The 72,089-nt window shown below is 40.3% G+C and overlaps 2 protein-coding genes across 2 annotated transcripts; both read right to left on the reverse strand.

The window, feature by feature from the left end:
• Positions 1–3,785: 3,785 nt before the first annotated feature.
• Positions 3,786–21,603, reverse strand: bard1 (BRCA1 associated RING domain 1; the record flags this gene model as incomplete). Its single annotated transcript, XM_079231453.1, has 11 exons — positions 3,786–4,212; positions 5,913–6,010; positions 9,908–10,000; positions 11,587–11,716; positions 11,813–11,939; positions 16,005–16,177; positions 17,379–17,459; positions 17,813–18,858; positions 19,429–19,577; positions 20,223–20,279; positions 21,512–21,603. The coding sequence occupies 11 exons, from the start codon at positions 21,601–21,603 to the stop codon at positions 3,868–3,870; spliced, it is 2,391 nt and encodes a 796-aa protein (XP_079087579.1). The 3' UTR covers positions 3,786–3,867.
• Positions 21,604–22,257: 654 nt separating this feature from the next.
• Positions 22,258–49,837, reverse strand: abca12 (ATP-binding cassette, sub-family A (ABC1), member 12; the record flags this gene model as incomplete). The annotated part of the gene is made up of 33 exons (XM_079230588.1): positions 22,258–23,071; positions 23,544–23,681; positions 23,889–23,994; positions 24,153–24,245; positions 24,370–24,473; positions 25,091–25,225; positions 27,182–27,332; positions 28,158–28,267; positions 28,897–29,101; positions 29,383–29,636; positions 29,905–30,067; positions 32,013–32,128; positions 32,405–32,582; positions 34,210–34,264; positions 36,031–36,139; positions 36,381–36,468; positions 36,961–37,091; positions 37,216–37,303; positions 38,301–38,390; positions 39,715–39,961; positions 40,213–40,351; positions 40,508–40,741; positions 41,561–41,718; positions 43,541–43,737; positions 44,577–44,795; positions 45,320–45,503; positions 45,734–45,895; positions 46,450–46,584; positions 46,688–46,757; positions 47,268–47,597; positions 47,950–48,064; positions 48,979–49,306; positions 49,663–49,837. 33 exons carry the CDS (start codon positions 49,835–49,837, stop codon positions 22,967–22,969), a joined length of 5,112 nt encoding a protein of 1,703 aa, XP_079086714.1. The 3' UTR covers positions 22,258–22,966.
• Between the last annotated feature and the right edge of the window lie 22,252 nt (positions 49,838–72,089).

The following is a 72,089-nucleotide window of genomic DNA, read 5'->3' on the forward strand; positions in this document are numbered from 1 at the left end:
CACTAAAACTAATTTTTAGAAGAATTTCAGTCTGCGGAGTCTGCTGCATATTCTAAAGCTGCAGCACCTGGTTGATGGAGGACTCACATAATTTAAAAAGCGAGTGTGGGTGTAGTTCAATCCTAGGTGTAACAATAGAGCTCGGGTCATTTTCATCATTAATGTAGAGTGATTTAGTGTCTCTTAATGCGAAAAGACAGTCCTCATCTATCTAACTTGAGGTCTGCAGTCTCATAAAACAAAATTGACACCTACGGTTTATCAATCACAACACTGCAGATATTTTAGGATTAATAAAAAAAAACACCTTTATCCTAATTATTTTTTATGCCAAATAATTATTCAGCCTGTACACGTATCTAAAAATATATTGGAATTACTGCGTAGCAAAGACTGAAGTGAGCATGCTCGGGCTCAGAGGCATTGCTATCACCACTGATGCCTTATTGCTACGGTTCCAGATAAGAGTCACAAAGCAGGCCTTTGGCTTCATACAGTATGAACAGACCAGACAGCCTGAAGTGCTATTTATTTCACACTCCTCTGTGCAATGGTTTAACGTTATGTAGTACCCAAAAATAGTTATTGTTTTACTCTTCCAGCCAGCTGTGCAAGGACACAGACAGTTAAAAAGACACAGCTAAAAATTCAGAATTAAATTCACACACCATTCTAGAAATACACAATTCTTTTTTTAATATAAGTCAGTGTAGAAGACCATTCCTGGTGGAAGTATCCAGGCATCTTGGTCTAAATAACAATGTTACATGGCAACTCATTGTGGAGTTTGATTGCCCGGATTCAGTTTCCTTCCATGCGTCTGAGGTTCATTGCATTTGTTAAAATAATCTGGGGTGCCATGGCTGTTCATCTCCTTAATTTGCCAGCTACAAGATGCTGCCATCAACTAGGTGTGAGTGCAGAGGGTGAAGTGGTTGTCAACATAAAGTCAAACCATTCAGACCAAGATCCGGCTTAATTGGCCCTCCATAAAAGCAGAGTTGTGTTCCATGCTACTAGCGGTAAGCAAAAAGAAAAAAGAAAAAGAGGGCTATGAAATAAAATAAGCAAATCATATATTCAGAGCAGGTACAGTCTTAAAGAACACCATGCAAAGGAGATGCAGGAACACAGCAAGACTGTACCGGTGCATACGTTGCTCTGAGTTGGCCCCGTAAATATTGACTCCTCAACAGTCATGGGGATTATGACACAATTACTAAACCTGATGAAATAGGATCCACATGGATTAGCATACAGTAGATTCCTATGTGTGCCATTTAAAAAGAATGGGCTGCATTTAGAAACACAATATAAAAAAGCATTTTGGAGAAAAGCCTCTATCTGAGCAAACTAGTGGGAATTACATTTCTCCTTGCAAATGCTTGAAGCTGCACAGTTTCAAGGACAGACCGGCAGCACAGTCCGTCTTTGTTCCTTTTCTGCCAAGAAACTTGAGCCTTTATGTCGGTCTGTAGACGTCCGTTCAAATGACCTCCATATGTCCTCAAATCATTCAAACCGCAGGCTTGTACATGAGCATTTTCTAAAAAGGTAAACCATTTGTTCTTTCCATGAGACACCGACTTACTGTAGCTGGAAACTATGCTTTTTTTTGTCCCTTAAGTTTTTTTTTTTTTCAGCAACAACTGTTACATAAAGTGTGCCTGAAAACCAACACAGAATACGAAGAGAGAAACACTGTTATTATACAATCAATTGTATTAGTTTTTGGGGCATCAAAGGTCTGTCATAAGGTACTCACATGATCGTATCATTTCTATAACAAATTTGAAATTTAGGTTTAAAATTAAGATTCTATGATGATTGTATATGACCATATGCTCGCACAGGTTCACTCTACGCTGTACAAGAAAAAAGGTCAAACATTTTTTAAAGTTTAAAAACCATTGGTGTTCCCCATGTTGTTCATATGTAAATATTTTCAAAGGTTTAATGTGTATTCTGAAATCTGAGGTGGAGTAAAGAAAAAAAAAGGCATAAGAAATGAAAAAATGTGTCTTATTGATTGAGACAAATCTATTTTATTAGATAGACTTGAAAATAAGTGTTGTTTGGCAAAATTGAGTGTGGATTTTTTTTATGTTATCTTTTCTACTCTGAATTATGCTGATGCATCCCAACACAAGAACACTTAAGGTGGCAAGACAAAAAAAAACACCATTAAAAACTAATGAAAAGTTGAAAGAATTCCATTGAACCCTTAAGGATGCTGCTGGGCAGATCTCCTTGAATTTAGCCTTCTTTTTTTTTAAACAGTACAACAAACAATAAATGTTATAAAACTTTACAGCTGACCTAGAATAAAGCAAAACTCCAGGTAAGCAGAACATTTCACAACAACAAAAAAAGAAAAAAGTAATACAATATTTTCCTGGGGCTGGTTGAGAGAAAATACGAATATACCAACCCGTAATGGTTTTGTGATGCTCAGTGAGTTCAAGGGCATGACTCACAGGTTCATTCCTCCATTCTATTTCATTACAAGCCAGTATGGGCTTCTATCTCGTCCGCACTACTAATTGCCTTCTCCCGCCTCCCGCCATGGACAAGAAAAGGGAAGCAATTTTATGCAGCACATAGCAATCAATAGCAATTAGGTGCATCCCTGACTAATCCCTTTGAAAATGGCATATTGGGAGATGGCCAGCAGACTGACTCACATAAAAGCACACATAGTTTCAGGCCCGCGGTGGTGTTGGGGAATGTACGTGTACACACACACATATAAACAAAAAGGTGGACACCAAAAGTGGCAGTACTATGAGGAAACAATTAATTGCTTTGTTTTTCCTATTCTATCCACTTTCCTCACAATCGATTTTTTTTTCGGGGACAGCCATTCTTAATTAGGCAATTATCTTTTCCTGGTAAACCGATCCAGATTATGGAACGGAATGCCACTCTAAAAATCACACAACCACATAACTAGTGTGTTATACGCACAGATACAATTGCGTAAACTGTTTCATTCCAGGCATTGTACTGGAGTGTCATGGTGAAGAGGGCACAATTTACCAGTACCACTTTCCAACCTTCACCTACGGCCAAAAGCTTTGGTTAATGACTTAAAGATTCAGATAAGAATAAAGCGCCTGAAATTAGTTTCCTTCAGAGTGTGACCGGGCTCACCTTTTGAAATATATTGAGGACTCTGGATAGAGCTCAGAGATAAGTAGCTGCCCTTTTGCAGTCAAAGGAGTCCATTAAGGTGGTTCGGGGGATCTGGTAAGGATTCCTCCTGAACTCATGTCCAACTGGGCAGAAAACCCAGGACAGACCAAGGACAGCCAGTGCAAGCAATGGTTTATACTGTGCAGTATACGGGGTTCATTCATGACCATACATTCTCTGGAACATCTGTGTATAATAAAGATAATAAAATGTCAGATTCTGACGTTTCTCAACGCAGAGAATAATGTAGCGTACGTGACATAACTGACCTGCCCAAACATTAAAGTATTCTTGTAAAATATTTATAGATGTTTTGTCAATCTTACTTGAGCTACATTTACTCTATTATACGGTTATTTGTAAAACTTTTTTCCACGACATTTCAAATATTTCTGCGTTCATTTATTTTTCCAAAACTTCTCCAGGTCTAGAAATGACCATTTTCAAATGCCAGGTTTTCATGACTGTCCAAAGGGAGGAGACATTATCACACTCTTAGCTCTGAAAAATAAAAAAATCGACAATCAATGTAGATTAGCACTTTATTTTCAGATTTCAAGAGCCACATTATTGTTTTAATGTTCATGTGATTCGTGGAAACTTAATCCTCCTCATATATAAAAAGAAAACATGATGACCATGCTCAAGGACAAGTGATTTTTCAGTGCAAAATCATTTTTGAATATAGTCCGAGACGGGGAGGAGCCTGAAGGCTGTGATGCATTCGATGAGCCAGGTGCAGGGAGCCGACCACACCTTTCCTCTCCTCGTTACGGCCGGCTTGTGAGGGGCCTGGGGGTCGAAGATGATGTACTGGGTGCAGAGGGCCTGGTCAGAGCCGGGCAGTGCGTGGTAGGCAGCGGCACTCAGGGTTTGTGTTACATCGCTGTCGGGCTTGGGCTGCCGGCTCAGGAGTTGACCTCCTCCTTCCCGGAGCAGCTTGGTGAGCTCGTCTTTGGAAGGCATCTTGAAGGAGCCAAGGAGGAAGAAGAAACAGCCATCGAAGAGTGGTGGGAGCTACGAAAGATGAGTGAATAGAGAAAACAAAGTCAAGCATTAGTGAACAATTCTAAATCAAATAAAAAAGACAAAAAAAAGATCAGTCATTGAGAGAACAGCGGCAAATGGATTAAAAGTCACCCCATTTTGTTTGCAAAAAAGTTAAATGCCGAATCATTTCTAGCCAATAAATCTAGGCTCTCATATTACCAAGCATCTGTGTGGATGCTTTGTACTTATTTCTTTGCAGCAGCGCCAGGAGACATTTTTATCAGCACCACTTAGCATAGCTGTGTAAAGCAGCAGTGAATCAGGCCGCTGGAGACCGCTCTATTCACAGCATCAATGAACTCAAACTGTTTTGGGGTGTAAACTGGCTCCCTCAAGAGCTTCTAGTAAGAACATTCTTTGAGTACATTTTGGTTGGATTTCACTTTTGCTTGCACATGTGCGTCTGTCCTTAACTTCTGATGAAGATTGATGATGGAGATTTTATTCTTTACAAGAGGGACGCAACCAGAATAAACCTACAATGGGGTCATCTTAAATCTACTAAAAAACACGTGTTCATAATCATGCCTACACAGGGTCATCATTACAATGAAGCTTGTACTAGCCTGCTTCTTAAGCCTAAATGCTGATATCTTAAAAAGGTATTCGCTCATAACTTGGTGTGTGGAAACAATGCCTATAAGACATTCACTACCCTTTGACTTTTTCCTTGAATCCCAATAGATGGAATTCACTTTTTGACATTAAATAAACAGAAAAATAAGAATGTTGCATTCTAATTAAAACACTACAAATTGATCTAAAGTATCCTAATTACGTTTGTTTTTTAACTAAATAATTGACAGTTGCATTAATTGCCACCCATAATATTTAGTAGAGGCAGCTTGAGCAGCAAGCACAACCTTGAGTGTGTGTAAATAAGTGTGTAGCAGCTTCGCCATCTAGACAATGCAGTGAGTCTCTTCTTTGGAAGACGACAAAAGCTCTGTCAAGTTTCGTTGGGAGGGAGCTGCAATGTTCAAGTCTTGTCACAAATTTTTGTTTGGACCGATGTCATGACTGACTTGGCCAATGCGCGACATTTATGTTGTTGATGTTTTGGACGAATTCCTTTGTAGCTTTGGCTTTGTTTGGAGTTGCTGTCCATTTGAACAATAAATCCTCTCCCAAATCACAGTTCTATTGACTGTGGAAAGTTTTCCTCCAGGATGTTTCTAGTATTTTGCTGCATTCATTTTACTCTCCACCCTCACAAATCTTACAAGGCCTGCTGCAAAGAAGCATTGCCAACAACATCTTCCTGATAAGGCTTTGGAGGTGAAGATGGTGTGTTTCTGCCTTAAATAAACAGCCTAAAACCCTGTCTTACCCCATTGGTACTTCTCTGTATGTCCCTCAGCAGTTGACTGCACAACCAAATATACTGTATATACATAAGTTATTTTTTTTCTACAACTAATGTATGTAATTAATGCATTCTCATCAGATTGAAAACATCTTAAGTATTGCCTTTCACTTGATAAGGGTCAAAGAAACTAAATTACACCGAGAGTTTTGAAACAAAAAGTCAAAGGCAGCACATTTAATGGCACTCGAAAAACATGTGTCACTGTCGAGAAGAGCTAATTTTTCCTCAGAGACAGAGGGTCTAGACTCTAGACAATCTATAATCATCCATTACATGTGTGTTTGTATGTTGTATTTACCAAGCTACATCTGTTGATGCGACTGCGCTGGGGGCCTTCTCCCGCCTCGTGCTCACTTTCGGGCACCCACTCGCCTGCATGCAGACATGCCTCCACCCCTGACATCAAAGAGAGAGAAGAGAATTAAAGCTACAGCTAATTACGTAGACATGGAAGAGTGTGACAAGGCAATTGCAAAGGAAGGATGACAAAGCTCATGTCTGTTTTAGCACAAATTGGAAGATTTCAAGTATTGGCAAAGCCACAGTTGTTAGAGAAAGATGCCCACAGCATGATGGAGCTAATGATGCAACCCTTGTTTTAAGTATCTCAAGCTCAAGCAGAATTCAAGCATCATCTCTCCGCTTCCTGAGTTCTTACAGAGTCAAATTAGAACAATGTGACAGCCAGCATTACGGCAATTTTTTGTTAGAAAATAATCTTTTGTTCTAAATCCTTAAAAAAAGAAAAGCATCTTGAAAAAGGCAAAAAAGTTTTAATAAAAAAATACAGGCAGATAGAGGCAACACATTTTAATGACCTGTCACTGTCACAGATAAAAAAAAAATTAAAAAAAATGCTTCTGAACACGACAGATCACATGGCTGCTATTCCCCAGTAACATTACATTATTAAATACCATGTTTGGGGTATAAAAAAAGAAATACTGCAGTTTGCTGTATATAAAAAATAAAAAAAATAAAAGTGTAAAGGATGAATGTGAAAGAGATCTGAGCATAAGTCTTGGCTTGACTAGCTATGCAGAGACTTTTCACAGCACTCCCGACTCAGAGATGCAAACAGTCCCACAGACCGAATACACATCTGCAAAGTATCTGCATTTCACGCCACCCACACAACGAGGAGATTCACATCAACTTCAGTGTTCCACACACTTGCTTCGAGCTGCAAGATATAGTGGTATGAACAGATTAGTATAAGGTGTGTGTGCGCACCTTGTCGCAATACAGCAACGTGTTATGACACAGCAAATTACACACACACACACACACACACACACACACACACACACACACACACACACACACACACACACACACACACACACACACACACACACACACACACACACACACACACACACACACACACACACAATTACATCTCTTCATCCCCCTTAATTACAGCTTTCATTTACAGGGACCCTGCCAGAGACTTGTGCAGAGAAGAGGGGAGATACTGGGGTTAAACGCTCCGGCCGATGGTGCTTAGTGCTGAAAACAATTAGCATATTTGCTAATTACATTCTTAAAGACTGAATGCAGAACACATCTCAAACCCCTTCCTTCCTTCCTGAGTCAGGGGATGAGTGAACAGACAGATGAAACCACTTCCTTGATAAACCACGAGGCTAACTGGAGCGGTGGTTGTCCTTTCATGATGAGGACAACAGCTGGATACTAGGGTTTGACTGATGTGAGTCCCTGAAGGCCCACGCTGACATTTTACTATCGAGACAGGGTACAATAGCTCCCTCTTAGTCAGTATCCTAAAAAACAGCCACTGTATTCAGATGTGCACAGGTGGGATAGCAGCAAAACGCGGGCCAACAGTAGAGTCCCCAATTCAATCCCTCGTAGCGTTGCCTCCGGCAGGGCTGTGTGTCTAATGGGGCAGGTGACCGGGGGAAGCCTCTCGCTGGCAGCCGAAAAGAAGCAGCTAAAACTTGTGTGTGAAGGGAGGAAGCACATGGGTGCACACATCCTCTCCGGGCCGACAGTGGGAGTAGCAGTGACACCAAAGTGCAGTGAAATTATGAAAATCACAAATTGGGATTTTTTTTTTTTTTTTATAAACGTAACAGTTCAACATGTTGGGATACACACTTTTTTTGCTTCCTTTCAAAAAGTGAGACGAGAATATCAATCTCGCACTTCATATCTGTCCAATAAGTGCTTCACAGCATAGGGCCGGGTGGATAGATACACCTGGTAACTCTAGCATAGTATACAACTCTAGCAAGAAGTACATAGCTATCCCTGAAGCATAGTGTCCTTTTTTACATTTGTGCTGATGTACAGGTTCCACAAATGAGATGGATGTTAATTCGTGAGCTTTTAATGTATTGGTTTGGTCTTCAGTCTTTAAGCTAGGCTCAGCACATCCCGACTCGGACAAAACAATCTTCTGATCTCAAATAAGTATTTCCCAAAATGTTGAAATATTTCTTTTAAATTATGTTTCAAGTTCAGGATATATAATTGCCTCCACACGGCTCTATATATGGCAATAACTGAGTCTGCAGCTAACGGTGCTAACAGCATAAATATTGCGAAACAACGCTAACGGCGCTGACAAAGGCAACGGTACCTTGCAAAGAACAGAATTAGCTAGATCTTTACATCTCAAATCGTTGATTGCTTTTATATTAACAATTCAAACCACTGTTAGATGAAAGCTTAGCAAATACTTTTAGCTGGAATGGAGCCCTGTTAAGCAGAATGAAGTGTATTTTCATGGTAGGTTCCAAAACAAAAAAAAAGCTTATTTTCAGAGGAAACTGTGTTGCAATGAAATGCAAGACCAATAAAGAGGTTAGCACAGTCTTGGTCTAGTTGACAGCGACGACACATGAAAGTAGCCGACAGTGAGAAGTCAGCTGCACACACGCAGAACATGACAGAGTCAGATAAGATGCCAAAGAGATTGTCATGAAAGAGACAAGCTGTGTCAAGTGCTCAGTTAGTGTGGAGAGAAGAGAAGGGGACGGGCTGAATATGGTCTGAACACAGAGTCTTCGACAGTGACAACCATCGTCCTAAACACACGCATTCAAACTCAAAAGGGCTTAGAGAGACAAGCGTGCATGTCGCTTCAATCCACACAAACAAACTCAGAGTGAAGCAATGCTACTGACGGCCACACCAGTCAAGGGCACACCAAGGTGCCAGAAAACTCGTTGACAGAAAGTCTCTTTTTGCTTCCCCCGAAGCCGCCGTTCTCTGAATATGTGCTGGTTGGTTCAAGGATGTCTGACTGGAAATAGTAACTGAAAATAGTAACATGGTTCAAGGATGCCTGACTGGAAAGTATTCCCTCTTGGTAGAAGTCATCTTTTCAACGCTAGTATTAGTGACGTCTTGAGGAGCATTGATGCACACAGAAGAGGGCTCAAACAATTTAACTGAAAATTGCTGCATGCAAATCCATCCAATGTTTTTCAAAAATAAAAATAAAGTATTGCATCTAGTTCTTATTCCAACACACACATATCTTGATGTCACCTGGGTTAGGTTGGTAGCAGAGAGGAAGATTGTATGTATGTTTGGTACAGAGAGATAATTAACACTGGAGCCTGGGTTGGAACTTAACCATAAGACTACAGTAAAGATCTAGGTTAACCTAAATAATAATAATACAAAAATCCTCACGTTTCCAGGAAAGTTTGCATGCCAAAGTCACAAGCTGCATATGATCCAACACAACTCTATCGTAAACTTTTCAGAAACAGACATTGCAGGTAAAAATCTTCTTTGGGATTCAGAGAAGAACATAAACTCCTTAAAACTCTCAAAACTGCTTGTGCAGCACAATACATTTATTCTGCACTGTGGTTCAAGTGTCCAAGAGCAAACTCTTAGATATTGCACTCCGTACTGTATTCTATGCCAAGAGTCACCTTACTGCAGCATACATAACATAACCTAAAGTGCAGATGAAAATGGTCAGAGCCTCCTTGAATGACTTAGTCAACTGAATACAAATGTGACCTTGCAGGTAAGACATAAAGACACCAACGTTGTCATTAAAATAGATAACCATTAGAACGCTGTTGCAAGGCAAATGTGAGCTGGGTAAACTGTTGTCTTCCACAATTTAAAACTGGAAGTCAGACCAGGCATTTAGGCTACATTTAAGATATTTGGAATAAAATCTGCTTCAAGGTCACTGCAGTCAGATGTTACCAAGGTTCAAACAACAGCAACATAGGTTCACATAACATCCACAATTAGCCTCCACGGAGAGAACTACTCCAACTACTAGTCCATACTCACAGCTGAAATGTACAACCCAGCAGCCAGCAAGAAGACCAAGGAGTGTGGATCTGGTGGTGGGGATGTGTCCTTCTGGCACCACAACATGGCTCACTGGAGGAAGACGCAAACAAAGAGCCAAATTGAGAAGGTACAAATGAGTTGTGTTACACATTTCCCAAACAGATGCTGCCTGTTGCTTTATTCCTCGTGAAGCTGAGTGACTCAAGAAGACTCAAGCAGACTGAGTGGCTGACTATCCAGGTACACAGTGCATGTTATTGGTGACAATTCAGATAGCGTTAGTGTTACAAGATAATAAAATTGTGTGGTTGAAAACGCTCGTTATACCTTTATTTCACAATTTGGATACTGTATTTTAGACATTGCCTTGAATTGTGTCCCAGCCCACTTCTGTACCTTGGGAGCAAAAATCCTAAAACGAACATTGTTTGGCTGAGGATGATGGGAATGACGTTCTGAAGATACTTCAGAACGTCATTCTGTTGACTTGATGATAGGTAAAGACTGCAAAGACATTACAATTCATCCTGAGGGGGACACGGATGATCCTTTAATATCATATTAAATGTGTATAAAGTATAAAGTGTATGCCAAAATCAACTGGGGGGCATGATACCAGACATCTGAGTTTTTAACAAAATACTCACTTTTCTGATTCCTGGTTTATTCTTCAAATAAATTCAAAATGTATTTTGCCTGGCTGAATAGGTAGAGTTGATCTCAACCCGTCAAACGGTTTATGGCAACACAACAGAAGGCCATGCAACAGCTCACTTCATAAAATGCTTGAAACGATAATTATAAGTTAATTACTATTTAAATAAATGCTTATTGCCTCTTCATCTAACATGACAACAGTTGACGAGTACGAAATGAGCATAATTATAACTTCAGGACAAAACCTTCTTATATTGCTCATTGACCGTGGATTTGCAGCCTTGAGTTAAGAATTGAAAAAAACATCCTGAAAGCACAAGCTTTAACCCCTCAGGTCAGAGGCGGGGGAATTGTGAGAAACTCTTGTTTTTCAGTTGTGCTTTCACCCTGACAGTACCTCCAAACATTTTATGAGGAATGATTTCAATTATTTTTCTCTCTGTTGTTTTCAGAGCCATTACTATGCAACACTGAAGGAGCTGTTGTCTTACAATAATGTATACAGCTTTGAAAGCACTTGTTAGTTACAGTTGAACCGTCATGAGTGATAATGCTCAAGCATCTACTTGTGGCTTTTACAATACAGCGGGGTCTCTATAAGGCAGTAAAGCCTGTGAAGCTTTGTGTAGGAAAAGGACCCTTCAGATAAAAATCCCAGGTACTGTATATAATCTTCATAACAGACACCATGACTGAGGCAAGACACTACCTCGTGATTACGGACCCTTCGGGTGCTAGAGCCTTCCGTTTACCCATCTCATACATCTTTCAGTTGAACAGGGCATCCAAATGATGGTTGATTAATTATGCGAGTGTTTGGCAGTGAACAAACATACACGCCATGCTAACACTTCACCAGCAGTTAGATGATAACTGCTGTTGATTTGCAGTGTTGCTGAGAGCCCATGTGTTTCAAACAACACCATTAAAAAAGGCGACCAGTATTCTAATTGGCTTTGCCGGGAACATTGAGGACGTTTAAGCCCTGAGAAGGTATTTCTGCACCGCGCAAACACTACCGAAGCCAGAAAAGGTGTCAGCCATCCTCCCTCCCAGAAGCTCTCCCAGTTTGGCCACTTGAACCCGTTTTGGCGGTGACAGCTTGCTGGACAGAAACACCATTTCATCCCTCCTCACACAGTCGCTCACCTAAGGAGGGACAAAATAATACGGTTTAGAAATGTCAAGGATTAAAGTGCACAAATATAAATTGTGTTAGGGGAAAACAATTTCAAGTGGACGTACTATAGAGAGACTGATTGAGGGGCTAAGATGTGCATTAGCATATTGGGTTCCTTCCGAGGCTTCCTGGAAAATCTCCAGCATCTCCAAACCCACTGCGTAATCGGCAGGCCGCTTTCCATACAGATTACTGTGAAAAAGTAAATTCAAAAGATAGTGTCAGTGTCTCACAGGATGCATACACTTGTGTATTTATGCAAACCATCTGGTGACCAAAGGGACAGTCTGAAATGTTAAAAATTAAAAGCAATATGACAGCATACTGTGCCAACTCATTTACTAATTATATTTACTTGGATTTGTTTACCAAAAAACTTCCTCAACGAAAGCTAAAAGCAGGTCAAAATGTGGAGCAAGGTATTGTTGCGTAGTTGCACATGTCTTGTATGTGAATTAGTCATAGCAGGTCTCAGATGATAGTTTTCATATGCCGATGGGACAAAGCTTTCACAGACACTAACGCAGCGTTGATGCAACTATGTGATAAGTCCAAAGAAATGTCTTCTCCAAGATAATCATTCCGTCATATCATCACATCATATCATTTTCATTCACTCGTTGTCTGCCAAGCAAAAATAAATAAAAAGGAGAAGAAAAATCTAGATTTGGCCATCCAGAGCTCTGAGAAAAACAATTTGGCAATGTCACAGCCTGCTTGTTCTGTGAAACTGTGCACTCATGTGTGTCATTCACTTGTTGGAGCATAATTGTTTGATATGAGGGTAAGCTGAAATCTGTGTTTTACTTATTCCCAGGCCATGTCCATATACACACTAGACTCTGCGCATGCACAAGAAAATCTCATGGCTGCAGAACAATACAGAAAGATGCTGACTTTTTATAAACTTCCTCAATTACATACATTAACATGGTGAGAAAGTACTGCCTATAACGTTTTAACTGCGATACACAAAAAAACATAGTTTGTAGTATGTGTAATGGAGGCTTAACGCCATCATAAAAGCAGCATTATGCACAGAGACGCAAAGAGATGAGACTGTGTCCATTCCCTGGTTATAATCGGTATATTGGAAGAAAAAAAAAAAAAAACTTTAAAGTTTGCATCTTCAAGTTTGAAAGAGCTACATGAAACAAGATGAGGTCACCTTGAGGAAATGGGGATAGGAGGAACGAATGAAGAAGACAAAACACAGGAGGAGAGGAGACGGAGAGAAGAACCAAGCCCAGCAGGTCGTCTCTAAAAGATTAGGCGTCAGCAAAGATAACACCTGGGGGACAATTAATAGGTCCACTGGTCCATAAAATATTTCATTTGGATTCATACCCCCAACTCCATACACACACAAATACAAACAAACATCAAATGTCCCTGACACTAATACTTATGTGCGCACATACACACACGCTGGTTCATGCAGCTGCACATGAGAAGAATATTTAAAGAAAAATAAAGCGTGGAAAACAGTCCTGCAGGTAGAGTCACAAACACTCGCCCACAAGCCTCTGCATTAAAAGCACACTTGTGGGAGGAAGGCGGTGGTGGCTTTAGAGGATAACCGCAGTAACCGTGACTGTTATTCTCACCAGGAGGAGATTCACATTTTCATTTAGAAATGAAGACAAATAAAGAATTCAGTTCAACGTAACACAATTGCATTCCCCAAGAACTGTTACTGTACCTGGTCTGTAGGCTTTAAACACATGTATTCAACTATAGACATGGATTTATATGAGGTCAGATCAAAATTCAAGCCAACCTCATGCACACCCAACCGCTCATAGAGCTTTTGAACCATGTACCAGCAATAGTCTTGAAAGGAGATGTCTTTGCAACATTTCCTTGATGCTCCTAAAAACAGCTTTTTCATCTTATTGAAGAAAAACCATGCTAATCAAATTAAAGTAAATATGTAAAGGTAATGTCCGGATTTGGGTAGTTCGGCTGTATATTTTACAGGACACTACAAATACAGTTTTCAGTACTGCATGTAATAAAACAAACTAACATTTGGAGACCGTCATTGCTTGTTATTTGACTCAGAGCAGTGTAATTATACCGGCCCAGTATACTGGATGGCACACAGGTGATTAATATATTAATTCTAATACATTTAAAATAACTCATTGTTAATTAATGTCTGTATGTATGGATTCAGTGCTTTGGGTATTGAATGGTCTTTAGGACTGAGTTTATATGAATCTGTCTGGATTTTCGCATCTCATTGACAAGTTAATTACATTCAGTACTGTATACATAACAATCTAAAAATATACAGTATGATATTAATATGTACCGGTACTTTTTTGTTTTAACGCTTTGGCAACAAAAAAACGGAAACTTTCATGCCAATAGACCACATTTAATTGAATTAAAAATAAACAGTTAGCAGTAAAATACACCACATTTGTAGTGAATGTTTAAAATATACAAAATACCGGGATGGTACTTAAAGTTGGTGAACATAACATATGCTCTCCATTAACACCTTGCAAGGCTCATCTTGGCTGTCCAAATGTGCTGCACTGGTATTTATGTTTCTGCCCTGCAGTGCATGCTGTGCAGCTTCTCAGGGAATCGTTGACTGTATAAAACAAATTAGTATTCTCTTAAGAATTTGCCTGACTTTGTTCAGTAGCTCTAATAACCTGCGCAGCAAGTTAAATACTTGCGCTTGATAGAAAGTGGACTCACATTCACTGATTTAGAGGACAGGTCCCTTATGAATAAATGCAGTCCAATCATTCAAATATAATGAGCATAACATAATATCCACAGAGGAACAATGAAAATCTGCAAAACTTGTATTTCAAATCCCCCGAGCTGTGTGCCAATCATTCCATTAGGGATTGCATTGGCAGATGTCTTGGTTGCCGCTTGTGCGAGTATATGAGCGTGTGCGTGCGTAAAAAGTTGAAAGCAAGGATTGCATTCATCTTGCGGTGTCCTGAAAGACAGTCCTAGTCACTGCCTCTTTCCCCCGCCATGCAACCGAGAAAAAAGGTAAAGAGGAAAAACGTAACACCCGCCAATTGAGACCGATCAAAGTAATGAAGTGAGCACAATGGAATAAAAAGAAAAAAAGAGACTGAATTATTGATATAAAAAGGATGGCAACAATAGTGCTAACTGACCAACATACTGACCCTGATCAACAACTCTACTACTATTGATCACACTTATTAACCAGTGTCCTCTACTTTATTATCTTCAGCATCAACTCCGCCTACACAGGCCAGAAACGCTGATACAGCATCGACTGATTGACCAACAACTAATGAGCGTTGATCGATTTTTCGATGTCTATCCACCTACATACTGCCCTAGAACACGCCCATCTTTGATAATAAAGTGGATGAATGCCTGGTACACTTACTGGCAAACAATATATTGAAGGGGACCGTAAAGAGGAGAAGAACCTTTATGATGTGATGCAATAAAATACAATAGCGGTGCAATAAACACCAATTTATCTAAAATATTCAGTATACGGTTTTTGTTTTGTCCACCTAATATTTACACATATATTACAAATGAAAGTAACCCAAAATAATAACATAATGTCACAAAGTACTTCACCATCACAGACCCAACAACAATTTACACTTCAAATTGTCATAATAGTAGTATTTAATAAAATAATGTTGTATTGGATAAACATTTTTTGGTTTGTCTGTTACTAGTAGTACACATATAATATTCATAACATATTTATAATAAGATTATATTTTTATTCCAAAAACACATAAATAATCTCAAATAGTCACAATTTTAACATTTAGGAGAAACGTGCAGCATTCTTAAAAACATTGTGATTCTATCCAGCAGCAGTGCACAGCTGAGGCTGATGCATTTAAACACTAGTGATCAAAGCGTATGGTGTAGTAATGTTCTATATACAGTATTCATATGGCTGGACTAGAATGCAAAGCACTAGGTTAAAAAGGTCCGGCTTCTGTTTTTGAACAAAAAAATAATAATAAAAAAAAATCTTGTTTTTAGCAAAGACTTTCTGGTCAGGACTCGAAGATTCTCAAAAAGTGGCAAGCATTCTCATGAAATGAGCAAAACATGCCATATACAGTATGTGTTATATATTTGTTTGACATAAACCAACCCTTCATAAACGCCACTCTCTGTCTGCAGCACTGTGTACAAGTAAATGCTTACCGTGTTATGACCTCACCTGTAAAACCAACAAACCCCAGGTATGAAAAAGCACTTGAAGCAACTTACAGTATGTTCTGCGAGGCTCCAAACTGCAGCAGCAGTTTGACAATGGCTGGATGTCCGTTCCTCACAGCATCGTGGAGCGGAGAGTCATTCTCATAGCCAGGTGTATTCAACAGGGCTCCCCTCGAGACCAATACCTCCACAATCACCAGGTGACCCAAGTTACACGCTTCATGCTGGAACAAAGACAAGTGATGTTTAGAAGTCATCCTATTTTGCGGTGATCGGGTTTCTTTCTGTTATCCTCATAATACAGGCCTATTGTTTTTACGCAATCTAGATCATCTATTTTCAATCACTTTAATATCCAAGTTATTTTCCATACTAATACTATAGGTGAGGTAGGCGATTGTATGGGAATATAGACCAAAACCAGATATTACAGCTTAATTGCACTTTAGGGAGGTATAGAATAATGCTCCCAGCACTCTGACAGATACAAGTCTATCAAATAGGAAGATGTCAAGCAAGCTTATTGGTAGCAATTTGAAAGATGAGCTGCAAACTGTCATACCTCAAATCAAAACGTAAGTTTAAGTGGAGCCTCTTGGCAGCAAGTAGCCATGGAGACTGCTGCAATACGATAGCAACAAACACTCACCCACTTGTTCTCAAAGGAATAAATGTCTTGGGCAGCACTGAAGGATAATAAAGTCTGTCATGTGCAGGCAACTTTGAAGTAATTTGTTCAAATAGCATGTCCCTACATATTTTGGGGGAAGCCAGCATGCATAGAAATGGCGGTACTTACAATGAATTACACATTCTGGAAGCCTTAATTTTGGCTTGACCTATTTATACTTTATGAGCTAACCAGAAGTTAGCATAAAGTGTTGGTGGCTATGTTCCCCAAAAGTACAGATCATTTTATTGCCGTTTGCTTGCATTTCAACATAAGCTTAAAAGCAACAAGAAACAGCATCACACAGCAGAAACAAGTGTTGGGGATGGAAAACAATTAATAATAAAGCTATTTAGACAGAACAACTAAGAGCGTGCCTTGTATAATAACAACATAGGGCACAGTGACTGAGCATTGGTCTACTGAAGATAATACAATAAATAGTAAATGGCATGATGCAAATGTTGGCCAGAGAAGAAAAGCTACAGCAGAGAAGAATGTGTGGAAAACATTTTTGTCATCAGAATCTGACAAAATCATAAAGTACACTGTGTAAAAAATGACAATAGCTTATGCTATTGACAAAACACACCCTCAAATTTCTTTCATCAAAAAGGAAAGAATAAGAACCAACCAGTGTAGAAAAACTATGTTTCTATAACAATAGCGGTTTTGTTGATGGAACATTTTGCCACTGAGTTTTTCAACACCACAAATACAGATTTGAGATGAATCACTTGGTGAATTCGTCTTACTAGAGGTGTCCACCCCGCGTTATCCTTCAGGTTAGGGTCAGCCCCTTGGTCTAGCAGTTCCTTGACAGCCTCTACATCTCCCTGCAGGACCCAGGGAGAACAACAAGCCTGAGGTCAGAATTCTAGACCTCTAAATGCAACTCTTCAAAACACAGCAGCTGATCCCAGTGTACCAAAGCTCTGCTGTTTATCAATCGCGCTCCACAGTGGGCCATTGATTACCTTGTCTTGCATCCAGAGGGGGATTACTGCTGTGTTTACAAGGATTACTGCAAGACGGTCTATTCTCGACAGATCGAAGCATGAATGTCTGATCATCTGAACACTTAGTATTTTAGCTTTTAATGCTGTCACTTTACTTCAGAAATGTTTTACAATATGCATTTGTAAAATGCAACAGAAAATAAAGGTGAATTATTCAGAAACCTCTCGACCTTTATAGCAGCTATATGCAGCAGAGTCTCTCCCTTGTGGTTCCTCTTCGTAACCGCAGGGCTCCCCGAGGTGGGTCGTCCAACAGATGCAGGAGTACATGGCGATTTCTTACCAACACAGGCTCGCACAGAGGGGCTGTCTCCTTGCTCTTCTCTTGAGTTTTTGATGCTCTTATCACACCTGGGGCTAGCAGAAGAAAGAGGGTTAAGGACAGCTGGAGACATCTGTGATTTTCTCCGCCTGCCTGGGGAAGCCCTGGGCCTTTTAGGTGTGGTCTCCAATGTGGCAGCCTTCTCCTCAACTCTGGATCTTTTTGATGAATGCTTTGAGGGAGACACATTGTGCCGTTTTTCAGGACTGTCACTTTCAGACAGTGTGTCATGCTGGCCAACACTGTCCAACCTTCTCTGAACAAGCTGGGTTTGGTTATTCAGTACAGTGACGCTGCCTTCTAAGAGACTCTTCCTCATAGTGCTTCTGCCAGGGCTAAGTTCATTAGTACTCCCCTGCGGTACTGTAGACTGAGACTCGTCAGACGTGACAGCAGGGCTTAGGAAGGAAACTCTTTTACTGGACCTCCTTGACCCTTCAGCAGAGTGCTGCTCCTTTACTTTTAAAGCATCTGCCTCCTTGGTAATCCCCCACTGCTGGTTTATAGCCTCCAGTCTGTGCTTCTTCGTCTTTTGCATGGTCTTTTTCCGTGTGGTCCTAGTGGCTCGTTGCACTGACACTTTCCTGATGGCAACATTTTTCTTAGTTGACCCTTTCTTTCCTTTTTTGCATCTTTGAGAACAAGATGAGCTCGAGTCTGGGGAGGACGAGGTGAAATTGAAAACTGACAGGTCCTGGCATTGAGCAGTAAAGGTGTCTTGCTGTGCTGCAGCTGTTCCTCGAGAAGACGTGCTCTCCGGTACAAGGACCTCTGAAGGCTTCTCCAGCATGCAGCGTACCTTGCGGCTGCGTGGGCTGAACCAGATCTTGAAGTTTTTCTTTTGTTTAAAGACAAGGCTCCGAGGTGGTGTTTGATTCTTGGCTGGAAAGGAATCTGCAATGAGGTGTAAAAAAAGTTTCAACAAAAAAAAAAGTTACCCACTTTGTATGTACTATATTTATTTTGCTGTAAAAAAAGGCTCTTTGTATTTTCTGTTGAGATGAAAAGTGACTAACACCAACCCTCAAAATGATGCACTCCCAGCTAATAATACTGACATTTGAAAGAAGTAGAGAAGTGCCCAATCTACTTCTGTAGCTACCAGTAGCTATTTTGGTTAAATCTAGATGTGTTCACAACTACAACTACCCTTTAGTTATTTGTCAAAGCTGAGATCTACTTGCAAAACAAAACACTACCATAGTTAATTGAATTGCATAATTACTGTCATTACCAGGATGCTGGATGGGCGATAAAGATAATAAAGCACAGGAACAAGCCACTAATAACATCATTCAGAGATTAGATTGGCAGAGGAAAATGTTAAATGTTTCAGTCAACAATTGATAGAACAGCGTGTAAGCAGACAAGCGTGGGGAGAAAGCCAATGCATAAGACACATGGATTTGAGAAAATAACTTGTGAATTCTACTGTCACGCTGCGATATAATAGCTACCATCTACCTGGTTGTTCTCTGGGATTGAGCAGGAACTCCAAACCGCAAAAGAGCTGTATGATGCTGCTAAGCTGCCTGTTGATGTGGATGTCCTTCACCCATGCAGGACTCTGACACACCACACAGCCATCTCCTGCCTGGAGGCCAGCACAGGACCTGAGCAATAAACCATACCCTGGATTAGGAGTTACCTTCACAGTTCAGTGAAAAGAAACACAATGAGTTTATTGATTTACCTTTTAAGGTTATTCAGGCATGAAGAGCAGGAATAAATTGAGGCTATGGTTTATGCCCAAGAAGACATTAATTGCCTTCAAGACTTGCAACACTGTAAACCATGCATTGCCAAGAAGCATGCCACTGTCATGGACATTTAGTAAGTAACTTGGAATAAATGCCTGTATAAATAGAGCTGTTAAAGTTGTCATTCACATTGGTGAGCATCATTTCTGGTTGACTGGTCAACAGAATATGAATCTGCTAATCACATGTCATTAAAATATACTACTCATTTCATTTCAATACATAGGGAATCAAATCCAACTGAACTAAGCTACTCTTCTCACTATGGACATTGTAAACTTGCAGTAGCACTTGATGGTGAAAAAGTATGATGGTGATACAAGTGTTCTAGTGAACCAGCATGTACAATCATGGAAGTTGCACACCTAAATAGAACGTAGCCACAGTTAGCATTATTAGTTACACCTGGGATTTCATAAATTAAATAAAATGTCCATCATGAGCCAGGTCATTTGTTAGTGAGCATGTGAGAGTAACATACAGCAGAGGTTACATTACCTGCACAGCATGTGCTCGCACATTCCTAGACACACAGGTTCAGTCATCAAATTTGTGCTGGAACAAAGACAAAACAATTAAAAGTGGTCAGCCCACTGGTGTTCACCCTCCACACCCACAAGTAAAGTATCCATACATAGGAAACTTTCCTAGCACATCAGTGGAGCATCACTTCTCATTCATAAGTCTCATTTACACTTTATTAGTGGGTTGGCTTTTTGGGGGGCTTTGTTTGGGAGTACAATGAGAGTTGTGGAAAAGCCATCTGAGGCAGTTTTTTCTCTCTCCTTTGGGCTATTGAAATAAACATGAGGCTATAATGTTGGCTCTGTGAGGGCTGTACTTTGACCCTGTGATGGCACAAGATTTTATATCATGAATGTCTGTTCCAAATGTCATAATTACGTTTCGTAGTTGTTGAGATATTTCAATAACAACCAAAACGCCAGTAGCCACTTCCCATTGTACATCCATTGCTCTGCTGTAGAACAAAAAAAACCCATCAGGATCATCCAGAGCTGCTGCACTAAGGTCTGATGTGGGAATTGCATCAGATAGTGGAGACAGAAGAGTGCATCGTCTGAATATCAGACCCTATATATGAACTATGTGTACAGAGTCTACATCATGAATAGCACCAGCTCGGTGAAGGACCCCTCCTACACTTCTCACAGACGAGTCACCCTCTTGGCATCAGGCTGGAGGTATGAGCATCCTAGCACCCAGACTGTGCAACAGCCTCTCCCTCTTCTTAATTTGGAGAGTTGACGACAGCGATCGAGACGTAGCGTTCGAGTGGCTTAACCAATCACACGTGCATATCTCACTTAATAAGTATTAAACTGTGATTTCAAAAGGTCCCGACATTTTTTGGGTCTTTTTTTTCTGCAAATCGGCTTAACATATCCACGTACAGTGATAACCATCTAACAGCTAACGATACAGAGAATAATAACGGTTCCTACATTTTACATTTGAGATAACGTTTACATGATTTTTCATGCGAACACTACACCCCAGATGAATTAATGAACTAGCGTTAGTTTGTTATAATCGGTCATGTTCAGCCGGTTAAATCCCGTGTAATTACCTTTATTGCAATCAGGTGTTTGTTTGACAACTGTGAGGTGACGTTAACCGACTTTGCTAACTTGAGGCATTCAAAACGAACCGGGGTTAGTTTGACAACCAGACGTGCAACTTAACGTTAAAGTGGTACTGGTTGTAAAGTGTATTTCACAGTTAACGTAACGCAACAAAGAGTAACGTTGGCGTAAAGGTTTACTAACCATTTGGAGCAAAGTAGCAGTTGTCGAAAGTTCCTCACCGCCTCCTTCGTGTTCTTCCAGTCCTGTATCTGTACGAGGGCATCGTTATCCATGATTAGAAGAAACGTGAGTCTTCTTCTGGGTCTTCTGCTATCTTTGGTTGAGAATCAAGTTTACAAAACAAGCCGAGCTTACTTCCGGGCTACTTGCGTCTCCCGCCAATGATTTACGGAAGCACGTCATCACAACTATGATGACGGTTCCGGCACGCCACCGGAAAATTTGCAATATATTTATATTTCAGAAATTGCCCAATAGATAATGCAAAACAGTTTAATGCATTACCCAAAATGTGTGTCATATTATAAACGGTGTGTGTATATAAAATAGGTTGAATAAAAATTTGTGAAACAAATGTATGTTTTCAGTGTCAGTTTTAATGCCATACTGTGGCCTCTATGCAAGGCCTGCAGGAAACATTCTGATTGAGTAATCTGTGTTACTTATACTTAAGTAGTATATGTGTTTTGCAGATTATTTTTCCATTTTTTAAATCATGTCTGTATCCCTTTGACTTTCCTGCATTACAGGTTTGTGTCATTAGTCTACTATGTTCTTCTCATCAGGACAACATGAAATTATCATCAGAAATCAGCTGGAATGATAGCGGTTTAGGTCGACTATTAGCAGAATCAAAGATGTTGAATGTAATCTGTTGCTCAAACATAAGACAAGAAGGTACAATAGGCAAAACACAGCGGTTTCATTTGAAATATATATTTATTTGAATAATAAAAATAGGCTTAAAAAATCAGGTCAATTTAGTAGGAAAACATCTATTATATATTCAGTACATTCATTCTAAAAGTTAGGTATGTGCTTAACTAAAGTGTTTGAAAGGTGCATATTAAGGATGTTCTTCTGTGTGTGAATATTTTCTTTTGCCAAATTTAATGATGTGCATTATCTTTGGATATGTAATATATTAAGTGTGAGTGCTTTAAGATTATGTCAAATTTGTTTTGGCAACGTTAAGGTCAAATAAAAAGCAGTGTTTTTGTTTCCATTTGCTAAGGTATAATAATCTAATCATGGACAGTGGCTCAATCACAGATACATTAACAGCCTACGTGATTCATATTATCCTTCATAATAATAAAATCAGGAGAATTAAAGTTAAAAAGGTCGTTGGCCTGTTAGATAACTTCAATTTATCACCCTTTTTCATCCATGCATGTTTGCAAATGTGCTCTTCTGCTTTCCATTAATAGTTAAACTTGGTAATGATACAAATGTAAGTTATCCTTCATGTGATCAGTTAAAACACTTTCAAGAAATAATCAGTAGTTCAGTAGTATTTAGAACAGTAGTATTTTAAACATATATAGTAAAGGCAGATTTAATACAAACAGATAATGTGTTCCATTTCACAGTAGACATTTGCAAGAAATGGTAAAGAAAAGATGGCAGTCAGCTCTACGTTTCTACTGCCTTGATGGAGTCCAGGACATCATATCCGTCTTCGCTGTTCAGTGATATGGATTCCATGGTAATATTTCCCATGGCAAAGTTGATGAAGACCTATGAAGGTTCAGCAATAATGTAAGTGCCATGCTTATATAAAAGACACTTCTTTTTCTCTGAAATACATATTTTGTGTTAATCTGCTGGCTAGTTGTCCTCTTGACCCCCCTCTCTTCATTCTTCTAATGGTATCTTCCAATCCCAGAGCCCCAGAAGGGCAGAGTAGTTGAAGAATATCAGCACTGGCTGCATATAAAGCTCATGGATTCTCTCCCGAACTCATATTCCATTCATTTTCCCTCAGGCATACCCTCTGTCAGTTTTCCTCTGCCTCTTTTAAACTTTTTTAACTCAGTCTTTCACTCCCACTCAGCTTTCTTCTGTCCCTGCTTCCCCTCCCACCATCTCTCTTCGTCTCTCATCTCCTGTCCCCCTTTTTTTGTGTCCCTCGCTGCTATCCACCTACCTCTACAAAGCCTCACACTAGTTCCCCCTCTCTCCCTGTTTGTGTCCTGTCTCTTTTTCTCACCTCATCCAGTGTGGTCTGGCTCACAGAGAAGTGTTTGATCTGCAGAGCATTCTTGTTTGACTCCAGCTGGTCAAAGATGTCAGCCACCCCTCCTGGAGCAATTGGTACGTGATATTCCACCATAGTGGAGTGCTGGTTCTGTGTATTGAGACAGAATGCAAAAGTAGAGGAAATGTGCTCTTTGTGGAACCAGAATTCTGTAGAACTGAGTGAATAGCTGTTCCTACCAATTTGAGCAAACTCGCAAAATTAAATTAATGTGTCTTACATGGCCCCTGAACTCTTCAGCAAAAATGAATTATCTACCAAGTACTCTTAACGACTTTGATTGCTGGCAAAGTTCACCTTGAGGTATGTGCTGTGGAATCTGTCTCGCATGAAGTCAGTGATTGCCTTTGCGTCACAGGAGGCCTCGGCCAAGTACATCTTCACAGTGAACCCGCTGCCGAACCTGCACAAAGGAGATTTACAAACAAAACACTGTGTTATTACATGTCTGAGTGTGGGGAGTACAATGCTACAAGTAAAATTGAGCACAAAGCACCACACAGGGGGAAGAATAGGAGGTTGTGGTTGCAGGGTGGGACGGGCTAAGCAGAGGTCACTAACCTGTTCTTGATGTGCTGCAGGGAGCCCAGGCAACGGAACTGACCTTTCACCATGATTGCCAGACGGCTGCACAGTGCCTCACACTCCTCCATGCTGAGAGACGGAGACAGAAATAAAAGGAGAGAAAAATAAGAAGGTCACACTAGGACCCTTTGAGCATACAGTACAGCAATTAGCCATGCTTGTTAACAAATAGAAGAAAAAAAATGATACTAACCTGTGAGAAGTGAGGACCACGGCGCATTTTCCTTTCACTTCTTCAGAGATAATTTTCCACAGGTGACGCTTGGTGCGAGGGTCCATGCCAGAGCTTGGCTCATCCTGTGGAGAGAGGAGGGATGTGAAGATAATATTAGGATGTGTGAAAGAAAGGAAAACATCAAGATTGAGAGATCATGGGAAAACAAGGAGTCAATTAAGGATGGCAGGGTTTTGCAAACGGTGTGTAACACAGTAGGAGAAGGAAAAAACAAGAGAGTAAACACAAATGCATATTGGCAAAATAGGCCGGGAAATGGGAGGCCATGTGTTACAGAAAAAGCAAAAAAAGGTGAAAGTAAGGAAATAAATAAAGATGAAGACAACATGAATAACAAGAGGCAGAGGGGGATTTCAAAAGAGGATTGGAAAAGAAAAGAAAAAAGAAATAGACCGAGCTGACGATACGAACAAGAAAAGAAAGATAAAGGACGGATAATTTAATAGAGACATAAGGTCGAAGCAAAGTTGAAAGCTAATAGGGAAGACTACCCTTGGGTGAGCCTGAAGAAACAAGCTAATTAACTATATGAGATCTGTCAAGTCTAGGGGATCAATATCTACATTACTTCAAAGATCCTTCAGGAGGAACAGTAGTATATAGTATAATATGTGCTGTCGGGTGGCGAGTTAGGCAATTAAATGGGCAGCTACAGGGGCATAAACAGGTGTGTCCTTACCAGGAGTAGGATTTGCGGATGTCCAATGAGAGCTAGCGCAGTAGAGAGCTTCCTGCGGGTGCCGCAACTGTAACTATCAGTAATGATGTTTCTATGGTAGCTCAGCTCCAGCCTCTTCAGTAGGTAGTTCACCACCTTTAAAGAAAACATGCATGGGATTACACAGTGTATAAACATAATAACAAACGGTTTACAGTTTGACGTGATATAAAACAATAGTAGATTAAGGTAATACTATGTATTCACTTTGTCTTCTTCCAAATAAGTTTATATGGTTGGCAGTGGACACCTTTCAATCCTTGCCTACTGCAAATGGCTAATCAATAGGAGATATGTTATGGTCCAGTAGTCATATGCTGGGACTTCATGTCTGCTCTGCACGGCTCTAAAACCATTCAGGAAATGAGACCATTCCAGAGACAAGTATGCTGGTCCCTAGTGTCATGCACATGAAGATGGAGTCGATCCTCCAACTGTGGCTGTGGCAGATCTTCGCAACACCATCTATCTGTTCCACTCTCATGCATATTTAATTTTGTATGTACAGTATGTACAACAATGATGACTTAACTTGGTGACTGTATTCTATTTAAGCTCCAAGCGGTCTTGGAGTTTCAGCTTTAGAGAACAGGAACTGACGCAGCATAATAATTTGTTGCATATCAATTTCTCTTGTGTGTCAAACCACATTGAAAGCAGGAATTCAAAAAAGCCTTCATGGGTCATAACAATTTCAGTTCCTTAAAAATACCTATGCTTAGTGCTGTAAATACTAATTAATTTTAGAATAGCTTGAGGTGATTTCCCATTGGTAAGCTTTAGCCTTTTTCCTTATCATTTGGCAAGTTGGAGAGCCAGACTAAAGCAGTAGATAGCTCGGTTATCTGTAAGAGGATCTGCCTTCAGTGTTGATTTTTCCATTGAATTATGACTTCACTGATCCAGGTTATTAGAACACACTGTAGGACACTACATACTTTAGAAAAATGCATAGTATAATTTGCTACATTTTAATTATTAGCACTAGCAACATAGCATATAACTGACTGCGTCACAGCGCAATACAGTTATGTTTTTTTTATTTATGTTCTCTCATAAAAGCCGCTTTCTATCACCTTTCATGTAACAGCTCATTAAGTCTGACAAAACCATGTCAATGTGAAATGACCCCATTAAGGCTTGTCTCATTATCCACAGCTAGGGGACTCTCAGTGGGAGACAACATGAGAGGAACTCTATATATAACCTCATCTTTGTGAATTAGCCCGACACCGATGCTGTGGCCATTATAACCATTGTTGTCACTATTCTGACCAGAGAAGAGGCGCTGTAACAAGACAGATCCATTTATGTGCTTCACTGTGTCGGCCTGTGTGTCGACCGGCATCCTCACTAATGTGTTGCCATGACTCTGTTTGTAACATGACTGAGATTGTCAGAGAGAATCAATGTTTTGTACCAAAAATGTAAAATGGTGTAGAGGGAGAGACAAACATAAAGAGATGTTTTTTCTGCATATAATTTATATTTGTCATGTCCATACGTCTTTTTAACATATGTAGAGCTGTTTATTGTGTGGGGTTTTTGGGAGTAAATTAAATCAGGATGGGAAATCAGAAATCACACATCTGTGATTGGTTGTTCTGAGGATTTCTCTCATGTCAGCGGCAGCAATGAAAGACAGGCACACTCTGTAATCACCACAGAGGCAAGATTGATTAGTTCTCAGAAAGATAAATGAGAAGAATGGGGCTAAACTGACATTTCAAATGAGATCCTGTCATCAACAAAGTATCGTTTAAATGTAAATTTGTCTGCAGTGAAGCATACAGCATCAGTTTAATTCTGAAGTTTGGATTGCACGAGCTGACAACAAAAGCTTTCCCATTTTGCCCCAGATAGTACAGCTTTCAGCACACATCACTCAACACTTAACACCCACTGATTGGGTATGCATAGAAGCATCAACAGTTAGTCCTGCAGTGGGAGTACACCTTTGAATTTATATCAGATCTCCTGAAATGTTGTGGTTGGTTTTGTCACAAACCCGAAGCTTCGAACAGCTACACAGAGTCTGCAGCTCTTCCTTACCCCGTTTATCTCCCTCTTTGAAATGCCTCGAATGCGAGCGTAGAAGTCCAAGTGCTCTTTTCCAGTGAGCAGACTGTCCAGCGCATCCACCTGGGGACAGTAGCCGATGGTAATTCCCTTGTTACGGCACTCCATAATGTCCACCAACCGTCTAAGGGAAAAGAAGAAAGACATATTCTCTTAAATGGCAGCCACCACATGGTGAAGGGCAGATGGACGTGGCCCTGCTGCCCGCTAGGAATACCCACCACACAGCTTAACAACAGAGCTGTTATAGGGAGGCAGACAGATATATAGTTATACCTGCATAGGAGAGTCTGAGATATGGGTATTATATAAACCGTCCCCCTGCTATAACCCAAGCCATTTACTATTGCATTGTGGCTGATAGGAGGCAATAACATCCCCCATTTGTGGATATTTGCTTCATGCAAATGTAATCCAACACAGCTTCATTAGACAATGCAGCTTGTGCACGTGTAGAAACAAAATCAATGCTTTGACTTGTAATAGCTTCTGTTGTGTTGTCTACGACGATTCATATAACTCATCTTCATTTATTATTTGCATTAATATTAATATTTTAAGTGACCAAATATTAACCTGGTGTATGTAGGAATATTGTTTGCGGTACAACAAGTTTAAACGGAAATAGAAGCAAGAGGGCAAATATGGCCTGCAGCCAGTGAAATATAAAATATATATATATATATATATATATATATATATATATATATATATATATATATATATATATATATATTACTGTAACATAATCTTTATGTGTTTGGGGTTCAGGTAAGATGTATTTCTGACTGAATAGGCTAGGTTAACTCTTTGAAGGAAAGGGATAGCAAAAACAATTTGATATTCTTACTCAAAAGGAAAATGTTAGCATGCTATTCTATAGTAGATTTCCCCCAAATTTGCATTATATGTATGAGATGATGTAGAAATAAATGAATGATCAGCTTACCCCTCCCAGTCCCTGATCTGTGCTGTGCCATCAGTGGGGCTGATATCTCCAGTCAGCATCTTGAAGGTGGTAGTTTTTCCTGCTCCGTTCTCTCCCAGGAGACCAAAGCACTGGAAACAAACACTCATTGCTTAGTAATCCTGAAGCATTTCTCCACTTTACAGTACTGTAATGCTATGATGGGCTTTTTCACCGGTTGTAATGGCCAATATTGAAATCTACAGACAGAAAAAATACAAAAGCAAGTATCCAGCATATATATATAATTATATTACTGACTGTTGTATTTCCAACAAACAAATTTACCTGGCAATGATGAATGTGAAAATGTTGTGATTTAACTTGGGCTGTGCTGTGATGATACGCCTAACAAGCATAGACCTATTGTTGACATGTCATAGCAGGGTAAACACAGTTAATTATGGTCCCATTCTATTTAGCGTGTCAATCATTCTAGTGAGCCAGCATGCACAATACCAGAGCCCTGGCACACCAAAACAGAACAGGACGTTGATGTTATTAGTTACACTGTGTTTACCCTGCAATGAGGTGTCAAAATGCCTGTTCTGAAAAGGATCTTGACCACCAATTTTTTCTTTTTTTGGATAATTATAGTAATTCTATTATCACAAGAGGTTGATGATAGTCATAAATTACAGGATGCCTTGTTCGTTATCCTACTGACAGATTGATTTTCATTACGTAGTAATTAATATTCCTACTATGTGTAAAGGCTTACTTCTCCAACAGGGATGCCCACAGAGAGCCTCTTGACCGCATGGACCTTCTTCTTGAGGGTTTGATAGACCTTAGTCAGCTGGTTGACCTGCAGTATATCTGTGCTGGCCGCTCCACTGGTCACCCGTAGGCGCTCAGTCGCCACATCCTCATCATCATCCTCACAAGCCATCTGTGGCACCGTCTTTCTTCGCCATATTAGATTCCTGCAAAGTTTTTTTTTAATTTAGTATAACTACAAGGTGTGAAGCTGATATGAGTAACTGGCAGAGACACAGATTGAAATGTTTTGCCAATTCTTTCACCTAAATGCTTCAGGCTTCTGCTATTTTTGGTGCCCAATATTATAGATACTATTTTCTTGAATTATTTTAAAGGACTTTTATGCATATTCAACCACTGATCTGCATATTTATATTCACAATTACAAGGTTGGATATGTACCACGGGAGTTACCACCATACCGTCTGGCTTCTGTTTTTCTCACCTGACTTTACGTATGAGAAACCTGTTGAGCAGGAGGCGCAGAGTGAAGAACACCAAGCCTTGGATGAAAGAGGAGATGAACATCCAGCCCAGGGCATCTGTGGAGAATGGGTTCTGATAGGCGTCAATGCCATAGCCACTAAGCAGCTGGACCTCTATGTTCTTCCTGGCCAACTCCATTAGCCCATTCCCAAAGTTGAACTGGGGGAAGATTAGGAAGGCACGGCTCAGCCTCTTGAAGATCTCCTGGATGAACTGCAGCATGGAAGAACAGAACAAAAGACATTGAGAAGGGTAAAGGCAGGGTAAGAAGAGAGGATATAAAACCGCGTCTACAGTGCTGAGAGCTCATCCTGAATCGTAATCTTCCCTGGATAAAGGTATGTTTGCCCTTGTCACTCCTCTGCTACTCCATAGCACTACTGCTACAAGGACTGAACAGTCACACATTTAAGTGTGCATTTAACTACTTCTAAATCAGTTGTTACCAAAAGGCATCTTGACTCAGGTAGTTTACACTGACCTCAGGGTTGTGCATTGAAATTTGACCCAAGAAGTATAGGATGGAGGTGGACATGATGGTGTTGATACTGATGAAGAGGTTGATGCACACATAGGTGATGAAGGCCATCTCTGCGTCCTTAAAGACGCCTGCTAACAAATACATCCAGGGGAACGTAGACCACCTGTAGAATCAAGGAAAGTATCAAGGAAAGTATCAAGCTATGCTTGAAAGTATCAAGCATAGCTCTGCAGAAAACCCACAGAGACAAACACCTCACCACATTACGACACTATATTTTCCCATTACATTGTGGATATGGAAAATTCAACCAGCCCTCCTCACAGATGCACAGTCTAAAAAAACATGACCTTGCATCTTTTTTAACTGAAGTGGTTCAGGCCTTTCACAGACTAAACAGGGCAGCTGTGAGCCTGATGAAAAAAGGCACCTAAGAATATACTGAAAAGGAACGGATGAAAAATACCACACCATGAGGAGGGTAAACATTAAGTATTGGCGCCAAAAGAGAGGAAGATAAATTACTCCCCCCTTTATTCCTCTGGTGGCAGGTTATCCTTTTTTCTTTCTTTTTTTTTTATCTCTTTTCTCTCAAATAATCTGTTAGTTAATTTGATTTGGGTGTCTCGGAAAGCGAGAGAGCGAAGGGAAAGAGAGGAAAGGAGGAAGAGGAAGAAGAAGAAAAAGGAGGGTGGGAAAAGAGAGACAGAAACAAACAGATAGAGTCAGACAGAGACAAAGCATCTGCGTGCCTTCCCCCCAAAAAGTTGCTTTGTAGGCATACTGCAGGAGCCAAGCCATGACAAGAACAGAAGCAAGAAGGCTGCAGACTGGACCAGGTGGGTGCTGCCTGACAGACTGATTATTCATTGCTTGGGAGGGAGACATCTGTCTGATAAATGAGAATCAGAGCGCTGACTTGGCCTCCTAACATCTAAGGCTCAGGACGAGGCCTACGACGGTAACAGGAAGCATAGGAGACTAAGTTTCAGCTACATTTAGGGACTCATGTTAACAATTGCAGTAATCCAGCTGTGGGGAAACATGGTGTGTCATTGGTTTGGCACCTTTCCAAAAATCTAAATCTCATTGTCAGATTTAAAACCTTGGTATCATGAGATCACACTAAGTCATGTTGTTATTAACACTACAACTGTTGCTGCCTGATCCCCCTCCCGTCATCTCTGTCTTCATATTGTCTTTGGCTTGAGTCGGCGAAACATGCTGGTTGTGATTTTTCTCTCAGCCTTTCAGCCCTTCCACCATCTGTCTTTGCAAGAAATTCTTAAAAATTGAGCAGTGTTTGTGTTCGCAGAGCAGACGCCTCCTAACGCTCAGCGCAGTAAATCACAAAGTAACATCCCGTGGAGACTAGGAAATGGTGTGTGTGTGAGGACATGCTTTTGAAAATGTAGAAACCTTTAATTGATCAAATTACTTTGACCATAAAAAAACAAATTGGATGTGTGGGTGTATGGTGAGACTCATTGTCCTACTGCAAACTTTTTTTTTTCATGCAATCGCTTGGATCAGAGCAAACAATGTATTTTACTAATGCTAAGATTGTGGAACATTGCATCATTGATAAAAACAAGAAACAAAAGCACTCAGATAATCATTCAGGTTGAAACAAGCTCTTTGTTTCATCTTTCCAGTTCTTAAAGCCTCACTTCCCTTGTCGTTGGTCCCTTGTGTAATTGTATACAAATATACATAACATCATAAAGATTTTTTGTCAGTTCAGCTCTTATTTCATTTTATTACCCACCATTCAGGAAGCAGACAGGGAAGTTAATGTTGCAGTGTCTTGAGATTCTAGCAGTTGTTAAGTGCAATGTTAAAATAACAGGTTTGACCGATCGCCAGAGCTACAGAAATAAAACTTGAAACAATTGTAACGTTTAAAATAGTTAGTCCAGTGGTTTTGTCTCTGAATCATTCAAATGTTTTGTCCTCATGGCTAGATTTATCGTCAAGTCGCTTTTGGTCCACAATATCATGAAAAAACAACAACAATCCCATAATTGGACGGTCCTTTTTCAGTAGGCTTTGTAAATCAACCCCTTAATACGTTACGTTTACATATTGTGCGGGGCCAAATCACTCACCCAAAGAGTACCAAAAGCAGGGCGACAGCACCCAAATTTTGCCGATCCGTGAATGCTGCAACCTGGAAGGCTGCAATCACGGCAACAGTTAAGGTCACAGGGATCAAATACATGATCTGTGGAAAAATACAGAACACAATGCAGCAACACAAAGGCACGTCATTCAACAGGAATGTATTTTTTAAATCAATAATAAATGAATGTATTGATCATTATATAAGTAGATTTTGAGAAATGCATTCATGAATACATTAAGTATATCTTTTAAATATTTTGCACATGCTATTGCAATCTAAAATTGAACATGGGGAAGAGATACATCAAACATATGTTTGCTTTTGCTTTTAATGAGCATGACTTGAGACGTTAGCGAGATAATGAGAGGATGTTACCATGTCGTATAAGAAGTTCACAGCCCAGTAGAAGGGCTCGCTGATGCCAGATATGTGCTGGAGCCGCTTGGAGCCACTGTGGTGCTCATTGACTTCATAGATGGCGAAGCTGGCTGTCGTGATTGAAAAACCCGTCAGCACACACATGGCCACCATGATCTGGAGCATTGCCTGGACACTGTGAGGAAAAAAATAGAATCATTCAGGCATAAGTGACAAAACTGGCTTAATTAATGAATTATTATTTAACTACATCGACTTTATTGATGAAGCTCATTATCTTCCTGCATATTAAATATGGTTGCAATTCCACTACTTTACTTTAAGGCTGCAGTGCTACAGCAGCTACAGGTTTAGATACAAGGACACACACAAAGAAGGGCACAATATACTCTATTGTGCCGAGTCATTTTGGATGAGGCAACCTGGTGTAATTGCTTCTCCTACAAACCATCATATTGTTCCCTGCATGGACCCGACTCATTTGAACTACTGAAGTGGCTCATAATAAATGGAATTCCATTAATAACAAACAGCTTTGTTAAACGAGATGCTTTGCCTCGCCTCTCACAAGATAGGAACTGTAAAAGAAACAGATGGCTTTGTGCAGAGAACAACTTCAACTGTAAGCCAGTGGTGCTGCTGGGAGGCCGCAGAGCCTTTTGTCCAGACAAGAGCCCAGACAACCAGCTGATAATTTGATCCCTCAGTTACTCTTCAACCCTGTGCAATCATTCAAACTGCCGTGCTTTCTTTCCCACCCTACATGCTGCTGTACTACCTTTACTCCTCGCCTCTTCACCGCCCAAACAGAATAAGCTGCATGAGGCTGAAAATGAAGATGAGTATGAAGCTGCTGGTGTGACCGAGCCGGGAGGAGAGACAGCGGAGAGGGACATGTGGTGGGCGTTTGAGGGCAGCACTAACTACAGAGGATAGCGAGCAGCAGCTACTGAGCAAGTTTGTTGCAGTCAGGCCAATATAACCTTAGTGCAGTATCTTCCCCATGGGCACAGCGTCCACACTGTGAGCATCAAGACATTTTGAGTAATAAGCTGTTGTATCTTTACCATGGCTCAGGCCAAATCAATGCATCAGTGAGGAGGCAGAATTTCACAGAGGCGTAATTGTGCATTTTCAGCCTAAGCAGGCTAACGGCTACGTAAATACCATACACATAAAGAAGAGTTGAGTATGTGGAGAAACTGAAGGGCAGTAAACACAAGGAAATAGCGAGTGAAATGGTCAGAGAGAACCGACCTTCATGAGGCCACGACGTCAGCTTAATACACTCTTGTAATGATTTATTTGATCCTCTGGAGCACACACATGTTTGCATACAGACACGCAAGCAAACACAGAAGCACGTATTCTGCAGTCTCGGTCTCTAAAGCAGAATGTGGAGTATTTCAAATAAACTCATTTTGGGAAGTGGGGTGGAATCAATCCACCTCTGTGCCACCTTCAGGGTAAACACTCATTATATTGGGACTCTGATCAATAGTGCAAGCTCAGGGAAATCCATTTAAAAAATCAAAATGGGTAAATACCGCTGTCATGTACCTCTGTGCCCTAAGTCCACCCTGACTTTGATGTCCGTAATTAAAAAGTAGGATGATTAAATAATTTAACTTGGGCTCATTCAAACAACAGCCAAAAATATTCATAATGAGTTGACAAATTTGGGGACATTTTCACCAATTAGAATGCTAATTAGATTATATTTTGAAGTGCAGTCATTTGGGATATTGTTAAATACTGCAAGTCAGCTCAGTAGAAGGAAGAATCTAAAGTGCAGTCCTTACATTGAATCTTCATCATCCGGCCGGCCGAAATAGGGGTGGCTGGAAACTGAAATGCCTGTCATGGAAAAAACAAAGTATTGAGTTAGAAATAGAACATGCGGGCTATTTTTCAGCACAGGAACCAAATGAGCAAAGATACTCTCTTAGTCAGGGACACATTCAATTGAAAAATATAGTGCAAGATGATTTCATTTGCCAGTGCACACAAAGAAAATTGAATTTTCTTTATCATTTGTTCAGGGTCTTCGAGATGCTCACAGACATGAACTGTTCCCCTACATATCTCTACTTACATTTCCTGAGATAGGAGAGTGTGAGTTAACCCAAAGCCCAGCAGCCCTGGAGCAGGTTGGGGGCCCAGGGCTCCACAGAATTGATGAGTTCTGCCATCTAATCCAAATCCGATCCGTAATCATTAACTACTACTCTAAAGTATTTTACAATGGGAAAACGACTATAGGTGCAACAAGCAATACTTTTCATTATCAATTCATCTGCAGATTTCTTGATTAATTTCTTTGTCATTTCAGAACCTGTACAAATTGGTTATTTTGTCTGACCAACAGTTTAAAACCCAAATATATTAAATATGCTATAATAGAGGCCACCAAATATTTACACCTGAGAAAATGGAACCAGTCAAATTCTGCATTTTTTTCCCTTTTTTTTAAATACATTAAATAAGTGTTTTTTTTTCAGTTAATGTTTTCCAAAGGTGCATTAATAAACAGTTGAGTAACTGTATATTTTCTATGGGGGATGCAGGCAATACAAAATACAAAACAATACAATCAATCAATACAAAACATTGTTGCAGGTGGGCATGATCAGAATCTCTAGTGTGGACAGCGGGCAGGAGTGCGATGGCACATCTGGCAGTTAGCAGTTACACGAGAGTCCTGTGAGGGTGGCATGAACAATTACAGTTTGATGCTGACCTCTAAAGGATCCCAACCCAGTTGGTACTGCAGTACACAATGTGAGGGTTAGGGCTTCACATTTGACTGATAAACCATCACCTTGAAAAGCAATCTTCTTGGATCTGCACCCCTGACACCGCTGTGAGTCTGCAGGTAACATTCACTCTACCCTCGAGCACTTTTATTTTCCTTTGTGGGAGAAATGTGTGTGTGCATATATATCTGTGCATGCACTGTATGTTTTTATGAGCACTTCTATGTGTGTGTGTGTGTGTGTGTGGGTGTGTGTGTGTGCGTGTGTGTGTGTGTGTGTGTGTGGTTTTGTTTGTGTACGCCTGCCCGCAGGCAGATGGTCAGGGTGATACAGAGCTAAAACAGTACTGAAAACGTGGGCCAGTCTCATTCCCCAGTAAGCGGCACTCATCAGTATTCACCATGCATACTGATGTGAGTCTGAGGACACACAGCACCCCCTGGCTTCAATCCAGTGAAATGAACCATGAGTAAACACAAGGTTTACAGCTCTCTTTATATTTAGTATACAACATGCACAATCAGCAACACATTGCTAGATAGATACATTTTTGCAATGCTGATGTGTGCATCCCTTTTGCACAATCCCAGCCATGTCGTATTTCAAACCTTTGCCTCAGCTTACCTTTTGCAATAACCTGGGAGTGTTGTGTGAATAAAGGACAATCACGCCAAAGATAAGGTCTACAGACCTTTTCTAAAATAACAAAAAATATACTGACAGCAGCAAATGTATATTAACATGTCACAAAGAAAAAAAAGATAGCAGTGATCTTTGCCGTCAGTGCATTTGTATATATAGAATCCTTGATTGAAACTGAAAGCTCACTTTACCAATTTTGCTTTTAACAATTATATTTCAGCTTACCATACTTGTGTGGATCCTTGTCTGCTGGAAGATTGGAGCGTAGGATGAGGTTGCTGAGGCTGTTTAGGTATGCTGGCATTGTGTGGTGGCCCTCTGGGTTGAACCAGACCTAAACCCATGCAAGCGCAAACAAAGACATGCACAGAAACCATCACACACACTGCTACAGACAGGCTATGTAAGAATACTAGATCAGTACAGTTTCCGATGGTTTGAAATCAAGGCTTTAAAGATACTCATGATAATCAAACAACTTTGGGATATGATGTTATGTTTTAACTTTCAACTCATCAGTGCAACAATTAAAGGGATAATGAGACAGGCAGCAGGGAGGAGGGAGACAAAGTTACCTTAGACAGAGTACGGTTTTTGGGCACCGCTGTTACGTCCATCTGTAAGTCAGGAGGGAGAGGCATGCCAAAAGCAAAGCCACCATACCTGAAACCATGCCAAAACAAAATCACATATCCATCCAAACAAAGAGCTCTGAATGCTGCTAAGAAAGACACACTGTGTTTTATGCTTGTTTGCTGTCATTTTAATAAGATACCTAGATTAGAACCCACGTTCAAAGTACAGTTAACATGATTGACAAGATAATAAATGCCTAGATTTTTTAAGATGTTTTTTTTCTTTTTTTCTTTTACAGTCAACAGCAAATAAAATTTCTGCAAATCCTTGTTTTTAATACAAAAAAAGAAAGTATTTAAATGAAAACAATGAAAACTATTGAGCCCCATATATGATTTGCCAACTATCTGAAACAAAATTAACTTATCAAACTGATGTAATATGAAATGCAATTCATGGATGGGAAATAATATGTAAGCTAACTACTTGAAAAGATCGCCTCATAAGGTTGATGCAATGAGAGTTGATTAACACTCAATTTGGCAACATTAGCCAAAGGTAAACACAGGTTGCATTCACCTGTTCCTGATGAAGTCATTTGCTGTGGCCACTAGGTAGTTCTCCACATTGATGCCACTCAGGTTATACACAATATGAGATGAAGGGCTCTTCTTATGGGGGGGCTGGTAGCTGTCTCCATCACAAATCTGCTGTGTAATGAAGAGGCAACTGCATTACACTCACCCTTTTTCACAGAAGACACATTGACGTATAGGAATACAGATGCATAACACACAACAAAACTCTCTCTCACACCCAGTGACCCAGTCTCACCTGTTCCTGACGGGTGCATTTACAGACACTAAATGCTTTGGAGCTGTTCCCTCTGGAAATCCAGTTGTTTGTGCTTCTTTCGCAGTCCCTTAAAAGGAAAAAGTCTCAAAGTGAAATGGTGGCTCAGTGGAATGATGGGCGTCTGCAGTACATGATAATGCCATAAGATTATACCGAGACTCAGCCCCAGAACACATCCTGAAACTCAGTTTATATGATGGCTTGCATCAGTGCTTAAAACGTAAGTGCATATGGTAGCAAAATATGCAACCATTTATGCAGCAGCTGTGAGCTCGTTTTTTTTTTTTTGGAGATCAGGACCTAAATATTTCCTCTGATCTCAGTTGAAAACTGTTTCAAAAGCTGTTTATTGTGTGCTGTAATATCGTACTGTGTGACATTTATTTGTGTGGGTTGAAACATTTAGTTTTCTGCCAAATGCTTTCAGGGACACTTTGTGCAGATCAAAAAGAGACTGTAACAACAAAAGACCTGTTACTTTTGATATAAATTGATCAAAAACTATGAACAAATCTTATGTTTTCTGTATATGTAACACTCGGCATTGTTTCAGTCAGTCATGATGTGATTATAGACATCATGAACAAAAAATGCAGTCTCTATTCCACCATACTATCTCTCTCTCTCTCTCTCTCCCCCCCGCATCTCTTTTTTTTTCTTTTCGGCAGAGCATTTTAAAATGCCTCCGAGGTCTGGTTCATGAAGCCAACATTGATTTAAGTGCCTGTAAGGGGGAAATCTCCCCTATAAACACATGGTGTTTATGGAATACAAAGCAGAGTCCTGCTGCAGGCTTTCAGCCACATACGTTGAGCTGAGCGGCAGGAAAATAGAGAGAGAGGACATGAGAGAGAGCGGCAGAAATTGAACGGAGGAAGAAAGGTAAAAATGAAACAAGGTGAATGATGAGGCATGACAAGAATGACGATGAGTGAAATATGAAAATACCGATGTGGAAAAAGGTAGAATGCATTGGGAAACTGAGCACGAAACCAAGATTATCTCTGACACATTTAGTATTTTCAAGGGAAAAAACAGCTGGCATTTCATGTGTGATTACGTACGGGTTATCGGACTTGTCAAGGCAGGTGTTACCGATGCCAGGGAATGACATCATGGTGTCCTTCAGCTTGGCTGAGTTGGGATTTTGGTTACTATGGAGTCAGAAATCAAACAGTCAGCCTCAACCCAGAGGTTACACAGACATTTTAGTGAACTACACCATAGCTACAACAATAATAACATAAAGTTAGTCAAACAAAAGGTTGTTTCATAAGGCTCCCACATGGCAGAGAGGTTGGACTTTCTTGATTTATTCAAATCAATCTTGCTGACTGGAGTTTCAAGGTTGGCATTCAGCAAGGTTTTCCTTAAAGAGAAGCTAGCATAAGAACCATTTACTAACTCACAATTGTGTCAATAAAGTCCCCATGAAGACACAGTCAGTGATTCCAATAGTATTACTGTGGGGAACTGTACAGATATAATGAGTGAGGACATTTGATTTGCTACTTTACATTTAAGTGGATGTTTTTTTAAAACATTTTTATCCTTCCCTTGCCTTGTAATGCACACTCATTAATAAACGTTCAGATCATTGTATTTGTATTGTTCATACAGCAAAGTCTGAAAACACAGTGCTCTGAGAAACTACCTAAGCACAACACTATCATTAATCTCTTTTAAAATAAATATATATATTTTTTTAAATCACTTTTGTAAATCAAGCTGGAGAAGACTTGAAAAGAGCGCCCATACGGCCTTTGATATGGATTGGCACCTCAGCATTTTCTCCCTTGCTACATATCCCTTGATCAAACAATAGCGCTTCTCAAGAATGAAGACATCTTGCAACCTCCTGACGCTCTTAATCTCCCTCCCTTTGATCTCATATCTCATCCGTCTTCATCACAATCATCTCTTTCCCTCGCATTCTCTCTCTGCCTCTCCTTAAGGTCTTTCTGCCCTTCAACAAACTCCAGCTTCAAATTAATTTAATTACAAGTGAGACACGTTGTGCCCCGCAAATGATGAAGGAACACAATCAAGCGACAAGTTGCAGCTGCTCCTTGGTTCAATATGTTCTCTTTTACTATAGAGCATCCTTTAAGATGAGCAGTATGATTTTTGTAAACACCAGAGCATGTCCCGCAATACAACCTCCTCCAAGCTTTACCACAAACCAAGTCAGTTACAGTATAACAAACATATAACTTGAGATACACACAACTGTGATAATTTTGTTAAGTTTGGAGTAGTTTCCTGCTCAAACAAATTACGTCAAAATTAGCTTGGAAATGACACCGGGAAAACAGGAGTGACTATTTGTTGCCACCTGAATCTCATTGGAATTGGTCTGACTGTGTCAAATGAATTGAAGAAAAAGAGCAGAGCTTCAGAGTTGCTCCAAACATGCTTGGTGTAAAATAACCCTGATTAACCTTGTTTGCTTGTATTTTCTTTACCATGGGGACTGACCTGAAGAAAGAGTAGCTCGGTCCATAGTTGTAAAGCGCAGGGCTGAGCTCCAGCTCAGGATAGTGATGCAGGTCTTTCTTCATGGAGCTCAGACCCATAGCAAACACCATGAACAGAACAGGGAGCAGGATCTGAGAGATCAGGCCCTTCCAGTCTCTGCGGCTGTGGTGGAATCTCTTGATCAGAATGGCTGCCATCTGCTGCCATGCCAGGGCCATGCCGCGCACCATGGATGAACCGGTAAGCTCTGGAACACATGGGAGATGAAATTGTGACGTGATTTAATCAATTCTGTTCTGCCTGTTTTTTCTCTCCAGAGCTCGCTGAGATAAAGGTTAACGGGTAGATGCGATCACAAAAGATGTCAGTGCAATCCATCAAAATGTAGAAGATGTTGAACTGCTGTAGGTCAGCTGAGTATGTATACTTCAAATATGTTAGCTTAACTATGAAAATCAACATTTTAAAAAGTTTTCCATCATGCATCCTTTTACTCACTGATATTGTCACCAAAGTCGGAGATGCTTCCACCGGAGACTGAAGGGAAGCTGTCAATGGAATCAGTGTCACCAATTGTCTCAGAGATAGAAAGGGGGGTCCCAGTTTCTGTGCTTCCATGAGTCAACTGGAGAAACACCTACACAGACAAACACAAAACATGAGTATCTGTGTATGTAAAAAAACATATCAGAATAGTGTTATGGCTTGTGATTCTGCTTATATGTCAATATGATCATGGTTATGAGCACTACACAGCGTAAACTGTTTAGTGTGTTGTTGTGTATGAGTTTACCTCCTCTAAGGTGGTGTCAGAGATGCCATAGCCCCCCAACTGTAGGGCGTCCAGATTGGAGTCCAGTGCGGTCAGGAGGGAGCGGTATGAGGAGGCATTGGATGAAGTAAAGGGGGGCAGTGAGTAGACCAGGTCGCTCCCCAGGGCCTCCTTCAGTCGAGCTTCTGGTACATGAGCTTGTATGAAGACCTTCAGCTCAGCATTGTTAATCCGCTCTGATTCTAAATTCTCCATCTGCGGATCGGAAAGCAAAACAGATTATTATTATTATTATTATTATTATTATTATTATTATTATTATTATTATTATCATCATCAAGATTACACAGCTTTAGTTTGCAACTAGAAATCAGATGCCAGTGGCTTCAAATGTATATTTTTTATTATTTCTTTTTTTGGGACGTGTATGCTCTACCGTTTTACCCTGCTAACATCATCCGTTTTTGAATTTTGCTACATAGAGAAGGCGTTTAATACAGCCTAAAACAGAAAAAGAAACAGCCAACATAGATTTTAGTTTTGAGTTGACCACATTATGAAACTGGCATGTACAAAACTATATGGGATGGAAGGATTCTTATCAATGTGGTAAGGTGTCAAAAATGTTAATAGCTACATTAGGAAAGCAGAGTAAGATAAAGTATGCTGAAAGTGTGAGCCAGTTAGAAGAAGGGCAGCAAGGAATTATTTGTGTTAAATTTGGCCTGTTTAGCAGTTTTCTAATATATCTGATATACATCACACTATTGCAATATGTATTGTGTACTCTAGTGTCTAATGGGGCAAAAATAAAACCAAGAATATATTCACACATGAACAGGCCAGCTTCTCCATTATAATGTATTGGGGAATGTCATTGTTTAGAGGAAGTCTGAGTAAAATGCATGAGATATATTTTGCCCTCTCACTTCTAAGAAAAAGGTTGTGACCTACAATCACTCAACCTTCACTTATGGTAAAATCTTAACGTGGAGCACCAGGGAAACATGGATTATTTAACCAGTTTGAAAAATGTCCCGAACATTCTGATTGTATGCCCGTCAGGATGAATACCTTTTTGGTGAGAGTGAGCTTGTAGCCCTGACCCAGCTTGTCTTTCAGATGGAAGGGGGATCCGCAGCATTTTAAACCTCCTTCCTCCAGGAAGGCGATGCGGTCGCTCAGTACTTCAGCTTCATCCAGGTGGTGGGTGGACATGATGATGGTGCGATCTGCAGGACACACACATAACACAATCTTCATTATTTGTGTAAGGATCATTATACCATTCCTGAACCCATAACTACAACTCAAATGGAAGCTCAACGGCATTGTGTGAATATAAAGAAACATAATATATGAAAATCCAGTGATTTGATGTCAGTTAAATGCACACAGTGAGATTATCTTTACCAGCCAAGGAAATCTGTTGAACTCCGCAGGAGTTTCAAGTTTTGAGAAGGGTAGAAAAACAACACAGAAGCCATATTTAGATGTATAATGGCAACATTATTTTCCTTTCCTAGTGAGTTCACGTTGGCCTTTTAAGAGTAGCTACAGACATACACACATATGCAACAACACACATCCAAATAAACAACCAAACAACCAGACATCACAAAGACAAAGTCACACACAAGCTGTGTCGTGCACATCGAAATCATCAGAGAAAAAGGCAATGAAGAAAGTTTATTTTCAAATAGATTCCCATGGCACCAAAATCTCACGAACATCTGAGACAGGGCCAATTACGCAGGATATTTTTCCACAGCTACAATTATATGACATTTAGCAGTCTTCCTGCCAGTACTGCTGCAGCTCTAATACAGCCTAAAGAAAAAAAATACTGGATTTCCTTTCGACTAATTATATGCTAAATTTAAAGTCAGAAGCGTAAAAAAAAAGAAAAATCCCTCCTGGGCCTGCTCCCGGTTCTTGCTCTTCTACTCCTGTCCCTCTTAGGAAATACGGAGTGGGAGGCGTCTTCAGTGGAAAACACTAGAGCGAGAGCGTTTGGAGTGACTCTGCCATGCGAGTGTGTACTACAGAATGTGAATTTGAATATGTTTGTAATAATACAAATAATACAAAATAAAGAGAATATAAGATTGTCTTCTTAGTTGTCTTTGTCTGATAGGATGACCATCACGCAATGTGATTAATTACTGTTAAATACTTTTTTTCTAAGCCATTTTATTTTCTTCACTTTTTTTACGTAAAATATAACAAGACAAAACTAAAAGAGGAGTTATAAGTTTAAAAAACCCATGCCAAAACATACATGTTTTGACCTGAAAAGCATGAACTCCCCTTTTTCCCAAGCAAGACTGTGGAACTTTTCACAACATTTGGTTTGGTCTTGGTGCAGCATAAAGAGTTACAAGATCATAAATATATAGCAGGGACATCATGGGGGGCTTAAAAGGACAATTCATTCCAAAACAAATGGGTATCAATGTAATTCTTCCAGGGCTGGTGCTCTCTGAGTGTTTGTCAGAAGCCTTACGGCTGCATTATGCACCAACTGTAGATGAGTACTTGCAGCATGATTGAGGAAGTAGTACATCATGAATTGCAGTAGTCAAGGCGAGAGGAAATTAAAGCATGAATAAGGCGAAAATAAGTTTTCAACAATTGATTTTGTGGAGCGCTGGTCTGACAGACAACACTTCTGGTTTATATGAATATTTCTGAGCTTCTAGATTTCTTGCTGAACATTTTAAGCTAGTGGTTAGAGGCTGTTTAGTCTTCGATGGCAGCACTGTAGATAATCCAGATTGTTATGACTTTCAAGAAAAAAATAAAGTAAAAGGTAAATATTGCAACGGGTTTTGTTGATCAAGACATACATGCATACATACAGGCAGACAGATACAAACTGAACAAAATTTGGCCAAGTATTGATCCTTGGGGGACCCCACGTGATATAAAAGAATACTTTACTTGTTTTGTTCTTCTGCCATTTCTTCCTGTTCCTCTTATCATTGTCATCATTATTATTAGTAGTGATAACAGCAATAGTACAGGTGGTTATAGTATGTCTGGGAGACTCACGTTTCTTGTACTGGATAACAATATCCCAGATGTTGCGCCTGGAGCAGGGATCAACTCCAGTGGTGGGTTCATCCAGAACCACCAAGCGCGAGCCTCCTATGAAGGCAATGGAGATTGACAGCTTGCGCTTCATGCCGCCTGACAGGGTGCCCACCCGCTTGTGTCTGTGAGCGTGCATGCCTGTCTCCTCTAGGATCCTGGTAGAGGAGTCAATGAAAAGCATTTAACATGGAGCTCATGTTACATACTTTTTATGAGCGTTACAACCCAGTTTCCAATTTATACTTCCATCAATTCCATCAGTTACAGAGCGGGGTTTCTGAACTACAGGAACCAGTGGAGAAGTTCAGTTTCTTGCCCCTAAGTTGAGGCTTATTACTGCTCCTCTAGTCGTGCAAAACCCCTTCAGAAATAGTCTTACGATGCAACTGGGGGTTCAACCCATTGCTTTATGGCACAGATTTTTTTTTACAATGATTGTTCCTGTAAGCTTCGGAACAAAGAGGACACAAAGGAACAAAAATATATATTATTTAATATTTCTTCCCCACTTCAAGCTCACATTTTCCATCATAATCTTTTTATTTTACATTGTTCAGACAGCATTCTCAACCTGCATTCAATGGTAGTAGAAGTGTCAGATATATTTCACAGCTGAGATGCTAAAGTGGGGGGTAATTTCAAGGATAGAAAGTGTAACAATTATTTTTGTAACACAAATTGAATTATTGCATTAATGCTGAGATATACCTGTAAACTACAGGAAGTAAATACATCTGAATATTACTTATAATCTTTAAAAATGTCCCGTGTCCCGAACATTGTGTAGGGGCTACTATTCACTGTTAAACTCTCTTGACCTCTACCCTTATTTCCTTTCTATTGGCGAGAATGACATTGGCAGAGCAATAGCGGTCTATTTCAGTTAGAAAATGAAACCTCTGCTACATTATGCAAAACCCCTTGACATCATCTTTTAGACACAGTGCATTATAATATTGAGCATGCTCCCTGTCATGGATGATCGGTCACTCACTTGTGGACTTGTTCATGCAGTTCCTTGCATGACCATTGTGGGGACTTGATCTGTCCGTAGAGCAGCAGGTGCTCCTTGGTGGTCATGTGGTCAAAGAGGACGTCATATTGCATGCAAACCCCCAGCTCTCTGCGAACTGCATCGATGTTGGTCTCCATGTCTCTGCCATACACCTCAATGGTGCCCGAAGATGGTGCAAAAAGGCCAGTCAGGAGAGACCTAAACACAAAGCATGATCCTTTACAATCTGAGTTAATTCTGTTTTTGTTTGTTATTTTATGTTCCATATTTGGGAGCCCTTTCATTTGCTCTTTTTTTGTACTTTCTCTGCAGCACTTTTCCGGTTAAATAATGATTTGTTGGTCCCAAGAATATCTAAGGCCATGGAATCCCTTCTTGTTTTTTTTCTTTTTTTTGGGACATTTAACGCTGATGCATTCATTGTGAGCTGCTCTGGATAAGAGCATCAGCAAAATTCATCAAATTTAAAATGTTAATTTAAGTGCTCCAGTTAATGAAAACCTGTGAAGCTAATCTCTACAACGGTGCATTAGCTTTGCCAGATATGGACAAAACAATCCCACTGTCAGCAAGTTTAAAGGTTTAAAGGGTCTGTTGATTAAAGGGATCCACAAAATAAAATTTAAGAGAACCTCATTTAGTTTATGAATTGTTATATGTTATATGCATTTGTATTCATCTTACGACTAGCTGAAAATAGAGAAAGATTGTGCCACACATACATGGTGGTGGTCTTGCCAGCTCCATTGTGACCAAGCAGTGAGGTGACCTGGCCCTCGTAGAAGGAAACATTAAGGTTTTGAATTGCTACTTGGTCGCCATAGATCTTGCTGAGACCATGGAGAGCAACGCCCACTGGGAGCTCTGAGAAAGCCTCCCCAGCCTGAGAGGAAAGAGTGCTGTGGCCTGAGAGAAACATGGAGAGAGAGGCAACCTGTAAATCAAACTCACAGCGGACAGGAATTAAATGAAGAGTGAGGGTGACATATAAATGTGAGGTGTTGGGGTGAGCAAAAAAAAAATGACAGAAAAGGAAAGACATCATGTTCTTGCTTCAAAACACAACACCGGAGGAGACAGCATTGCTTATTCTTATCTTCCACGAGATAGTACAATGTCATTTTTTCCCCCTGTACCTTTTCCCTTGTCGTCAGAGAAGACGGGCTGGTTTTCCTGCATGATGTTGGTGAAAAGGAGTCCTCTGCCCACGTTACTGTTTGGTTTAATGCAACAGCACAGCTCGGCCCAGAAGGACGCCTTGAAGGGGAAGTACCATGAGACGGGGATGCCGTACTTTCCTGAAGGTTAAAATAAGAACCCACGACTTCTAATAAATACATGAAACATTGCAAAGAAGTAAAAAAATCAAATCAAATTACCAAACATTTCCACAGTGACTCATCCCTCTAATCCCGATACTTTATTAACATAGCTAGAGAGCTAATATAATATAATATTATACTATCACTATGCCATGTGCTAATACTGCCCTTACGCTTCAAGAACAACTGATCTGACAAAGACGAATGGGCACACTGTTAGATTGGTGAAAAGTATAAACCAAACAATGAAAGCTAATCTGAGAAAACTGTGTCCGATGTTCTAAAATCAATAGACAAAATTATTAAATCAGATTGAACCCTTCTAGCTAGATTAATGAGAACTATTGTGCTATTCACACATTAATTTCTCCAGCAAATTAGCATTAAAAAGGTCTCACTAGAATTAACTGGATGGAGAATTGGATACCAATAGTTTGAAAAAGTTTTGAAATATTCCAAGTATCCGGACTCCTTGACTTGAAGATCATTCTGCTTGAAGTTTTCAAGACTTGTATGATTGTACAGTTTACCTGGGAAGACCATGCGGATGTAAGCCCCGATGATGAAGTAGAGGATGGAGTCGATGAGCAGCAGCCAGCACAGCCAACCAAACGAGGATGTGTCTCCAGCGATGGGCGAGATGTATGAGTTGCTCCATTGGATGCCTGAAGAGGTCAACAGTAGATTTAATTTGCTTCCCACGGACTAAAGTAACACATATGTGAGAGAGATTGTTTTTGATGCATGCAAATGTCCACAAACACATACCTTCTCCTTGGGTCTCGTACCGAGAGATATATTGACTGGCATAACTAAAACAGGTCGGGGAAAACAAACCCTGTAGATAATGGGAGATACATTATAGTTTACAGTGAGAGAATATATCTTTTCCAACAATGCCTTTCCATAAAACCTCTAGAAGCACCAACATACAAAATAGTATGTATTAAGTTTATGTGCAGAACTTATGTCCGCAAAAGGCAAATAAACTGTGGTCTGCAAACCGTCAGTTTGCCCTGCACTACAATTGCATGCCAAAATGGAAAATAAAACCTTGCAATGGAAAACAACTGGAGGCTAAAACCACTGTTTACTCAGATTATTTCATAAATGAACTGCCTTTTTGAGGCTGCAGTAATATACTTTGAATCATAAGGTTAGTCAAATTGTTTTATTGGATAGAGTAAATACCATTTTTGGAATATAATTATATTACTTTGTGTCAATTCTTAGTATCTTCTAGAATAATTAACATTATTGTTTTTTAACTTCATATATATAGCCAATAAAATAGTACTACTACTTAAGTGTTTAATATACATGAGTCATGACAGAAGAGGTTTCTCACCAGGGCGGCCTTCTGGGAAAAGGTGAGTTTTGTCTCCACGGCCACGACCACAATGAAGGGGAAGAAGCAGAGGATGTAAAGGAGGCTTGCACTAAGGCCGGCGATGTATGTCTTGTCAAAGAAGGAGCTGACGAGGTAACTGAAGGACAGGATGCTTAAACCATAATTGCAAAGGTACAAGAAAAGGAGGAAGCCGTCACTGTTGGGCAGAATGTTGCCGTACTTCAGCACCATTGTGAGGAAGAAGATGGTCAACACCAAGTAAGCGGTGCACTCCAGGAACCAAGCGAAGAAGTGGCTGAGCGGGTTGACTCCCATCATTTTCATGTACTGTGGAAAAAGAAAGAATAGCAATTGATGGGGAAACACAGTAAGCCAGTTAACAATACAGTTTATATGCTTGCTTTCTTGCCAATGGTGCTTATAAAACTTTACAGCAAATACAACTGGTGGGTCTAGGGGAGGAAGAGTTTACATTTGATGCTGTGTTCAAAACTCAGAGAGAATGGCTGTGCTTATCACACTGGCAACTGTTCATAAAACATAACTTTTTAATGTCAATAATGTGAATGTACATTTAATAGAAACACAAAAATAAATGGTCAGTATCACCACACAGCATCTTGAGAACCCAGAAGTCAGTGGCAGGTTTAATCTTTTTTTCAAGTGAAAAATGCATTACCTCATGCAGCCTCAGCTCTCTCTCATGTACCAGTTTCTTCACAAAATCTGCCACAAACAGCACCCAGGCCAACATCAGCATGAGAGGGAAGACAAAAGAGATGGCCTCTAGGTACCTGGGGAATACAGAGGTGCGAACTGTCAGTCAAATTTCTAGAAAACCTAACATCCAATCACTGTCAACAACAGCAGATGAAAAGGCCCATCATTCAGTCACTGTCTTGACAGAGAGACAGAGATGGAGAGCGGAAGAACAATATCGAAGGGGGGATTGGAGATATTTGACAGCCGTGTTCTGATCTTCTTATCGTTTACGCAAAATAAATGCCTCTCCATTTCTTATATTTTGTGAAATATATTTTTACTTAATCATAGCCTGATACAGAGGAATTCAGTGATCGCTGTTTTTCCATACTACACAGCTATATTTGACAGCGCATGTCAGAAATTGTTTTGCTAAGTAAATAAATAAATAAATCTGAACTACAGAAAGGGCAGGTTCAACATATCTTATAGTTTGTCAGAAGGCAGCAGGCCAGAGACCGTGGCCCGCTGGTCCTCCTCAGAGGAGATACCAGCAGTAGAGGACAAGCACAACTATAGGCATTACAGTCAAGCGTGATTTGTTAAAAACAATGTAGTGTATAGATGCACAAGACATTTTGTTTTAATTTAGATACATACTACAGAGATGAGAGGTGTTCCTGAATAGCCTGGAGGGTGTTTGAGTGTATGCGTCTATGGTCTTCAAAGATGAACGCACAATAAAAGTGAATATTCATGCACATGGTGCAGAGCCAATTATAATGCGAAAGATTCCTGTGAATGACTACTAACTGTCAGTCCCAAGTGGCAAATGAATAATGAGAGAGCAAGCACTATTCCACATCAATGCCTGTACTTTCCTTCAGAGACACTGAGGATCCTTTCACGTTTCTATGCATGCGTCCATACAGGAGCATGCTTATACTGTTTGTTTGGGTGCTTGTTTGCATGTGTGAGTGTGCATTCATGTATTCAGGAGACTCACTCATCCCGATAGTGGCAGGGATAGGGGAAAGGCTGCAGCTGGACGGCTGGCTCTGTGACTCTCTGTCCAGTCTGGGTTTCAATGATGGCCCGATCGATGTTCTCCTGCAGGTAGACGAAGCCTCGGTTGTAGCGCAGCGTATGACTGGCCGAGATGTGGGTGTCCTTATAAAAATAAGGTTCCCGGACTCTGTCAGTGCGCATGACGTTGTCCATGTGCATGCGGATAGTGTAGCTGACTTTGGGAGGCAGGGAGGATGTGGCTGAGGAAGACCTGGCCTGGCGCTTCCTGGATGAGTCCTCGTCTTTGGGAAGCTTGAAGATGACACCTTAAAAAGACATATTGCAGCATCTCACTAAACACACACTTTATACTAACACAATTCAAAGACTATACTAGCTCTTATATTCCTTGTCCTAGATAAACTGTTGAGTCCGATCTCTCCTTTAGACGAAGCACTATTGATAAGGTGGTCTCTTTGCCTCTGTCACAGGCTTGGCTTATAAACCTTGGTGTTACCTTACCCACAAACTCAAACACAGGAAAAGGATAGTGTAGGGAGAAGATTAATCAATCTCAGAAATCATTGCAGCTTGTAGATGCATTGTCCTAATGAACCCAGAAGACTGAATGAGTCTGCTCTTTCCAAATAAAGCTTGTCCATTATACCCAATATTTACTCACTTGCGTAGAGATCACGTTGTTTGGCAAGGTCCTGAGCTACAGCGTTAAGCTCGTCGGCGGAGTCGTAACCACGGTAACGGTCAAACTTGACACAGGAGGAGATGTTCACCATCAGGCTTGACAAAGTGGTGATCTGGTTCATGATGTGTTTGTTTTTCTCCAGCATGGCGGTCATGTTAGCTTTGGGGAAAAATATATTTATAAACTTACTGACACGGTTAAAGAAACTCTGAGTTGCAGTTTCAGATTTAATTGCTGAAATTAAATAAAAATGAAAATAAGGGCATTTCCTGTGTCTGTTTAATGTCATTCCCTGTTATATGTTCAGTTAGAAAGTAATATGGCCTGACAATACCATTTAATTGAATTAAACACCTGTACGTCAAAGTCAGACCTCGTGGAAAAAAGGACTGACATGATCACATCAAGGAGAGACGCCTTAAGCAATGCATGTTGAGTGCAATGCTTCCTGTAAACTTATGGAGCAGTCCTATTTTTTTAATAGTGTGGATATTTTACAAGCAATACGTGAGAGAGGAATGTAAAGGTAAGCCTGATATCTGCAGCTTACAAAAGTAAGACCTTCAAATGCTCACTCACAGAAGTTGCTGAGCGTCTCCTTCATTCTGCCGACATTGATGTCTGTCTGTATCTCAATGAAATTCTCAACAAAGGAATTGCCGAGGGAATTCTGACAGGAGGGGAGAGAGAGTGGGAGAGACGATGCACAACATCAATATTCTGCTACTGAAAGTCGTCGCAGACCACTGCAAAGTTTATCTCCGGAATTTCAGCAAGCCGACAGCGAGCCAGGGAGGATAATTAGATATACAGGAGGCAGAGTTTTTGTACCTGCAGCATTGGCAAAGTGTGGCTGAGTATTTCGGCAGACTTTATGATGTAGTTGGAGGACTCAATCCAGTCCTCGGAGTACTTCCTAAGATTCGCAAACTCCTGCAAGGTGGCATTGGCCTGGACAAGGAGAGGACAAGGTCAAGAACATGTGAAATGGCTGGGTATCCGCAAGGCTTCATAACCTGCTGTGTTTGTGTGTGTCTCGCTCAAAATAGAATCACAGTAGAAGATGGTGGTGCATACAAATATGTGTAATACTCCCTGCAACACAGTATTTCTTGTTTACTATATGCCAGTCGGGGTGCATGAAGACTACAGAGGTAACTATCGCTGAGAGGAGGTAGAAATAGAAGTGGTATAATCCTCTGTAAAAGCATGACAAATTCAGATGAGGGCTTTTGGAGGATTTAGAACATAAAGTTCATAAAAGGACATGAAGGAACTAACCCTCAGAGAAGATGGCAGTGATATGTTTGAGTATGTACTGTATACCTTCTCCATTATGGCCCTGGTGACAGGTGTGTCAGGGGTGTACAGAATCTGTCCCATCAGCATTGGTTTGAGGAACGCCCAGGCGATGGCTCCTCCAGTGGTATTGACCATGTCCAGGTACATGTTCATACAGAAGGGAGCTACACAAGCAAAGTTGAGAGCAGAACCATTAGACAAACAGTATTCACACGGGTGAAATGTTTTAATTGAGATTATTTAGACAGTTTGAGGAAAATTGTTTAGGTTGAAGGATAAGGCTGGGGTAATTTGATAGTTTCTCATCCCATGAAAAGACCAACGATACATGAATGAGTCTCCTGAAGCTGGCTTCGGCAACATTGTAAAAATGGCAACATTGTAAAAACAGTAGATAAAAATAGCAGTCCAAAAACAGTAGATAAAAATAGCAGTCGAACATGTCATTCGGCCCATATGTCATGATTGGACAGGCTTAAAACAGCCAGGAGAAAAGCTAGAGCATTTGATTTATTGATTACTGTCGAAACGTAATGAGAATTTCAACAAATATACCAAAAAGATTTCTAAAACATCACCCACCCTAATTTTGATGGTTTCCAACATCCCTACAGTATCTGTAGAACTCACCCCAGAGCCCAGACAACCCGAAGACTACTGTACAATATGTACAAATGGTCTGAAATATGTAGTTCCAACAATACTGGATGATAGGATCTATTAATCTGTTAGTTGTGTTCTTTCATTCGGATTTTCAAGTTTTGAAGGAGCAAAGTTGGTGAAAATGTTTTGCTGTTATTGGTGACACCCGATTTCCTTAAAGTAGCTAGCTAGTTACTAGCTAGAATGTCTGTGTCACTTCTGAGTTTTTAATTTTCACTGTCTGTGAGTATGAGAAGTGTCCGCTAGTATCCCTATTCGATATAAAACAACGTGTTTAGCAAATGATACTCTACTCTGCTATTGCCAATTTTGTGATTTAGGCTGAGAGCACTAGGAAATGTCCCTTCTCCTCTCTGCGATGTGCCTCCAGTACATGTTACTCATTTTGCTTGTGTATATCTTAATAAGATAATAATAACCGTAAATGATTTTGAGAGCAAAGGAATACTATAAAAAAAAAAGACTGAATAACAAGAACAAATATACAGTGAAAAATGGTGACTGCAATGACGATAAAATTCTGTTTGCAAAAGCCCCAAATCTCCCCTCCTGCGAACATACTGGCATTTGGTGGAATCTTGAACCTCTCAATCATCTGCTCCCTCTGGATCTGGTCGGGGAAGTTTGAGTTTGACTCAGGCATGACGGGGAGTGTTGAAATTCCAAGCAGAGCCAGGATACCTTTATTGCACAAAGCTCGAGAGAGGGTGACAAACGTAGCTTTGCTAGACATTCTGTCCATCTGTCCTCTCGACATCTGGGGTAGAACAGAGATTAAACATTTTATTACTTTATGATTTTCATGAATTCAAAATGAAATATGTGTCATGCAAATGGGAATACAAAACTGAAGGCCCTCATACAACATTTAAAACAAGTGTCAGCAAGAAAATGTTATGTTGCCTGCACCAATTTTGTGTTAGCAGAATGGCCACAGGGATATTTTTGAGCACTGAAACCACACTCCTTAATGTCGGCAAAATGTTGTTATCACACATAGATAGATAAACACATGAATACATTGTGGGTAATGCACTGTACAGTAGCAAAGACTACATACTTGTTGAAATTCTCTCTCGGACCCCAGGTCGAGGTCTTCGATGGAGAGCATGAATGTTTGAAGCTGATCCACGGCAGGAAGAATTGTGTCCATCATGTTGGTTATAACCTCAGCAATCTGGAGCATAACTCCCACCAGGCTCTGCATTTCTTCAGACAAAACCATCTGAAAGACAGTAACCATCATTCAAACATGTGTCTACAGTTTTTTTAACTTTCTTCTTGGTGTTTTCAGGTTAAAGAAAAAAAGAATAGAAGACAGGTTGGTATGAGCCTCTCATGTGTACAGAGCAGGGTTTTTAACTAGCTAGACAGTAGGATATATCACTTAGAGTATGTTGTCAATTGTTTCCCTAGTAATCAGTGCAGTTGTCTTTCTATCCCAAAAATGTTCCCTATTTCTTTAATAATTACCTGCCAATATGCATGGGTTAAAAAACAGCCACAAAATATATGAAAGGGGTCTGCTACTGTTTTGCCACATTGCCAACATTCATCGAGAACCCCGGTGTATACATTTTAATATATTGAATTCATCGTTAAATATACCTCTCCCATTTGACCTGGACAGTAGAATACTTTTTATAAGTTGTATCATCCATATGTGATACAAGATATGTGTTGTTTTGTTGTACATTAAGGGCAAGACACTACAGACAAAAACATTGATTTTTGAAGCACTGATCAATTTTGAGATGTTGGACTACTCTGTTTACACAACATGTCTTCTTTCAGACTGTAGTGGAAAGAAAACATCCAAAAATCACATTTAGTAGTCCAGAATAAACCAACATATCAGGGGGCGGCAGTAAAATAGTCCTCAATGCATGGACGTGAGAGTCCAGCCTATCTTTAGATAATTATAGAGACCTACATTTAATCTTTAAATCAATCTTGAAAGGGAACTGCAACAGAAAGTGACCGTAATGAAATAGGCGAGTACATATGTTTTATAGATTGAATTTGGTTTGACAGCAAATATCTGCTTTTATTGTCTTAGTAGCAGGACCACAATTTGATTTCTGTATTCTGTTGATGTTATTTGTGATCCAAACTACAATATATTTAATAACAGGGGAGTCTCATTCCCCTGCTGTGCAAATCAGTGTTCTATGTTAAGTTATACGAAAGTATTAGGGACTTTTGTTTGTTCAATTTATATCCAGAGAATGAGCCAAACCGTTTCAGAAAGGGCATCAATGTAGGTACACTTCTCTCTGGGTTTCTCAGAGTAAACAAAATGCCATTTTATATTCCAAATGCCAAAATCAAAGTCCCATTAATCTCTGTATCCTCCCTGATTGCCTGAGCTAGAGGTTCTATATAGAATGCAAAAAGGGTGGGGCCAAGTGGGCAACCTTGGTGACAACCTCTCTGTAATTTGATGGTTAGGGATCAGAGGACATTCATTCTTATTCTAGCTGTGATGTTTCTATAGTTTTAATTTCCTCAGTGTGACAGCTCTTTTTTATTTCATCTCTGGTCTATACAAGTGCATTAGATTTTTTTTTTTTATGACTATAATGTACTATATCATTATGATTAAACTAAGTACATGTTGCACTTGAAATAGAAAATGGCTGATTATAGATGCCTGCTGTCTTTGGGCTGGACAGTTTTCTTAGATCAAAAGTAAAAACATCAGTTATGAAATACCTTTTGTGTAAATGTATGAGGGAGCTTTGTCTAGTGAACATTTTCCCAGACAAAAGCATTTCTCTCTTTCTAACATGTTTCTCAAACAAACACATGTTGGCATAAAACATGTTTACGACAGGCCAACAGCAACGATTGCTTTAGCCAATCAGCCATTACAGAATAATTTGCATTTACCACTTTCGCACATTTGTTGGTATGTTTATATTTAAAGGTATGTTTCACATGTTTTTTTTTTCTTCTTTTGACAAAAGACTGAAATCCGTCTTACTCTGTAGATGAGTTTCTTTGTGTTAAGATGGCGAGTCATCAGCAGTGAGAAGCTGTACCATTGTTCTTCAGATAAGGAGCAGACGGTCTTTAAGATGGCCACATCGGTCTTATTCATTTTCAAGGCTGGTGTGGAGTTGCAATGACGCAAGTTGACAAACCAGGACAGGATCTGTTTGAAAAGCATTACAAGAGTATGGAAACAGTTAATACTGGCAACATAACCACATGAGAAAGTATTCTGTGCAAAGAACAACAGACAGGCATAAACATGAACCATGTAGTAATTGGTCATTTGCATCAGCTGATACCAGATTCCTACTTTCAAACTGTTCACCTGAGGCTTTATTTGGTAAATGGGCTTCCAAATCCCTTTGCTAGTCTGACAAGCTGGTGGGTGCGATGTATCCTCTATTTAGTGAAAACGCAATGTAGTATGTGAGGGAACAAATCAATCCTACTGCTCTGAATGCTTGGCAAGAATGGTGGGCAATAAGGCATAGATGCTGAGACAATGGTGGAATAGTAAAACGGGGAAAAGCCAAGTGTCATCCAGACAGTTATTCAAGTTGTCAATTATGGAAATAAGTTTGGTCCAATTAAAGTGATGTATATGAGGTACATAGGTCAGCTACTGTACAAGCAGTGTTGTTATTTTACCTGTGTAGCATGCAGACAATAATGTGTTACCAGCAGCTGATAAACTCTTAAGATAGTTTTTGCACACTTTTTGCAAAATAATCTGCAGTGAACTGTCTAGCATGGACTTTAAGAGGAAAGCAATTTATTCCACTAAGTCATGTCTTCTCTGGACAATGGCCGATGTACATTGGCCAGCCACTGACTGATTTTAATTAGGCCTGCAATTCTGTATCCATTGTCCCATAAAGTTAACAATTCAGGTATGGATGTCCCTGGCTCACCTCTAAATTGTTGTTTGGTAACACGGTTTCCATCAGGAGGTGGAGAGCAGCGGGGTCAAAATCCATGTGTTGCTGAACATCCAAAAAGAAGGCTGTTTTATTCCTCAGCAAATCACCGACCGTCACCGCTCCTGGGAAATAGTGACACAAGAGAAAGTTGACCAGTGTGTTTTTTTATTAGGACATTGATACAGTGGATTGGTTGTTTGTTTATATACAACCTGTACATATAGTTTTAAGTCTATAATGGTGGGAATCCTACAAAAACATAATTGTTTTTTTCTTTCAGTTGTATTTTTCATTGAATTCTTTAAGTAGCTGTCTTGTAAACTATTCCTCAACGTAATACTATATCCCGATCGCATTTCCTGATTAGGTGGAACAGCTGCCTCACGGTGTATTCAGATGTAGCTTTTTTATATTTCATTGGCAATTCCCAATAACTGTTTATACAAAATAAACACATTTGAAAAGAGCTGCACCTGGCTGCTGTTTTGGCAGAAAGGACAGCGCTGAATGACATGTACTGTTTTCTCTTCCAGCCGCTCACAATGAAGGACACACTGGTTTTATGTTCACTCGAGCAACAATCATGGACAAGTGACGGTGGAGAAATTGGCCGGTCTAGTAAGTTATCATTGTTAGATAACCCAGCAACAAGCTAAGCGGTGCATCAGAAAGAAACGAGTGAGCGACATGTGAGCTGAAATGAGTCTGTTGCTATGGGAAAAAGCTGTGTGGTCTTGTTTTCTCTACAAATACAAACACACTAGGAATCATCCTTTTCAGTACAAAAGTAACCACGACCCTAAATCGGAATTTTTAACCGTTCAAACACGTAAATCACAATTAACTACTTTTTTTCATTCCAAAATTTACACATGTAATTTTGTTTTACAAATGGATAATTATTATATAATTTTGAATATAAACTATTTTTCTTTCTGTTGTGTCTGCCCCTTTCCTTATTCTTAGTTAGCTAGCTAAGAAATGACATACAAAAGCACAAAAAGCAGCAATGAGAAGTACAATCTGTGTGGTGGAAAACGCAGAAATGAGGAAAATATCTGGCAGGTCTACTATAAAACTGTGTGTTAGAGGTGCAGGAATGTATAATATTATAGAGTGAAATACAGCAACTGTTATATATGATATATCCATTTCATGATATGGAGCAATGTTTCACCTGGGGAGGTGGTGTTAAAGTTGAAAGACCTCAGGCTGCTGGTGTTCAAGCCCAACCCTTGACTCAAAACAGAGGACCTGTAAACACATGGACACAGACACAACAGATAAATGCATACAATAAATATTCACAATATAAACATTGCCCGTATATCAATAAAACAAACAGCTGCCAGGCCACCTCCAGGCCAAATGGGCTGAGGTGAAAAAAAGGACAGCAAGAGGACCTGTCAGATTTTTTCGCAGACTTCAATACTCTTAAATCCTGGGTTGTGAGATATATAAAGGTGTAACAGCCCGGAACACGATTTACCAAATCATACAAAGGGGATAATAGAGATAACAAACCTAGACAATGGAGAGCGGAGCGTTCTCTGTACAAAGTGCTGCTAATTGCTGTGAAAACCCTTGAAAGAAAAACGTTTAAGTAGGAAGACAATGCTGTACCAGTTTGACTGGATATTGTAGGTTTGAGGGTCTCCAATGACAGCCTGGAAGATGGCATCGGTCAGAAAGGTCGTGTTCATCAGCAAATTCTCAACCAAGATCTGCAGGCTGGGTAGAAAAGTGTGACACAGCTGACCGGGCTCAATGGAGAGGGCCCACATCAGCAGACGCACAGACTCTGTTTCCTCCACGGGACACACCTACAATACATCAATCACATAAGCACCAAGTAAGTTTCTGACCAAATCGCAATATCAAACAATAGCAACATACAGTACTTTACACAGGAATACATTACTAGATGGTTCATTTGAGGACTTTAAAGTGAGGTGTTAGAGCCTGTCAAAAATCTGTCTCACTGTGACTCAAATAACTCTAATCCAACTAAGGAATTTTATTGGGTTTTTCTGAAAAGATTTTACTGGTGATGATTCTGTCTATCAAGCTTTCCTTTCAGGTCTGAGCAAAACATTGACTACTTGTGATTTGGAGCGCTTTTTGGCACCGGCAAAAAATAATATCTTTTGGCATTTAACGAAAAAACAAAATCACTGTCAACCTGCAAAAAGACATTTTGCTTGCACTGCAATCCAAATCTAATAAGTGTTGTTTTTGTTGTGTTGTCTATTTATGTCCATGTTATGTTAGCTATATCTTCGTCCAATTTGCGTTATCGTTATTTTCCCACAAATAAATCCTCTACCCAAGCAAATCAATAAAGGATTTCTCAAAAAGTAAATAAACCCTAAATCTCTGACACTTTTAGAGTTACCTCCAGTTTTACATGACATACTTTAATCAATTTTAATCTTTTGGCTTGGGGAAAGATATAAGTATTTTTAAGTCATGAGTCATTGGTGTCCAAGTCAAGCTGCAAGTATTTTATTGATTTTGTCAAGTCAAATCTCAAGTTATCTCATTTGTGACTCATTTCTAGACCTCCGCAACGTAACATGACCATCCTGATTACACCACGTCTATCATAGGCACCTATGAGTGGATTTAAAGTAAATGTGTTATACAAGTTTTACAGTATACAAAAGTACATGTACATCTAAGTAAATGCCTAAGTAGTTTCCAGACATTCAGAATTACTATTTTTCCTATTTGGATTAGTGTTGCATGTGTGCAGAGACCTTTGATTTCAGGTTGCCAAGTTTCTCCGTGAATTGCGGGTCCATCATGTTGATCTGAAGGAGCTCAGCGGCTGTTTGGATGGTCTCTTGCATGAGCATCAGGTTCTCTTTGAAGGGAGGCAGAGAGTGAACCAGAGAGGGAAAATGAGAGTAAGAGAGAGGTTATTAGAGTTAGACAGCAAGATGGGAAAGTAAAGGAAAAAGAAGGCAATACAAGGTCTGTAAGGTGACGGAATAACATGACATCCCACTGGGTTTCATTACGACTCGTACCATTACGGGGCAGCGTCATCAGCCAGCAAGCAGCAAATGATGTACTTAAAGTAAAGCCAGGTGCGGGACTGATGGGGCCAGAAGGGCGGGCAGTCCTAGGTGCTGTCGTGCATTAAAACACATCTGACAAGCCCAAAGAAAGGAAACACCTCAGGCAGCAAGATGTGATGACAGAATATTTAATTAGGCCAAAATTAGACAATGGTGATGTTTAATCTCAGAGTGCTCAACACCTAGAGGCCTTTGCAATTACAACAGTTCACTCTGTGTGTGTGTGTGTGTGTGTGTGTGTGTGCACGTGTGTGTGTGTGTGTGTGTGTGTGTGTGTGTGTGCACGCGTGTGCGTGTGTGTGTGTGTAGAATAGGAATGGGGTTGCAGAGAAGTGAAGCGGCTTCAGCTGCTTACAAAGTAATTCTATGCACTAAAAACATTATCACACAAGCACAGACGCCAATTAAAAGGAGGTCATAGATGTTCACTTGTCTGAGTGCGAGGGGAGACGTTTAGCGCGGGCGGACAGGATAAGTGATTGAATTCTACTTTGCTAATGAGATTTAAAAAGGTGCTGAGTGGCTTTCTGCTGGAGAAGGGCCATATGGCCTTAGGCTCTTTGGGAGCTCAAGCTAAGCTGATGTGAAGTCTTATTCCTCATATCTCCAGAATGAATTATGCCGCACTATAATCATGTGTACAATAACTACAGCATTAACAAAAAGTTTAAGGTCTTCCAATGGTGCCCTAATAGCCATGAAGGTCAGAGAAAGGGGGTGGCACTCTTCCATCCTGTGTGACTTATTAATGGCACAGGCTGGCAGACTGCGCTTATACATGCATATTGTCACAGCAGGTATGTAAACACAGGCTGCAGCGCCAGTGTGAGCTCTGCATTACAGCAGCACTTAGGCATGAGTGGGTGAGAATTCACTGTTGAGTCAGTCGGTAAAGTTAGTTTGGAAAAACTAAAAGGATAAAGCATCGTTCATTTCGGGACTCTCCATTTAACTAATGAGTAAACATGTCTCATTGCCCTTGGTCAAATAAGCCTCTAACTGTCCAGACTGAGTCAGAGAGACAGAAGATCTGAACCGTTAAGTTACCTTGAGATTCACGGGCAAGTGCTCTGGTGATATTTCTTAGCACTGAGGAGAATGGAAAGCCACCGGGAAGCATATTGGCGGCATTTGTCAGTAGATCCATTGATGACCTGGGGAAGATTAAACAAAGACAGTTTATGAAACAGGGGCCAACAGGGGTGAAAAAGCAGTTGTTTTTAGATGCTGGGGCAAATTCATACCTGAAGCGAGATACTGAATTCACACATCAAAATAAGGCAAAAATGTACTTCTTATTCATAAAGCAATATTTGGTAAGGTGCAAATAAGACCTACATCTGAATCGCCCCAGGGAGAGTGAAGAAGGAGACCAGTCCAAGAGCAGCATCAATGGTCTCTCCCCGAGTGGCGTTCAAGCCCCACGGCATGTCGCTTGTGGCTCCCTTCACCACAACGCTCATATCAGGGTTGGCAAAGAGCACGTGGACTGTGTCCATAATTTCTGTTGCGGTAGCAGGGACGGAGATGGCTTTGAACATTGCAGGGTAGTCGATGTATAAAAGGTCTACGAAGTCATCCATGGGGTCCCTCGCCTCGCGTCTGTGTCGGATCCTCGCTGTTGTCGTATGGTTACCGGATGTCATTTCCTGCTGAAACATATTTGGACGGTAGTCCATGGGGTTCAGAAGACCACTGGTGCTTACCAAGTGCCTCAGCATTGCAATTATGTTTCCAGCTAGGTCTTCAAACAGCTCAATGTTTGCTTGCATGTCCACACACATCTGGGTCAGAACAGAGAAGAGAGGCCTGAGGATGTCGTACACTTTGGGCAGAGCCTGAGTCAGCAGATCCAGTCCAGATGCTTCAGTGGAGCCCAACCATGCAGACAATGTGGCCACCTTCTGCACAATCACGCTTGAGTCGTTGGACGCCAGAAATTGCTCCAAGGTTTGGTCAAATCCAGGCACATTCCCAAATATCTTCATGTCAATCACCAGTTTTACCGCTTCCCTTATCATGTCGGTAAGAGATGTTTCATTGAGTCCGGAAAACATTCCCCACATCATGGGGAACATGTCGTCTGTCGTGATGTTTGCAGAGGAGAGGAAGATCATTGCTGCTTTTTCAAAGAGGTCCTGGGATGAGCAGTTGACTTGAATGAGATGGTAGTTGTCCAGGATATGGCTCAGTGATTTTTCTATAGCTTTAATGTAAGGCTGGATGAACGGGGCCACAGTCACCAGCTCGTCTGAGAGCATTTTGAAGGAAGACAAACTGAAGGCGAGAGGAGACATTTAATGAATGTCAAGTCCATTCTGTAGATTTAGTGTCATTTGTAAAACATGCCAATACGAATAGAAAGACAGAGATGATTGTAAGACCTTGTAAGCACTTATATGCATAATGGACTGTTTTAGATTAATTTCCTGAACACAGTGATTCCAATTTGAATTCCTCGGCTTTGACCAGAAGGAATATTTCTTCCTCATCTTGCTTTATACTTATTCAAATAGCTTTCTTATTTCATCCTAGATAATAGACTGTGGAGTCTTTCCACTGTGATCAATGATCTATAACTCATGTAGTCAGACTTGATGATTTCCCTGTGATATGGAAAATGTGATCCTTGTCGCCATGCCTGGCTCATTATTGCAGCTGGCATAATGGGAAATCAATTTTAAAAGGATGTCTCAGCTAGGTGAATCATGGTTAAGCTGCTATCTTTGCAGGCCTGCCTGTTCTTAGGCATAATCATATTAAATTAATCAAGTTGAATGCAAATGTAATCACTCAAATTCCTTGTGCAATTAGGTATGAATCAAATTGGTCTGACTGGTTCATTGTGGAGGATGTTGTAACAACAAATGGTGAGTTAATCTATGTAGAAGTGAGTCTGGGTCTATGATTCTGTGCAGAGATGCAACTGACTCTTGACAGAATATAATGGACATTTCTACAGTCAGATCAAATATTGTTAATCAGAATGATCGGTGGGTTTTGTTTTATGGCTGCACTGTATTTTGATATGATTACATAATTTCCTCACGACCGTAGGCGTCAGTGTGGTTTGGTCTATCTGATATACAAAGGCTACAGGTTAATGAAAAAATTGGGAACAAAAGTATGCTAAAACGGATCTTGACACAAAAAGAAGCATTTGCTTTTTTATTCTAACGCACTGATGCAACAAATTGTTTTGAGAGACTACAGGGTTAATTTAATGTGATGTCTCATCCATAATCATTTAATGGATCTGGGACACCAGATTCACAACAAATAATTTTGTCTATGTTTTTTTCTGATGAATTTTCCTGTTAAGCATTGTAAATAATAACCAGAGTGAAGTGCACATCTTGTTAGCAATGACATACTCTTATTGTGGCTGTAAATAGTCACCTGTTTTGCAACTGCATGTCTTGGAGCTGCTTGTACCAGTGAAGCTGTGCCTCATGGCTCAGAGGCTGGCTTGCAAGCTTAGAGAGCTGGCTGAACAAAGCTGCAATGAGCTGCTCTGTCACAAGTGTGCTGTTAATGCTGACTTGGTAGAGGGACTGTACAGTCCTGACAATCCGGGCAGATGTGGCATTCACACTCATTGGTCCCATACCCGTGTGCTGCACAGGAAACATATAGCAGAGATGGACTGTTACCAATGTGGCAGCTTTCTCTGCGTATCAACACTGCCACCAAGTGGTGAAACTATTAATTGTACTTGAATAAATGTCACATTTTCGTCACACATTTTACTATTTCAGTTTATTTTGTGAGACAAACGCAGATTATAATATTCCTTTATACTTTTTTTGGGGGGGATTTTCCTCATTAATTTGCCATGCATCTACTTACACTCATGTTCATGTGTGTGTAGACAGTCTGGGCTGCAGCATAGGCCTCAAAAACAGGCTGCAGGCTGATGTTGCACCACATAGCCATGGTGGCGTGGCTTAACCCTGCTGCATCTCTCACTGGCTCCCAGGCCTTGAGCACTTCACTGCACTCCAATGTGCCATTAGCCTAAAGGGAAAATGAGCAATGTCTTATCAGGTTTCATGTGTATTGTTCAGAGAAAACCAGTTCAGTTTGCAATACAGACATGGAAAAAGAACAAAATCTTGGCGAGACAAAGGGTAAAGGCACAAGGGAAATATTATAATCTCTCTGTTCATAGAGTTCACTGAGAAGCAAAAAGGGCAGAAGTCTCACACAGGTATCACAGCTTCTCACACACTGACATACCAAGTACCCACCCACACATGTTGTATATGCATACAATACGTTTACACAAACACTGGGTCAGCTAGTCACAGTTTCTACCATGTCAGAAATCTCTTATAGATTGTAGCAATAAAGGCAGGTAGAAAGATTCAATCAAGTCTTTGGAATCTATCAATATTTTATGTGTGACACTTAGTTCAGACCTAAGGTAATGTTGATTGCAAGAATGCATGAAGAGTAATGCACTGGTACAGCAGCTCACTTTTCCCCTAACTCTCTCTCTCACACGCTAACCTGGCCACAAAAGAAATGCCAGCAAATGACGGTGAAGAAACACAGAATGTGAAAAGTCTATCCCGGGGAGAACAGTAGCAGTCTAACCTGCTCAGCTGCTTGCACCGTGTGTTCAATTCCAAGCTGCATTCGTTCCGAGACCTCGGAGAAGTTAAAATGACTGGAGTTCACAGACAGTGCAATTTGGCTGATCAGAGTCACCACAGGCATCTGCAGGCTTAGAATCATCCCTGGGAGGAAGAAAGAACAGAGGGGTTGACCAAAGTTTGCTTCCACAGACACAAGTGTTGTGTGTTTAATATTTTACTTGTACAGAACATAGGAAACAATGATCCCTTCAGTTAATGGGTCTTGTTCATTCTTACTGTAAAACATTGATGATTCTGGTAAACTAGTTTGTCCTTGTCCTGGCTGTAAAAAATAGCTTTGCTGTTCAGTATTCTCCTCACCGTTCTGTGCTTGCATGCTGTTTACCATAGTTCCTATGATTTTCTCAAACATTAGGATAACAGATGGGACACTGTCCCATTGCTCTGTTCCTTGGAGGGTTGACAGTAGGGCATGTAGTATCTCTTCAAGTCTGTGACAACACACATGGAATTTGTTTTAGGGCAATCACAGAAGCAACTAAACAGTAGTTTATATTATTCAATTAAACAACTCTATAATTTCTCACAAAAATACAAGGCAATATAATATCAACTTGCTGCCTGACAAACTTCAAGTAATTACTTGTTTGGTTTGTTTTACATTAGAAGTGGTAATTAAATATACTTGTGCCATGTGTCTTGGTCTGCCTTCCCAGTCATCACTTGCTCCAGGACTGGAGCAAGATGTGCAAAGCCCTCCAGAGATGGAGCAGTTGAATCTGAGCCTGGGCCTCCCACAACAAGTGGCCAAAGCATGCTCAAGAGTTTGCCCATCTGAAAGCAAAAAAACAGGGAAATTAGGGGTGAAAAGGTTATGTTTTTGTTTGACTGTCCATGATGATAAATTATGCGTTTCAAAACCCTTATACTTGTGTGTGGTTTGGAACTGGATGTTAGCCAATAGTTTCACACAGAAGGCATTGAAATGCATCATCAGCATTTAATTTCTAAGTGTATGTAATGTTTAACTTGCAGAACTTCAAAATGTTTCATTTTCCACAAAATGAATTCACAAAAGGAGGAGAACAAAAAAGAAAAGCATAATGAACTTGCATGTGACAGTGTTTTAATCCTTACCTTGCTAAAAAGTATGGGCAAATCTTCGACTGAGGCGCTCTCAAAAGATTCCCAAAGACTCAAGTTGCCTAAAAATACAAGAAACATTGTTCACAAAGTTGACCTCAATTTCAATGTCAAACATATCAAAATAATCTCCCGTGTGAAACTTGGAGCAAAGCGCCTCGTTCTTACTAACATTGTGTTACTTTGATCTACAGCTCTTGAGCTGTCTGGCATCGGCGCTTGAATAATTAAGTGCACAATGCGACCTCCACTCTATCAGAGTTCATCAGGATTCAACACCTACTACAGTGACACGGAAATGCTGACTTGCCTTGGCCGGACTCCAAGATAAAGTTAGTGATGTGACTGAGGATGGAGATGTAGGCCTGGGCTGTGCTGTTTGGCGGTAGGAGGATCTGGACTGTTTTCATCTCCTCCAGAATCCTTAAGAAACACATACGTATTTAATTTGACTCATCAAAAGGTCATCATGTCAAATCCAATTTCATCAAAGGATTACAGGACTGCATGCACTCCATCTTTCTGTTTGGTTTCATGCATCTATCTGGACCTGTGGTTGTTAATCACTTTTATCCACGGAGGGGCTATTTTACTGACATGCAACATGAATACAATGGACTTACATTAAAAGGTGGAGCCTGTAATATTGGAGAAAGATGTTTGATATTCTAACCCTCAACAAATACACTCCTCCTACTTTGCAATGCTCCTTTAGAACTTTAGCATGTACCAGATGCACTGCCACTCTCGCTCCCACTGCCTTACTCATAATACATCCATAGCCTTTCCCCTGTCCTTGCTGGAATAGTGTTGTGTGGCATTGTTTGTTTTCTATTTAAAAAGAGCCAGCTGTCTTTTTCAGCACGATCAAATTGGACAGCTAGCAGACCGTGAGAAGACAGCCTCCACTTTTAACTAGGACAGTAGAACCCAAAGCACCTTGAATACCAAGGACAGCAACTTGACCTCTTTCACACAGAAGAAAAATGCTGTCTAAAATGTCCTATTCAACTCTTTTCCCTTGCAACAAATATATACTTGAACCTGCAACAAAACTGTGTTTGTGTTAATGGGTGTTCATTTCCATGCCTTTTTCATTTGGTTCAAAGAAGTTTGAAGTAAATAGCAGCATTACTCACAACTGATTCCAGCCGTCTGGTCCACTGGCCCTGGAGATGCTCTCAAAATACGTGGTAGCTACTTTGAGTCCAGAAAGCAAGTATTCAGCGAACATTTCCGGCACTATTGGTTGGATGACTCTCTCAGCCCTCTTAAGGATGGTGAGGGAGATGTTACGTGAGGAGGCAAAACTTATATCGGGTTGGACAATGAGTGTAAGTGAGTCCTGCACAATTTCTAGGATGTTCTGCTGTACAGATGGTGGCAGGGGGCTTGTGGCGTCGGTCAGGATCTGCATAGCACTTTGGACGGCTTCCAAGATGGCAGCTAAGAAGTGGTCACTCTGTAGGCCACCTGGTTTCTCTGCCACCATGAGGGCTGTGCTCAGGGACTTGGTGATATTGCCTATGATGGAGAGATAGGCCTGTTGATCATCACTGAGAACAGCAGCCATCGTACCCAGCAGGTGCTGGATGTCTGTCACAGGGGTGGAGACATTTATGACGGGGTTTCCCCATTGGAGCATACTACTGAGGATCGGCTGGACATTTGGTTGTTTCATCCAATTCTCTATTAGGTCGAGGTATAGCTTAACTTGGAGCTCAGTGACATGAAGAATGGTTGTGTTTTGTAATAACTGGTTTCCAACTGGGAAGTTATTCTGAGCCTTTAGGTTGGCCATTATGATTTCAAATTGACGCCGGAGAAGCTCGACTGTTGTCCGGACAATTTTAATCACCCCTGAACCATCTAATGGGTACTCAAGGTTGTTGATCAGGAACTCGATCTGCTTGCTTAAAAACAAAGAGAAATCCACATTTGCCAGCTGCAATGTCACTTGCATTTGTGTGAGGTAGTAAAAGGGAGTGAGGAGCTCTGAAACGGAGCTTGCGCTGGTGATATTTTCGAGCCTTTTCAAGTACCATTCCACAATATTTAGATACACTTTCTGAGCATATAAGGGGTCCATCAGTGAGGTGTTGTTCAAATTGTTAAATGGCTCAGTGTTGGCAACCAGCTGTATGAGACCCTCTATAACGGTGATTTCCTTCATGATCTCTGGAGTGTACAGCTGGTTCAGCTGGAGGTTCATCTTGATATTGGCCAGGGTGCTGTTTAGCGTGTGTGTTAGAGCCATGTTAGGATTGGAGCTGAAGTTAACTTGGACGACATCACTGATATTGACGAATATTAATGGGATGAAGGAGAGGATGGCTGTCTCATTACGGAGAGCGGGTAGGTGTTTCAGGAAACCGCTGATACCGTTTATCAATCCCATAACACACTCTGCTGTCATCGTCTGGTTACTCTGTTGTTCGTAACACTGGCGGACATTGACAATCTCCATTACATTTATCATCATGTCGTTTATGTTGGCAGCTCCAGCTAGTGCAGCAATGTCTTTCAGCTCCTCAAGGGTGAGGTTTGCCTCTCGCAGAGCATTCTGGACATCAGACACAGTAATCATTGGTGTGGCCATGATCAATCGGATGAAATGAAGAATCTGCTTGAATGTTTTTACAGAGGCAGCATCATTAGAGGACAGGAGGAGTGAGAATAACATGGATGTAATTTCCTCATGTTCCAGAGCAGAGTTGGTCGCAGCTAATTTGATGGTTACATTACCGTTGGCTGAGAGCATCATGTCTAATATCTGATCCAGGAATGGAAAGAGTTCTGAGATCCCAGCCAAACAGTCTTTGCCTGCTGCACATTCCGTCATCTGAATCTGCAGAGATTTGAAATCCTGGAGAAAGCGATCAGCCTCCTGTCGGGACTCAGGTGGTAGGAATGCAACAAATCGTTGTGTAATAATGTTCTGAGCAGCATCTGGTCCAGCCTGAGACAGGTTCTGAAGGCCTTCTGGGCTCAAAAGGTTGAGCATGTCCTTGACAATCAGGTGGAGGTCAGTGACTTGGGTTGGGCTAAGCTGCCCATTTGGTAACAGAACATTTTGGATTTTTCGCAGTCTATACAGAGACATCACACATTCTTGAAGCTGGCGTAGGTATCCAAGAATGATGTTAGTTGGGTCACTATTTGGAGAATCTATCACTTCCTTCAGTAGCTCCATGGCACTGAGGATGGCTTCTACAAGGCCTGCTGAGGTCTGGTTGACGAAAGGCTGGATGGCTTCTCTGAGTTGGGCCACTTTGTCAGGATGACTGTATTCTGAATAGGTAAGCAGAGTGTGTCCCAAAATGTGGGAGAGAGACATGGTGAGGTTACCTTCCAAGGAGAAAAACTGCATTATCAACCGCTCAAGTTCGGGCATCGTTGGGTCCGTCTCATTGAAGGTAAAAATGGGCTGGTTGAGCCTGCCGAGCTTTGAGGCAACATTGAGCACTGCAGACACATTCAGGGGACCATCACTGAAGAGCAGAGGCAGCAGTGGTCTCAGACCTGTGGACTGTAACAGGTTTCCGATGAGGGGAAGCATGACATCAGGGTTAGTGATGTTTTGGTCAGGCAGCATGGAGATTGTGTTGACAAAGCCATCCAGGTTTTGCATCAGGTTTATCAGGTAGGCAGAGAGTGCATCGCCACCTTTGATTCCTTTCAAATATGATCCTGCCAAATGTTTATAGATGTCACCGTATACATGCTGCAACAGATTTACAGTTCCTTTGAGACAACTACAGAGAAAAGAGATGAGTGGCAAAATGTCAGAATTTTTGGTAACGTTGGTAAAACCGAAACAACAATAAATAATACTTATTTTTTACGTGATGTTGAATTCTGTATTTGTGCAAAGAGGCTGCCCATTTAAATCATATTACAAATCAGTTCATGGTAATCATTTAAATAAAGGAATGGTTTGACATATACTTGATTCCTTTTGGTTTGTTAGTTAGTTAGTTAGTTGAGAATACTGAAAATTGAGAATACTGATACTCATATCACTCCACTCAATATTAAGATAGACCTATCTTAGCGCAAAGCCAAGGAAGGAAACGTGGGGAAACAGCTGGTCTGGCCTGTCCAGTACCGTCAGTACAGAAATGTGAGGGGTATAGCTCTTCTGTATTATTATATAGTTTGATGTAGCTCACTGCTCCTTAAAATTCTAAGGATGAGTCAAATGCAGAGAATACATTTCCCCACTGTGGGACTAATAAAAGGGATTATTTATATTTCATATCATCTGAAATAAATTAACCAAATCCTATCAACAAATGAAAGTCAGTCAGAGAACAGAAAATGCAATTTCAGAGCATATGTAATACATGCATTGTGTCCATGTTCAAAAAGACATCATTCATTCATTCAAACTAACAAGTACAAGCACTTACTTCACCAGGACGTCTTGGTTTGGTGACATCAGAGCCTGAGTCATTGCTTGAACAAACTGTGGCCATTTCAAACCAGTATCGCAATGAATGGCTGGGTAGTCTATGTTAATAGAACCTGAAGTGTGAGATAAACATATATACATACTTGAATTGGTTGTGTTTTTTCTACATCATAATTTGGTTTTGGGTCAATTTATTTTGGCACTAAATTAATACATGAACATATATTTGCGCTGCATGGTTCATTGAAATGCATTGTCCAGTGACATCCTCTCTTACTTAATGTGCAAAGGACCACATAAATCCAATTTGTTATTTATTTTTGTTGGTCATGGTTTACTGGAGACATACATTCACAATGTATACTATCAAAATACAAAATTTAAAAGAAAGAGGTTTCTTGAAAATAAATAATAATAGAAAGTCCCTTTTGTGTGGTTGATGACAATGCTGACACGCTCTTGTAAAAAACAAGAAAACAGCTATTGCATGCAAATTAAATAGATAGACAGATAGATATATACTTTATTATTATTGACACATGAGCAAAAATGTGTATTAGTCTTCATATCTTTCTCCTTAATTGAATTACATTTTGATAATAATATACAATTCTGAATCTGATGATTGAAAACTCTTTTAGGCATCATTTGCATCCTGGATTGCCTTGATGTATGCATTTGATAGTTAAGATAAAACATAAATGGTACTCACAGTTTGCTGGCGGAGTTGTGACATCGGGCCTGTAGTTCAAAATCCAGTAAAGCATGTGGAAATAGTTCTTTACCTCGGGCCACAGTTGAGTCTTCTCAAGCTTTTCACCCAAATTCACCATGAACAAGGAAACACTACAAGCAAAGCAAAGCACAACACTGTTGAGACCGACAGCATGAAATGAGACATTGTGCACATAACTTCAAACCGCAAAATTTACTGAAATGGGTCATTTTAACCAAAGTCTTCACTGGAACAAAATGTTGATGAGCCTGGGCCTTACATCTTCTAAGTTAAAGACAATATGTGAGTTGTATATTGTACAACTGTTTCAGTACAAATACAATAATTCTAAAACATATTTGTAATCATCTGTTCAAATCAAAAGCATATACGTAGAGCATGGTAGTGCTCTGGAATGAAGGCCTGCAGGTCAATTATTCATCGTCAAAACCTTTGTTGAAGAGTCCAAGAAAGATCATGAGTGCTGTTGTCTGGCATGCAGTTCATCCAGTATTCTCCAATTAGCTTTGTGGCCAGTTTGTCCGAAAGCACGCCAAACTGCATACTGTTATTGCACAGCTCGTGCCACTGAGAGAGAATCATGGGAAGTGTCACGTTGTAGTCTCTTTGGACTGTCAGGTCGCTGTATACATCTTGTGCCTGTGGAAACAGAATATTAGTTTGTCTCTATAACATTAGATATTGAGTGTTCATGCAGGGATCTGCTGTTACAGACTTTTGTATTGACTTATGAATATATTGTGTATATTTATACATTACAGAACAAACAAAGATATCTGCTCAAACACAAAATATCCCCAAAACAATGAAGTAAATAGTGTTGCATTAAGTTGGAGGAGAACTCATAAAGCATTAATGTTTTTATACAATATCTCTTCAAATGCAGCTTTGTTAACTTTTACCTTCTCAACCAATGGCATCCAGTCCATGAGTAGCGCTTTCTGTAGAGCGGAGCTGTTCTGACAGATCACAGATCTCCACAACTCGATCTTTATGCTATCTGTGTTTAACAGCCACTCAAAGGGACGCAAGAGATCCTCACATTGTAAAGGCTCAGGTGACATAGTCTAGTAAAACAGAAGCAAAATGCACCAACTCATGAGTGTTTATTAACTTAATTATTTTCCAAAAACCTCAAACATGTCGTGTTTCCCAAAATGAAAACGAATTAAGTCAAATCGTGACAAGTGAAGGTATTACAAGGCACAAATGTTGTCAGCGGATCATTAGTGAAATCAATTATGGCAGACAGGTGTTCATTGTCATCAAGGAATTCATGCACATAGTTTCATAACAAAGATTCCAACAATGCTTGGTTGCTCAACATGTCCTTGACAAAATAACAAGCGAGATCAGTTCAAATTAAAACTTTGTTGTGTTGAATTTTGTAACCTGGGTTTAGCCTTCTTTTCTTGTTTCTGAAAACAATGTACACCAATTTCCTTACTGAGAAATGTCACTGCAGCAATACTGGCAGCTAAAAACTTCACAGCCTCTGTTCAGTCGCGGTCAGGCAGAATTTAACCCACGCCCAGTTTAAACCATTACATACATTATTTGGAAGTGAAACTAAGGTAAATATATGTTTTAATCATCAATCACAGTATAAATGTGCACACACAACTACGGTAAGTACTATAGTTTGGAAACTGCTTCAACCTGTCATCAAACCCGTCTGATTGCTTGTACTATTGGGCCAACCCACATCTGAGCAATGACACTGTTGACTAAGCTGTTGTGAAACTATGATGCATGAAACTACAAAAAGGTTGGAAGATTACATAATTGTTTCCTAAGAGATTAACATGAAAAGGCTTTTGGTCGGTTGGAATTCGACAAGCATACCTTCGGAATCATTTCGATAATTTCCATCACATTGTCCAGGACATGATCAATCCATGCGCTTGCCTCGGACTGGTTCGTCAGCAACGTTAGGTAAGTCATTTGGAGTCGTTCAGCATCTTTCAGGACACTGACCATCATTTCTGCAAACCAGGGAGTGTACAGAACACAATTATATAACAAAGACAAAACTAGATCCTTTGACTACAGTTATATTCTGTGATATGCTATAAAACAAAAGTACATTTTCAAAAAAGAAATCCACCACTGGACAGTGTTCAGTCACCCACTTATCACACAATGTCTGTTAAACATTACATCACAAGGAGTCCCTTAACATAATTTTCTTTTGTGTGTGCATATCCATTTCCACATAATAACTCCTCTAGTCGTACTTTGGTTCAAGATCTTTCATCAGTCCCCTGAGAAAGGGTGTGAACTTGTTCCATTCACCACTGGATTATATGGTTCACAAACAATGACTGGCAGAATGTGAATACAAAAGAAAGTCATAACACACTGAACATACTGTGTCCTGTGAATGTTTTTACTTTTAGATTTTGTCCCTCTGCTCTTGCATTGTAAGGGCTGACACCGTAAAGCTTTCTGTCAAAATCCATTTTATTTTGACAGGAATAAATGTTAGTAGGAATAACAAAGCTATTTTTAATAATTTTAAAAATGCAATCTTTTTCACTGAGGTTT

Source organism: Taurulus bubalis (genome assembly GCF_910589615.1).
Source record: "Taurulus bubalis genome assembly, chromosome: 15".
Lineage (NCBI taxonomy): Eukaryota > Metazoa > Chordata > Actinopteri > Perciformes > Cottidae > Taurulus > Taurulus bubalis.